We start from the raw sequence: 57326 nt of genomic DNA, 5'->3' as shown, positions 1-57326 counted from the left end.
AGCGTCTTGATTGGTAAGTTTATGCGAATAAGGCTTATCGGATGGATGGGGTCAGAAAGGTCTATAAAGCCAAGTTTAGGCCACTAGAAAACCCAACTACATAGCCAGTGGTTGAAGGACCAAGGATGATACCTAATCCTAACCTCAGGCGAGTGTGCAAAGGGCGTCCAAAAATCACTCGATTCTTGAATGAAATGGACATTCGCGAGATGCGTTCTCCAAGGCGATGCAGGCTATGTGGTGCAGAGGGTCACAGTCGTATTAGATGTCCTCATAGGGGTGGATCAAGTGCAGGGGGCAATGTTCCAAATAGTTAGTGATTGAGGTGATAACGTATGTAGTCACACCATTTTAGTGCCTAATGACAATGTCTTATTGGTATATTCTCCTTTGCGTTCAATTGTCAATTTATGTTCTAATTTTGTATAATTTAAATTCTCGCATGAAGTGTCACTTTAACTACAAATCAAGAAAAATAATCTCTGATACGTCAAATTTAACATGGTTCAATGTACCAAATTAAAGTCTTAAAAATAACAAACTACAATAATAATAAAGTTCAACATAATCCATGGATAGAAACACGATAACAAAAATAACATAGTCCAAGAAAACACACAAATCACAATTAAAATAAACTTCAACATAAACCGTCTTTTGAAATACGATAGATAAAAATGACATAGTCTTAAATGAAACAAACCACAATAACAACAAAGTTCAATATAGTCCATGTTTTCAAACACGATAAAAAAAAAAACAACATAGTCATAACAATAACAACCCAAATGAGGAGATACTACTTGCTAAATTTGTTATTTACTATCTTTGCCATACTCTTCATTTTTCTCCCAACATTCTTCTTGATTGTTGTCGGGGTAAATCGATTACGGCTTCTTCGCAGAAGATCAGTCCGTAAGTCATAACCCCTATCACGAACACATCCAACACCTATATGATACACAACAATAATGACATCAATATAGAGTTGCACTTATGTAAATTAAAGATAAATCCTACCCAGAACACAACCATGCATTACCAATAGATTCAGTTGTATGGAGCTAAAGTTAAACAAAATTTATTAAAATACCTTTGGCGGGTGCACATGCATCCTCAACTACCCCCATCATCATCATCCTCATTAGTGTTGTCATCATCATCATTAGCATCCTCGTCGTCACTGTCTTTCACCCTATCACGGAGTGCATTCACTAGGGTGCATATAAAGGCATCTGCCTCCGGCTCTTATTCCTCCGCCTCGACCTGCTCCTAAATTGTTGCTGCAACCGCGTTAAGATCAAACTGAGGTATGCTCCCACAGTCCCACTAGGACTTGTGGGATTGAAAAATTCAACGCCTCGATTGAGACCACTCCCACATGAGTCAAAGGAGAAATGACCCCCCAGAATGCCCAGACATCAATGGCATGTGAAGTCTCAAATCTAATGAAATATGGCCAGGCACCACTTTAAATGGTCTATCATCTTGAGGTTGGAGGATTTGACTTTGACTTGGATAATTGTCCCACTGTGATTAATCTGTATCATCAAGAAACCTCTAAATTTAGTTCATCGCAGCTTGATCCATTTCAGAGATAAAGAACTGTTGTTGGTCTACTTGATTTTGACGACATCCTAGGATCATGATGAACTTGTTGTTGTGGATGTGCTTATGACGGTTGGTGTGGAGGCACTGGTTTTTCACCAGGAATATTGACTGCGGCCAATAGCAAATGACGAGAAAATTGGCATCTGTACCAACTCATATAATAAGTAATGACTGGATTAAGATCAGTAAGTCGGCGATCAATTCGGTCCTACCATATTAATATCTACTTATCATGTGCTACAATCTAACTCAAAATTTTAGGATCGGTTAACACATTGTTATGCACATCACCAAGATCCCTTGCGGCTCCCGAAATGCCTTATTGCATACCAAACTGTCTCGTTATCCTATCGGTGGGATGCCACTCCACGCACTCAAATGAGATCAGAGGAATCGTTGTATTCCATATCGGTCAATCGCGACGGATATCAACCGGAATCAGGTGGGGAGGAAGCATGTCTTGATTGTATAAATTTCACACAAACTGCATCAACATGGCAAAAACCACATTTTATTTCAACAGATGCTAAGCATTATAAATAAAAATTAAATGACAACTAAATTAATATATGAATCTATACCCTAACAACATTATACACCGTGTCCAATAACTCTCTAAACTGTCGTGTTGTCCAATTTCTATAATCATTCGACGGAGATCTCCAATCAACCTACCTGTTGAAACACATTTCATTACTCAAGTAACTATGTTATTATGTGAAATCAGTTAAGTCAAATAAAAAGTATAAATTTAAGATACTATGCACCACACTATACAAAATAACACATACTGGCAAGCTAGTGGAAATTGTGGAGATTGAGAAACCGAAGCTAGTAAAGGCATCCGCTCCCAAGCTCATTTGGAGGAGAAGCACTAGACCATCTATGTCCTTACAATCAAAACGCGATATCCGTCACAGTGATCGATACATATGGGCAAAACATGCTGAATCCCAACTAAATTTCCTTATCCGGTAAAATTCACAGAGCAACGCTAGAAATTTTCAATGGACTCCAGTGCTTGATTTATCATAGAACAAGGTCGTTCCAAATAGTATCATAATGTGAGCTTTTACATACCTTTGTATAGCAACAACATCAGTCAAGTCTACATTATTTTTATACCACTTAAGCCACATCAACTTAATGAAACTTTCTCGATAATCCTTTCCTGTGGGTGCACTTCCAAATTGATCCATGCACTCATCCGCTAGGAGATTGTGACTGCTTATTGTTAACCCTGAAACTAGCATGTCATCGCTTCAAAGACTAAGAATCATTGCTACATCCTCCAAAGTTATCGTGCATTCACCAGTCGGAAGGTGGAAAGTATATGTATCTAGATGTCATCTTTCAATCAAGGTTGTCAACATTGCCGAGTGCCATTGTACTCTTCCAATACGAGATATGTGTCTAACACTACAAGAATATGTCCGATTAGCTACCACAAAAAGAGTCGTAAAATCATCTCTAATCTGACGCAAAATATAATTTGTGACGGATTAGCTACCGCCTAGCAACTAATGCTTTCCACGCTAATTACAAGTCACAGATCAGTGAGGCAAACACAACAGTCGCTAATTCATCGGAAAGTTTTTTAGCTACCGATTAGATAGTCGCAAATCAGTCACTAAAGTAAAAGCTAATTCCATAGAAGAAATAGACTAAACGATAGTCGCTAATTAGCGACAAACTCTACTATAGCAGACTCATCGCTAAATGTAAGCTAACTTCGTAGACAAAATAAAAATATTAGTTGACGCTAATTAGCGATGAATTTTTCCGAACCTAACTCGTCGCAAGTTATCTGCTAATATGGTCGCAAATCTGTCACATTTTATAGCAAATCTATAGCAAATATTTGAAAAATCTTAATCAAATTTGTAGGAATTTTGTCGCTAAACCAAAGCTATATATTCGAAATGATAAAGTAGAGTTATGAAATAGTTGCTAATTTGCTAGGAAATAATATATAGTCAATTAGTTGCAATACTATCGCAAAATGTCATCGCAAATTTCTTTTAAAATAGTAACAAATCGATAGGTATCTCACAAATATTTCAGTCGCAACAGAGTCTATAATTTGCCACCATCATCAATAGCGAGTATGTCGCTATACTAAAATAAACCTCATTTTTTTATTTTAGTCATTGAACTAAAAAAATTATATCACATACAGAATAAATGAATTTATCAAAATTATACATGTTTAAAAAAGTTCAAACCATGTTTCAAGAATTATGTATTGAAGCTTAACCTGATAATAACCAAGCCTTTGGACTTGATCAAATGCCTACTCTATCTTTTCAATAGCTAGGAGATAACATGACTTAATTAGTAAACTAACAAAGAAAAAAGTTCACTTATAATATAATGTAAAAATAAGTATTCACTCATTTTTTTAGAGATACTTCAATCTGGCTACACAAATGTGTTCCTGCTTCCATAAAATTCATTATACATTACACATCTCAGTTCCTCATTGCACATTGAAAATTAAAAAAAAAAATAAAAAATACAAATACCACCTAAGACTTAGCATATCAATTGCACAAAGAACATGTCCACCAATTTCACCTTCAGTTACACCAATATTGTCATTTATACTGGGATCAAACTGCAAAATATCACAGAAAAATAACATCGGTAAATAATAGCACATCAGTTAATTAAAATAAAAAATAGAATAATAATAAATTAAACGCAAAAAATAGTAGCTATCACAACAATAATGAAGATAAAAAAAATTAAAATCAAGAACAAAAAATAATAGAACCAATAAATTAAAATAAAAAACTAACAAATTCAAAAAAAATAATAGTAAAAGTAGCCAACAGTAAAGAACAACAAATTAAAAATTAACAAATAAAAAGTTAGCAACAACGAAGAACAACAAATTAAGAACAGAAAATCAAGAACAAACAAACAATAGCAAGAAGTCAAGAACAACAAATAAATAGTAGTAAAGAACAACAAACTATAGCAAGAACAGAGAAAATTAAGAATAGAACAAAATCAAAAATTGTCTTGAATTAATTAATTAATTGATTGATTAATCAATAAAGACCCAATAATCAAGCTAAAGTCAAAATAAAATGAAATCACTATACCCCTAATAATAATCAAGCTAAATAAGGTAAAAGAAAAAGTAGTTAATTTAATTTCCATTTAAAATTACAGACCTTGCTACATCGTAGGCAAGTAGAACTTCTGGAGTCTGCCTTGTCTCTAGAGTCATCTTAGCGAGATTAAGGAATAGCTCTGCAGGTTCAACCTAGGATAACTTATTTTCTTAGGTTTTTCTATTGCCAATGAAACATTAAAGATAAGAGCACAACAAGGACAACTTACTTTATAACCAGGATGCTTATCCAATTTAAGGAGAGCATAATAGCCTCAAAACTCTTTTTCGGTAGGCACAAGTATTTCTTTTTTTCTGTGATCATCATACATCTGAAACAATTCAACCGATGTTATGTTCATATGTTCAATATTGAAGTGAGCATCAAAGCCCACAGAAAATCCTTCTCCTTTGTGTATTCACATAATTCATGCATTGCAATGATGTGTAATTGGATCTAAAACCACAAAAATCAATAGCCTCATGAGTTTTAAACTTTTAACCATCACTAGATATTGTTCTTACAAACATCACCAAGCAGATGCAGATTTTTTATAAAAGGCATCAAAACCTTTAGAAAATTATTTTACCAACAAATAAATATGAAACTACTGTATCTGTAAGTAGCCACAATATATATTTGTATTGAGTCTTAATCAATATAGCATATAAGAAACTTGCAGAAAAAATAGATATTATTTCCACTTCAATAAGAGAAAAATCAGGTTTTATTATACTTTTGTTAAAAATAAAAAAAGTACCATCTGTTCAAGCATAGAATAGCCCCTTGATAGAAAATGTGCTGCATTCTCAAGTCTATTCTAATTGATCTCATCCTATTCCACAAGAATTTATATGCACTAATAAGAAGCCTCTTAACATAGGGCTGATCTAGCAGAAAAAGTAGATAATCAATTGTCTTCTGCATTATGGGCATTGGTAGAATCAAGCTTGCTTCCCTCTCTGCTATCCTAGTATATTGCCATAAAACATGATAAGTATTACTAATGAGAAGTGATAATAGTATTTATGAAAATAAAATATAGTTTACTATTAGTAATAAGACAATCACTTTAACTGCAAGAAGTCTGCTGGTTATATTTCTATCCCCATCCAAGCATTCATACTGGTCAAGATCCTCTTTCCTTTCACGCTCTCACTACTTAGACTCTAAAATACAGAAATCTCAAGTATTTTTATGCAAAGATCAAGTTTTTTATGCAATAAATTTGTTTAGACTTTAGACATATCTTTGAGTGTATATATATACAAGACAAGGAAGGAAATTGAATTTGTGTCAAGCATACCTGCAGTACAGGCAAAATTCACAGAACCAGCCAAATAAATAAATAAAACCAATTTAAATTGAATCATCTGATTGTTGTGATTTCTCTGTATTTTACAGAACATTGACAACCAATCTAAAAATTATGCACAAACCTTTCATAACCACCAAATCCCTAGCTGCACAAATGGATAATCTTAAGTTATAACTTATTTTACAGAGCTAAGATACTGAACTAAGAAAGTAAAGAATTACTCACAAGTAGACAAAGTCATTCTTATCCACCGCCACTAAACATTCAAAAAGAAATAATGAGTAGATGAAAGAAAAGATTAAATAACTGAGATCAAGAATGGAAAAAACAAGCACCTGTGTGATTTGTCCCACATACCACTTTGACAATTGTTTTCCAAGACAGAAAAGCAATTGCCCGAGGATGTGGCTGGGGTACATACACCAATTTCACAGAGCTATCCTTAAAATTATACTGTAAGTAAATGCAAAATATGTAAAGCTTTCTGTTTCTTGTTGCACCTTTCGTGCAAACATTTACTAGGATAACACAATAAAACAAAGCAGAGCCACAACACGAACAATTAAAACACAATAAAAAATTACGCAGTAGCAACAATAAACTTTTTCAAAGATTAACAAGGATTATCAAAATTTCAGCTTTTGAGGACAACTTCAGTCTCAATTTTTTTCAGCACAACACAGTACAACAACAGTGAACAGAGCTAATCATTCAAAGCAAGAACACAGAACAATACAAAGAATAAAACAAGACTAATGACTTCATAGATCCGTCAAGTCCAATCTTGTTTAAAAGTTTAGTGGCAATTAAATTACAGAGTTCTGACATGTTCAGATACCTAGATTTCAATAAACAAATAAAAAAATTACGATAAAAATTAAATATAAAATATATATTTTTTATTTTTTTCATACTTTAAATAGAAATCTAACTTAAAACAAACGAATTATAGCCATTTTTTTATACTTTGAATGGTTTTTATTATTAACATTTGAATACAGTTGCTACATATATAAAAAATTACTATTTCTAAACAAATTTAATATTTCATATAATTAAACTTATTTAAAAAATTTTGCTAAAAAACTTTTTATTTTAATTATTATTTTTTGCAAAACAACAATTTGTTTACTTTTCGGTAAAACAGTGTTCCTACACAAATTTAATAAAATATTTTAAAAATATATTAACATAATAAAATTTATTAAAATATATTAACATATTTTATTAACATGTGAATAACATAATAAAATATATTTTATTAAAAGTATGTTTTTCGTTTTTATTTTTTTCTTATTATGTTATTTTATTAATATAATAAAATATATCAAAATATCATTCATACTTATTATTACAATTTAACATGGTAACATAAAAATAAAAATGATACTAATTATCTTCTAGTATTATTATTATCTGTAATGAAATTATAACTTTTAATAAACATATTTTAACTAATATTAATAAACATACTGCTAACGTTAGTAAACATATTTTAAAAAAATATTGATAATAACTTTTAATATTTTCATTCTAAACATATTATTACCGTTAGTAACAATTTTTATTAAAATATTAATTACAACTTTCAATGTTTCACTCTTATTAATCACTAATTATTTCTATTATACTTAAATATATTACAAAAAAAGTTATAGCACAAAATTTTAAATTTTAACTAATCACATCAATTTTATATTAACTCTAAATATTTTAAAAAAATTTACTCTACATATTCTAACATTTTAATTAATTGTAAACACTTTTTTAACTAGTTATTTCCAAACATATTTATAAAAATTAGATTATTGATTACTTTAATAATATCTTAACTAAACTAAATTTTTAAACTACACTAACAAATTTTAACATATTAAAAGTCTCTAAACAAAACTAACTAATAATCAACATTAATATTAATTAAAATTTTAAATAAATTAACTTACATATATGATCTAAAAAATTGAATAATATGTTCTTTAAATTTAGTGAGATCATAAACTATCATTGTTATTTTGCTCTTTTAAATTTAAAATTTTAATAACTGGTGAAGTTTAGAACACCATTCAACTCTTCCTCCCTCTTTGTAATTTACACTATGTTTGGGGTGGAAAGAAATTGGAAGGAAAGAAATTGAGTGAAAAGAAATAGAATGAAAAGAAATTGAAGTGAAATTTAATTTCTATGGGTGTGTTTGGATGGAAGGAAAATATGATGGAAAGATATTGAAAGATAAATAATTTATGTTGTTTGTTTGGGAAGAAAAATGGAGAGAAAAATGAATTAAGTTATATAATAACAATATTACCCTCCATATTATATAGTCATGTTATTATGTATACAATTATGTAAATATTCATAAATGTGATTAAATAATAACAACAAAATTTAATTATATTTATAATATAACAAGTTAGGAATATAATAATAATAATAATAATAATAATAATAATAATAATAATAATAATAATAATAATAACAACAAAGTTAGCGTGATCTAATTAGATAAAATATAAATTTTATTTTTGTTTACTACTCATCTCAATACATAAACTGGAAATAATTTCAAGAAGAAGAAATATCTAAATCAACAATTACATGTACATGATTTTAAAGAAGCTAACCAATCACATTATATCATTTGATTAATATATTATGCCTTATATTACACTTACAAATATACATAAAAAAAATCTTACATGATCAAGTCATTACATATGAAACTAACAAACTTAATACAGGGACCTCTTTGATCAAGTCATTGCTAATAGCATATACTCTTTTGACTAACTCATTACTAATAGCATAGTTAATAATAGTTATAATTATGAAAGTCACAAAATACAAAGACATGAGGTATTATCATTATAAGCCTTAATTAAGTCATAGATATGTTACCCACAAAATATGAAGATACTTGTACCTATCTTGATCTTAAAGTTATATTTGTGCCGGTCTCAAAATATTAGCCACATTACTAAGACTATTGTTCCTAGAGTGCACCTGCTTCTTTCATCAATTCATATAATGTGGCAAGACGTACGTCAGCCGGAACACCAAAAATTTTTCTTTTAGCTCTATCTTCTCAGCATAAAAAGCGGTAACACCTCATGCGCAATTCTGGCATCACACCTAAATTCTCTAACTCAGTCCACACGTCATTTTCAGAGTAAATGCGAGGCCTACTTTGCTCAAGAATCACAAGACCCCTTTCAGCTATTCGCACTTGTTGTTTAGCAATTTGAACTTGCTCCTTAGCTACCTGCACTTATTCTTCAGCTGTTAACACTTACTTTTCAGCAATATTAATTGATCTCTCATAAAAATGATTCCCATCTTTCATCATGTCAGTCAATGCTTGAATGCCTTTACTCATTATTTCCATTTCTGATTCTAATTTATCACTTATGATTGTTTTGCGTTTAGTACTTCTTGATGATGTTCCTTGAGAACCAGTTGATTGGTTAGATAAACCAATTTCAGGATTATGACCCATTGTAAAACTAGTAGCATGAGGAGTAATTGGATCCTCATTCCACTCCTCTTCCATATTTAAGAAACTATCATCATCATTCAAGTTAATTGTTTCTTTATTCTTCTCTCACCTTTTCACTTTTTCTTTGGCACTTTCAGCATGTTTTCCTGTTGCCCTGTCTGTACCATATATCTCAAATAGTTTATCATAGTGTTTGATTGGAGTACGCGTCCACTTTTTTACTTCTGGTTTTGTCTAAATCAAATAGAAGAATATTTACTATGATTGTGCCTATATGTAAATATATATTATTGAGATACTTCTTCAATAATTACTAGTGATATTTAATAAAAAAAAAAAAGAGTAAATGCATAAAGTATACCTTAATCAATTCTTCCCAAACTTCAGCTTCAGCCTCAAACATCTTTGTAATTGGATTCCAGGAAAATCCACTAAGCCCATGAAAATTATCATAACAAACTCCAAAATGATCCTTTAAAGTCTTGAGTCTATTCTTAAGATTTTCTTTGCGGATGTGGTTACCATAGATAGATCTCAAAAGTGAAAGTATGTTGTCATATGCCATTGTAGTAAATGTGCCATCCACTCTATTACCTTTGCGACATTCTTCAATCAAAGCATCAATGAAGGTTGTATCCATTTCGTCGGTCCATCTTAGGGTATCCCGACTAGTGACCTCACCTTGGCATGATGCTCTCTTTGCCATTAACACTTCTCAATCTACAAAATAAGTGGATAGAAATAACATCCATAATCTTAAATCAAACTATTTGTAAACTATCTTATCAATTATTCAACAAATAAAGATTCAATACACTCCATAAATACAACATGTGACAAAGTGATTCAATAATTGCACACCAAAGTCCTCAAACAGAATATGATAGCACTTTAAGAGGTAACATGAATTCAATAATAACAAATCATAGTTATAAAATCAACTCAGCGCACAGATAATACAACTAATAACTTTATTTGCAAAATTTTGTAAATGAGTGATCAAAGCCCTAATTGATAGTCAGCCCACATTTGAGCAGCTATTTCATCCCTTAATATGGCCCCCGCCTATAGTCTTCATCTTGTTCATGTCGAACTACTTCATCCTCTTCTGAATTATTTTCTTGTAGTTCTCGGTCAACTTGAGCTATGAGATGTGGATCAGGATCTACACCCATTAAAAAGTTATGTAATATGCAACAAGCTAGCACAATTTCAGTCATAGTCTCAAAGTCATAATGTGGTTTAGTGCCACTTGTGATTATTGTAAATCTTTTCTTTAAAACTCCAAATGACCTTTCGATAACATTTCTCAATGAAGCATGACGAAGATTAAATAATTACTTTTCATTTTCTGGGCCACGTCTTGCATACTCTTTTAAGTGATACCTTACACTTCGATATGGGGTAATTAATCCATGCTTCAACATAAATCCAGCATCCCCAAGGTAAAACTTTCCTACAGAATCCATCATTAGAAATGATTAATTTAGTATAAACACACAAACTACTACTCTTTACCTACTAATGAGACAATATAGTTTTATGTACATGCTAACCTCGTAGAAGTTTAAGATTATCACTTCTCGATAATGCATTCTTAAGAACTTTTGAGTCAGGTGCTGTTCCTTCCCAACCCGTTAATACATAAGTGAACTTCATATCAAAATCACATGCAGTTAATACATTCTGTGTCGGCCAGTCTTTTCTCCCTCGAAATTTAGGTTGATCGACTATGGGTGCTTTGACACGAAAATGTGTTCCATCTATAGCCCCAATACAGTCCTAAATAATAGTCCATTATTTAATAAAGTAACATGAAATTGTATATATCAATCAAAATTATTTATTCATGTAATTGTATATGTCCATACCTTAAAATAAGGATAAAATCTATGATTGTGAAGGATCGCCGGAGAAATAATGGATGCAGATGGTTGTCGAAGAAATTCATCTTCTAGTAAAATAATTGCCCGTAACACAGCATGGAAGTGGCGGCTAACAGTTTCTCCAGACCGGTGGTAGAAAAAAGAAACGGTTCTAGTTTTGACATTATGAGCTATTATATACAAGAACCTAGCAACTTGCTCCTCTACTGTAACATGTTTTGTATCCCTCACTTGACGTGTTGCTCTTAATTTCTCACACAATTGAAGAAATGCATCAGGGCCCATGCGTAGGATGTCACGACACCTATGAGTTTCTCTTAACTGTTACATTAAAGTAGCTCGAATTTGTTCTCGCCCAACCAATTTATGGGAGATGGATTTGTCAACCCTCGTAGACATAAATCTCAATAAATATAACATGTGCACGATGTAACATATCAGTGTTATTGTGCATAATTTCTGTCGTCTTTTCCAATCCTTCCTCAAAACTGTTAATATATGTTCTTGGTTTTCAATGGTTAACATATTTTTCTGATTATCGACCCCAAACTTTAAGGAAAGATTTAGTGGGAAATCACAATTAAAGATGTCTTCCATATTGGGGACCAAAAAACTTTTTTCATGATCAGCCTTATCCATTTAACAAGCACTTTGTAGTTTCAAATGTACATATCGTAGATTTACAGCACCAACAAAAACAAAAAAAGATAGCATCATATGTAAAGCATAAGCAATGTAGTTAAATAACTAGTATTCATATATATGACCTCCTAATCGAAGAATATAATTAAATATAAAAGAATCTCAACCAATTGAAAGATAACAAATTTTTATACCTTTCAAAAAAATTTAAACATAAACTACATATGAAAGAAAAAATAAAAAAAAAAAATAAAAAAACACAGAAAATGAAAGCAAGTAATAGGCCCTAATGTGATTTTGGGTATAAATTTACATAAAAATAAAAAAAAATTTATGGATATATAGAAAACAGTATTTTAGAAGAAAAATATTAAACAAGAGACCATATTGAAGATCTTATCTTAGTGAAAAACAAGCAGAAAAATCTAAGCTAAACTTGAATTTGGTCAAAGACGCCTTGCAACTTTCCAAAGTTATTTGTTGAACTTGAAATAGATAAAGTAATGGACTCTTTGATAGTCATCTTGAAAAATGATAATTTTTGTTATATATAAAGACTATTCACATGAAGATAGTAATTAATTTGTTATATGTTATATCATAAATTAACTTAATCAAATCATTTAAAATTGTTTAACGTTTTTTTATTTGTCCTTTTTAGATTAAAAAAATTATTTTAATCAACTTCAACACCTATCCATGTGAGAATTAGTATGAATTTTGTGTACAAGTAAATAAAATAGATGAATAATTATAAAAGTGTAGATTGTGAAACGAATTTGCGAACAAGTGCGATGGAACAAGTTTACTTTGCGGTGAAAGGTAAGTTGTTAATTTATATCATTTTTAATAACTGAGCTCCTAAATAATAATAATTTCTGTGTGTCCTACGAAATTAATTAGTTTACCTAAACCAAGTTTACTTTAGCAGTTATATTTCGATTGGAGCATTTTATCAGGCAGTTTATAGACATAAAAGTTAACAAAGTATGATTCAACATTTTTTCATTGGAATATTTGATCAAGCAGTTTACATACATGAAAATTAACAAAGTAATAAATCAAACCAAAATATAATCTCTATCCATATACTTCAAAATTAAATCACAAACACATATCCATCAATATATAGCGTCAAATGGGAAATAAGAGCAACATAAAAAATTTATCTATAGTATATACCCACATCAATTTTTTTAATTCTGATTAACTTATAAATCAGTACCTTTACATGTTTTTACTGGAGCATTTTATCAAACAGTTTATAGGCATGAAAATTAACAAACTCATAATTCAAACTAAAATGTAATCTTTATTCTTATACTGCAAAATTGAACCTGAGACCCACAGATCTATGAATCTAATAAAGAATGAAAGGTGAAATAAGAGTAACATAGAAAACTTACCAGATTTGACCCGTAGATGCAAGATGCCGTGACCAGAATGATTGAAAAGTGGTGAAGGAATGGACCATTAGTAACACTTGTACTGGTTGATAGTGTTAGAAGTGGGTAGCATGCACAGCTGAATATCAGGTTGAAGAAGAGTCTTCAGAAAAAGAGAAGGGTAGGGTTTGAAAATGACGCAGTGGAACGAGTTTTCTTTCCATTTTTTCGCTATAGTTGGAGAGAAAAGTTTTTGGTGGATCCCTTTAACTTTTTGATACTGTTGTATTTTTCCATTTACATTTTCTTTCATTCCCAAACAAGTGAAACCTCATATTTTCTTCTTTTTTCTTTCCGTTCATGTTTCCTTCCCCCCAATTTCCATCTAAACAAACACAGCGTTAATGAGTGAAGATGAAAATGACTTCACTTCACTTTCCTTTGTTTTGATAAAGCCAAAACCGTTTTACTTTTTTTTTTTTTTTGTGGTTCACTTGTGGAAAAGAGAGAGAAGTAGCGAGCCATCCCAATGTCTTGTCATGAAGTCCTCATTTCTAACGTTACCTAGGGCTGGCAATTTATACCCTACCAGCGGGTACCCAATTCGGTCGAACCTGTTTGGGAAGGGTAGCTTACCCGACCCGCTGCGGGTAGGGTACGGTACGGTACGGTCCGGGTATGCCTGCGGGTCCCGTACCTCATATATAACACATATTTTATTAAAAAATAGGTATATAGTGAAGGAAATAAGGGTTGAACACACAACTTCCCTTATGTAATAACTTACAATAAGTGAACAACCACTAAACTAATTAGTTAATTTGGTAATTTAGAGCATTAGTTTTTTTATTTTTTATGTTAACAATATGTATAAAATTTGAAATGATTGAATTTTATATTTACTTTGAAAAAATTTGATATTTCTGCGGGTAGGGTAGGGTAGGGTTTAGAACTTTAGGGTGCGGGTAGGGTTAGGGTTGAGTGATGATTCTCAACCCACGGGTAGAATAAGATAGAGTTTTAATAAAATTTTCAACCCGCGAGTAGGGTTAGGATAGAGTCCAAACTCTACCTTACCCTATCCATTGCCAGCCCTACTCGCTACTCTCATTTCTTCTGGCACAGTCATAATTCGTCCCCCTTCATTTGAGTTTCGGTCTTCTCAATATTATTTTTCATAAAACTGAATTACACACCAAATGCCTACTTCAAGCAAATATACAAAAATTGGCTCAATATTAAAAAAAAAATTATTTAAATATAAATTTTTTTGTTTATTAAAAAAATAAAAAATAAATAATTTTTTCAAAAATAAAATAAAACTGACTCATAATGCTTAAAAGCTAAAAACTCATCATTTTTATAATTCGGATAACTATATTGTCTAGCTTGTATTTGACGTAAATAGGAAAGTATAGGTAACTCTGGCCTGTGTATAGTGTGCTAGTTATTGGAAATACCAAAAATGTCCAAGATTGCCTAATTATGGTTGATATGATTAGATAAAAGTAGGTTATAGATCAGATGTACCACACTACACAGTGAGAGGGATGATGACAGAGTAACTAATTTAGTCAGGAATATCTGCAATCCGATCAGCCATCATAGTACTTTACAATTCAGAAAGGTAACCCTTCAACTTACTATGTTAATTAGTAATTAATAACTCACCTACATTATTGTTAACATAACAACGTTTTGGTGGTTAAATAGCGCGCTTTCAGAAAGAACAAATATTGGACAACATCATTTATAAGTTAGTTACTAAAATTAATGTAAAGATTAAAAAAAAAAAAAAAAAACTCATTTAGATATGAAATTTATCTTTATATATATGTTTTCAGTATAAAAGAGCTCAAAATTTTATATTTTTTACGTGACTTTTTAATATGATACTTGTTATTATATTACGTTCCATTTGAAAGTCTGGCATATTGGTAGTTGCATATATTATTTGACACTTCATTTAACAACGTATGATTATTTGATCACTTTCAGGTTCTCTGTTGGTTACTCCTTTGTGGATAACCTTCTTTGATACCCTCAACAAAAATATCATTCATAACATAGTACAATTTTAAAGATTTAGTTAAAATATGTTTTAAGAATATATATTAAGAATATAATAATTAAATTTTTAATATATTTAATGTATCAAAAATATAAAAATATCTTTAAAAAAATTTAATTAAATACTATATATATATAGCCAATAAACTATAATTCAATTGGCATAATCTCTTTATTTTCATCTAAAAATTTTGAGTTAGAGTCTCGTTCTTAATTTTAGAAAAAAAAAAAATATAAAGGCACATGTATTATTAGCAAGACTCTAAAAGTTGCCCTGAAGGGGCATTGCTTAAGGAAGTAAAAGAGAAAAGCTTTTGTTTTCCAATGCAGGTGGAAACTTAGATAAAGTCGACTTTACGTGAAGTTTATATCTGAGAGTCGTTAGATGATTTGACTGATTTAACTAAATTTTTATGTAACGACTCTCAAATATCAACTTTACATGAAGTCGACTTCACCTGAGTTTTCACCAATTTTAAAACATTGGCATTTATTTTTATTTTTTTAATTAGTATCCTTAACTGATGTCCTTAGAATGTTAGTAATATCCTAATATTTTATTGAAATCTTTTACTTATGATATTTTTAAAGAATGTCTTTGAAACAATTATTAGGAGCATTAAAAGATTTTTTTGTAAATTATTTTAACAATCATATTATATATTTTTTTGGTGACTAACAATCATATTATATGTGTGTACAAAAAATTATTCACGAATAAGATATTTATATTAAAATATATAAAAAAAAGAGTTTGACTAATAAATACTCTAAAAACACACAATTATGGTAGAAAATTTAAACTTCTATTTTAATAAATACACAACAAATATATTAAAAATTTATCATCGTTTGACTAACAAATACTCTAATGGTGTGCATTTTTAATTTTATTTTTTTCTATTTTTAGGATTTTATAAAAAAATAAATAAATTCAGTTTTTTTTTTTTTGCTTTTTATTTTTTACAAAATTTAAAATTAAAAAATAAAAATATAAAATGAAAATACAAATAAAAGACACTATTATATTTTGTTTTTTATAAAAAAAAGTTATTCAATAATCTCAATATAAACATGTATTAGTTAAACTAACTCATAAAATAATACATATGAATATATCATAATTAATTTCATTCTTAATTTTTGAAATGCAAAGTAACATATTATTACTAGAGATCTCTTATCACTAATCTAATGAGTTTCATGTTGAAGATTCCCGTCAAAACATAATTATTGGAATGTGAAGACTTATTATGGTCCAGACACGTGCGACGTTTGAAACCATTTGGATTTTGGAAAACTTGTATCTCACCATGTTATTGGATTTTACTTTGTGTTCAGGAATGAAGCCAATCAAGCCACCACTTACTTGATATTTTTCTCTTAGATTCTATTCCGATTCCTCCTCCAATTCACTGGTCTATGATAATGTTTGGTTTTTCTTATGAAATAGACGAGCCAGAAATATGTGTTTGGGAGAAAATTGTGTTTAAAAATAATGACAAAAAAGGCACAAAATTGAACTTGTTCAAGGATAAGTTTTATAAATCTATATATTATTTTAGACATATATAAGAGACTTATTAGGGGAATAATTTCGAATTATAATTTCTATATTCAAAAAAGAAGAAATAAAATGTGATCACTTTTACTATTTCGTCGTTTATTTGTTTTAAAATAGCTAGATTTAACATTGCTCTATTATTGTTGTGGTTGTTAATTAACATTTTAAATAGGATAAATTGAGAAAAATAATTTTAAAAAATAGTTAATATATATTTAATCAACATATAAATTTTCATGCATAATAGAACAGATTTTAATATCCGAACCTGATGGCAGAAGCAAAAGGCCAAAAGGGACATTCAAATTCAATATCCGCCGCTGGTTACAACGTGACGTTTGTATAAAAAAATTTGTCTAAAATGACAACCTTATTATTCTATGCTTCATTAATCATTATTATTATGTAATAATATCCGCACACCTAATTGCTTATATTATATATATGCTCCATATAAGGACAATCCCTTCAACAGTTCCACGAAAAGATTAGTGTTGGCTTGCAGATTTGCTTACATATAGAATATTGGAATATGCATATTCTATTTTTTTTTTAAATGTCAGGTGATTAATATTTTTTACTTATTTTGTATTCGAGTAAATATTGGTTTATTTTTTTCCCCTAAGAATCAAAGTATTTATTATAGTTGGATATAGTGATGATTTCTTTTACTAATATAATTTATAAGCACTTAAATGGATAAAATAACCAGCTTAAGATTTTAAATTTTTTTTCATACTCACAACCATAGTTGTCAGAACCGAACCGGTAATCGAACCGGTCAGGTTACTGGGTCACTGGGTCATTGGTTCAACCGGTGGGTCACTGGTTGAACCGGTTGACCCGGTCCTATGTAAATAAAAAATAAAATATAGTAAAAAATTTAAAATTAAAATTTAAAATACATATTTTTACTAACATTTTAAAAATATCTAGTTATTCTAAAACAATATGAAACAGGAACAATAAGTATTTTGTTAAATTTACTCTATCATAAATATTTTTATTTTTTTTATATTAAAATAACTATTATTTTCGAATTTTAATAATTTATTAATTAGTTTATATCTATTATACTATTATATACTACAAGTATTTATTGAAAAATAATATTAATAGATATTATATAATTATAAAAAAATAAATGAGTTTATAATTATTGTTAAATAAAAATATAATTAATTTAAGAATGAACGAGTTTATAACTAAAATTAAAATAATTAAATAGATTGATAAAAGATATCTATATATAAAATAATTTGTAAACATATTAAATAGTATTGTGACAGCTTGGTGGTTATGACAGGCTCCTTTTACCCTGAGGACAGGGGTTCGAAACTCACCCCATCCATTTTGACAATTTCACTCTCAGCGGTTCGGTTGAACCGGTTTAACGAGTTTGACCGGTTTTTGCCGGTTTACTCCGGGTTTGACCGGTTCACACCGGTTCGTTACCTTATTCGGTTCAATTGGCGGACCGGACCGGTTTAGGGTCCGGTTCACCGGTTTTCCGGTCGAACCGGCCGGTCCGGTCCGGTTTTTACAACACTGCTCACAACAGAAGCTAAACATTGAATACTTAATTAAAAGAGAATAAACTTTTTCCGTTCAATCATACTCCTCCAATGATATATTCTAATATTCTGCTTCAGTGATGGATGAATATTCAATTTGAGTCCATCAATTAGTAGGCCACAAAAATCTATTATATCTATATATTATTAATCTTATAAAATGTGTCACATGTCACTTTTTTATTAAAATTAAAATCGAATCTTTTTTTTAAATTAAAAAATTTTCTCCTTTTTCTTATTAATTTTATAATAAAAATGTGTCATGTATATATTACTTTTTTATTGTAATTAAAATCAAATTTTTTCCTACAAAATTAAAGAATTCTTTTCTTCTTTCTACTAATTTTACAACCAAAATATACCATATATCACTTCCTCGTTACAATTAAAATTAAATATTTCCCTCCAAAATTAAAAAATTCTCCCTTTATCCCCTCTTTCTTTCTCTATCTCTCTCATTCCTTCAACCACTCTATCTCTTTTATATATAATTACTAATGACTAATTACGAATTTAACAATCAAAATGTACAACATGATATTTTTTAATTGCATTAAAATTAAAATTAAAATATACTTATATTATGTATCATATATTACATACTATTTAATTTAATAACTAAATGTGTCACATGACACTTTCTTATTAAAATTGAGAGAAAATATTTTCCTCCAAAATTAATAAACTCCCTTTTCACTCTATTTTATATTAGTAATTTGACAAATCAAAATATGTTATCTGATATTTTTTATTACAATTAAAATAAAATTTTTTCTTTCAAAATTAACAAATGCTCACTCTCATTCTTCATCTTTATCTTTCTCTCTCTTTTCTCTCATTCTCTATTTTTTCTACCTTTCTGTTCCACAGAAAATAAAATTAATAAAATAATATAATTCAAATAAAAAATATTATTATTATATAATTTTTTTAATTTTTTATTTAGTTTTAATTTTTACCACTTATCTTTCTAATCTATATTTTCATTTCTCTTCTTTCAAAGATTTATTACATATAATTTGAAGAGAATACTAATGTTATAATTAAAAGTTAGAATCAAAATTTAATTATTTAAAAAAATTAATTTTGAGTAGTTAATTTTATAACTACTAATATAATTTTTTTATACAAATATCTAATTATATTTTTATATATTGAGAGAGAGAGAAAATATTATTTTTAAATAAAAAATATAAAAATTAATTATTTTTATTTGTACAACAGACTTAACACCTAATTATATATAAAAATATACAGTTATACATGTTCAATTATTTCAAATTTTAGATAACAAATATTAAAATTAATTATTACTAAAAAATTAAACTTTTTTATATAAAATAATAACTAAAAATTTTTATTATTTATTTCTTTATTTATAAAAATTTTAGTCTTTTTAATCAAACACTTTTATCAATTTATAATTTTTTTGTAAAAATAATTTAATTTTATAATTTTTTTATATTATATATAATTTATACTGTCAAAATAAAATAGATCATAATTTTTAAAAATTTATATTTCTATAATATTATTACAAATAAAAATACTAATAATAACTAACCTTCTAATCCCAAACTCAATAGAAAAGGGACAGCTGAACACAACGTCGATATCAACATGTTCATTAAAAAATATTGTCGATATATAGATCAATATAATGAATAATTCGATATGTAAAAAAGGACGGAGAAAAGGGGGGAAAGAGCCATTGTAACTAGCCAATGGCACAAACATTTTCTTATACTTATTTTATCTTGTATATTAAGCTTATGCAAATAGTTTATGGGTGTGAGAATATATTAAGATCAATTAGGATGAATTAGTATTTATTAGATATATTCTGACAATGGATATTAATTTTATACATGGTTAAATTCACAACTCATCTATTATTGAAAAATTATATGATAACTTGTTTAATTTTTTAAACAAACTATATCATTCGTCACCTTATAACTCGGTTTTTATTGTGTATTATGAGTTATAACTCAGCATTAATTATCATTTATTCTTTACTTGTAACTGACACTTTCATTACCGACTTAATGACTATTATTTCAATCTTAATGACCAAACGGTCATAACATGAATATCATTCATCAATTCTAATATTCTATGCCTATAAAAGAAACCTTCTATATTTAATCTCATGGGGCAACATGATAAGTTCTATAAGTTCTATATCATATCTTACATTCTATATTAATAGAATTATTATAAACACAACATAACACATGATAACTTTGATTTCATGTCTTATATTCTATATTCATAGAATTATTATATACCTCTTAAACACTTACTGACTTGAACGTCGAAGTGTCTTTTGCAGGTACCCACCCCTTGTTCTCTCCTTGCCGATGTATAACTCATCCCGACGAGAAGCTTGAAGACATACATCGACGGACGAGCTATACACCGGTCAATCTCAGCAAGAACAATTGGCGCCGTCTGTGGGGAGCGAGTAAAATAATTCCTACTCCCCTCAGGTTCATAAAACTTGAATTATATTCAAATTTTTGAACCAATTTCAACAATCTTGTTTAAGATTTTATTTAATACATTTTATCAAATTTTAATCTAACGTATCATAATATTCCACATCTCATAATCGATCAATGAACCAATCCAAGAATAAATTCGGCTTTCAATCAATCCGAAACAAACTCGGTTTTCAATCAATCCGAGCATAAACTCACTTATCAATTTTGTTTACTTTTTCAAAGTTCTCTATCTACACAAGTAAAATTATATATTTTATTCAACATACTTTTACATTTATATTTTGTGTAACTAATATTTACTGATTTATTGGTTATATTCAAACCTCCATATATGTTCTATACAATAATGACATATAACAACCATATCAATTGTATTTTTATTTTATTATGTATTATATTCTTATTGCTTAATGATTTCATTTATACAATTAAATGACAGTAATAATGAGTTCAAATCTTAAAATTGGATTCCATCAAAAATTAATTATATATCAATTGTATATAACTGTTACACTATTCACTTTATTTTGCTATTAAATTTTATGTTACTATTTGTTTAATGTAGAAAATTAAACAGGCAATTTACTATTATTGCACGAAGAATATCCCTCGTCATCATATTGTAACTGCTAGAAACATTATACTAAATGTATAATTCAATAACGGTTATCTTATTGCTTTATTATCAAATTAAAGCATGTTCTACAAAACAAAATTCAAATATTCACATTTGGCATATATGACATTCATATATGTCGTCTTCTTCTCTACAATTATCAACTTTCAAGGTATATTTTTCTACTTTGAACTCTTTTACTTTTACAATATATATTATTCAATATATGTTGCGATTTTAGTATATTCATTTTCTCAATTTATTTTATTCATGTCGTATGACCTTCATTATAAATTGTAAATATTCAATTACTAATTGTTTTGAGCGAGAAATTTATCAATAAGTTGTTGTGGGCCGGAAAAATTCCCAAGACAATTAATCATTATATTCTCGGATCATACAATCGATTCCGTCAATAGATATCTATCTCTGAACTTTTCAGTTCACATACAATCAAATGCTAAAATTGTTCTTAAGCGGAAAAGTATCCCCCACACAACTATCTTGATTGAATGACTCTTATCACTCAATTATTTTTTGAATAAGTGCCGACATAATAACCCGACTAAGTTTGGGGGCTCACCATATCATTATTCACTTATCTTTTAACGAGTTATAACTCATTTTATTTTCTAAGCTTAGCCTGGATCATATGATCGGCAGACAAAGCTTGGGGGCTGTGATCCGTCACCTTATAACTCGGTCTTTACTGTGCATTATGAGTTATAACTCGGCGTTATCATTCATTCTTTACTTGTAACCGACACCTTCATTACCGACTTAATGACCATTATTTCAATCTTAATGACTAAACGGTCATAACATGAATATCATTCATCAATTCTAATATTCTATGCCTATAAAAGGAACCTTCTATATCTAATCTCATGGGACAACATGATAAGTTCTATAAGTTCTATATCATATCTTACATTCTATATTAATAGAATTATTATAAACACAACATAACACATGATAACTTTGATTTCATGTCTTACATTCTATATTCATAGAATTATTATATACCTCTTAAACACTTACTGACTTGAGCGTCGGAGTGTCTTTTGCAGGTACTCACCCCTTGTTCTCTCCTTGCCGACGTATAACTCATCCCGACGAGAAGCTTGAAGACATATATCGACAGACGAGCTATACACCGGTCAATCTCAGCAAGAACACTATATATACACGATTAATAGATTTTGGTTGTCTTATTATTCATAATTTTCATGGATGTTAGATAAAAAGTTATTCTAAAAAATAAAAAAATACTAATGTTTTCCAAAGTAAATTCTATGCTATTTGAAAAGATTTAATCTTTGTTTGAAAATATAATTTTTGTGATGTTTTTTGTGAGATAAATTGTTTGAATACTTTTCTTATACTGCACAAGAAAGAGTTTTAGGATATTATTCTAAAAAAATTCTAACAAAAAAGATTTAAGAGACTTTAAGTTAGAAAAATTAAAAGTCTTGCATTATTTTAATTTAAAGAATAATTACTTACGCAGCTAATTTTATGGTTAAAAATACTGTTTTAGATTCGGAGGAATATATAATATAATTTCAGTCTTAGAATGAGTTTTATCGTTTTATTTATTTAAATACGAACTAAACCAATTAATATGGCTTTATTTTTTTTTTTTTTTCTTTTTCGTTTGAAGAGGGAAAAAAAAAACTATATGCTAACTTGAGATTCCAACGCGCTTGCCCCTTTAATACGCAGCAAGAAAACACTGTGTAAGTTGCTTTCCTTGTTCTCAGTCAAAAGGGTCCCGAAGGGTAAAGTAAGTAAGAAACACCACCATGACATAAGGCTGGAAAAGTTAACTAATGATATTTCCAATTGAAGATTTTTATAATTATTTGCCTATTGAATGCGAGTTTAATCATAGACTCATAGGAACAAAGCAGGTGCTTGCATTGCTAATGCCAAACATCACCATAGATATTAGAGATAGAGGACCAACATTATAATTTGGGCTACAAAAAGAAGGAAATCGATTATAGATAGGTTCATTCCAAGCAGAAGAAATAGGAGTTTGGAATTTGTATCGTGACTTTAATTTTGATGTAACGAATAACGATAATATAAAATGTTTTATATAATTATTTAATTATATTTATTTTTAAATTATTATTTATAAAATTAAGAGAAAATTATTGTAAAGAACCATTAGAAAAATTTAATTATTAAAAAGAATCTTTAATATTAAAATTATTATAAAGGACCAAATCTTTTTATAATATTTAAGAAGAAGAACCAAATCTTTTTATAAAGAGACAAATATATCTTTAATTATTTTTTATTTATTTTTTATAATTTTTATATTAACAATTTTTTTCAAAAATTTTAGTAATTATTATTATTTATTTATTTATTTTTTTATTTTTCTAATCTTTTAGCCTTATTTTTTTCGTTGGTAAAGATCACAAAAATAAATAAATAAATAAAAAAAATTAATAAAAATTATTAAAATTTTAAGAGAAATAAAATTTATCAATATAAATATTATAACTTTTAGAGACCCTGCATTTTATATTTTCTTTGGGGTATAGCATTTATGTTAATTTATTTTTAAGAGGTCTCCCCATACTCAATTAAGAGGTCGCGGATTCGAGTCTCCTATCTTTGGTAAAAAAAAAGCAATCATGTTAATTTAGCCATTGAATTATAATAATAAAATATGATATAAATTTAAAGGTAATTTACGTTAATAAATAGAGATTAAAATTATACAGATGTCCTACATAAAATTATTTGATTACACATCTATTTTAAATATATCTATATAAATTAAATTAGATAAATTTAAATTATTAATAAGATAAAATATCTAAATAAATCGAATTAGGGCATTTCAATTTATTAAAACAAGTGAAAAATTATATCTGCACTAAATTCTTTAATAAATCTAATCAATTCAATTCAATTTATTATTATAGAAAATACATGATAAATTGAATCAGTTCATAAACTCGATTTACTATAATACATAACACGAAATAAGTATTATTGTATAAGTATCTGAAGAATAATTATTAATTTAAAATTTTAGATGACCAATTTTAGAAAATAATATTTCGTAAAACTGTTATTAAAATTTTATTTTTTATTATTATTTTAGTAATTTTTATTATTTAAGGGAAAATTATAAAAAATAAATAAAAAATAATTAAAGATATATTTGTCTCTTTATAGAAAGATTTGATTCTTCTTCTTAAATATTATAAAAAGATTTGGTCCTTCTTAATAATTTTAATATTAAAGATCCTTTTTAATAATTAAATCTTCATAACGGTCCTTTACAATAATTTTCCCTAAAATTAATATATAAATAATTATTTTTATTGATATAATGATTAGTAATTAGAGTTAAATCCTAAAATGGTATCTAAGATTGACGTCGTGCACTAAAATTGTCCCTAAGATTCTAATTGCGTCAATTACGTCCCTGAAATTGACAAAAATGCACTACGTTAATCTCCAACTCATTTTCCATTAACGATGTGATGATATGACTTGATGACGTAGGCTGTTAGTGACACATGTCACTCCATAATTTAGTCATGTGCAATGGTATGATGATGTGTTGACCAATGATACATGTCATGCTGACGTGGATGGTTGTGCCACGTGTCGCAACAGTATTCGTCCACGTGTCATCCATTATGTCATAATTGTAGATGCACCAAATGAGTCCTCACTTTGTGTTAAGTGAGTCATATTAGTCCCCAAAATTGAATGTCGTGCATCAAACTAGTCCATTCACTAATTTTTTTCTCCTTTTTTTTATAAATTCAAAATTCTTAATATCTTTGAATCCATTAATTTCAATTCAATTTTTCACATGTTATTTAAATACAAGTGCTTTTATAAAATATTTTTTCTCTTGCGGGTACCTCTAACTGCCGTCTTAGAGTTGACGTGAAGATATTTCAAACACCCCCACTACTATCTCCGACCTCTTTCGTCTAGATTGAAGAGGTCGGATATGATAGTGAGGGTACTTGAAGTGCCTTCAGTCTATCCCATTTATATACAACGGAAACATGTATTTCATAAGAACAAAAAAAAATGTGTATTTTAATTCTTAATTTTTTGTTAAAAATATATTTTTTTATGAAAATGTGTCTAATATAATTAATCATATAATTCTTTTTTTATAATAATATATTTATATATTACAAAATTTACTAATGTTAAATTATTATAAAAAAATTATATAATTAAAACTAAAATCTTAAAAATTTTTATAAAAGCACTTGTATTTAAACGATATGTAAAAAAATAGAATTGAAATTAGTGCATCCAATATATTGAAAATTTTAAATTTTTTAAAAAATGAGAAAAAATGTTGAAGGGGCTAGTTTGGTGTACGACATTTAATTTCAGTAACTAAAATGAGTCACTTAATGCAAAGCAAGAGACTAATTTGGTGCATCTATAATAATGACATAATGGATGACACATGGATGAATACTGTTACGACACGTGGCCAAATAGCATTGTGACACATGGTACAATCATTCACATTAGCATGCCATGTGTCACTGGTCAACACATCATTATATCATTACACGTGACTAAATTATGGAGTGACACGTGTCACTAACAGCCCACATCATCAAGTTATGTCATCACATCATTAATGGAAAATGAGTCAGGGATTAACGTCTAACGTGGTGCATTTTTGTCAATCTCAAGAACGTAAATTAGTGCAATTAGAATCTCAAAAATGATTTTAGTGCACGATACTAATCTCAAACTATTTTAGAATTTAACTCTAATAATTATATATATAAAATTACTTTATACTAATAATATATTAAAATTAAATTCTTTGTAGTATCTTTTCTTTAACAAAAGGTTAATGGGCTACAAAATTATACTAACTAAAAAAATCTCGTTGGAGATGATATTAAACTAGTATCTAATGGCTCACAAAAGCAAGCTGTAACTGATTATGGTTGAATATTTTTTTGATAGTATTTATTTTTGTAACTTTAGTTAGAATGATAGAAAAGTTTGTTTTGATTAGAGGTTAAAGCTAGCAATAGTAATTACCTCATAACCATAGTTAATTTATTTATCATATTGAGTTAGGTTTTAGTAAGGTTAATTTTCTAATAGTTATAAATAGTGGATAACAATATGTACTCTATAGTACTTTGTGGTTTTTCTTTCAATTTTAGGTTTTGTATTTGTTCATATGATAAATTCACTTTCTCTGAGTCTTCTTCTTCCACTTCAATCTTATTTTCTTCAATAAAATCATATCCAGATCACAATTTTATCATAGTGTGGTGAGCGTGGAGAATCGTGAAAGAGGTGAAATTTTTGAATACAAATAGAGCATTGAATTAGTATCAATGGCCAACACTCCTTTTGACCTAATGTGAGGGATGACTCACATGAGAGCTTTTAGCTTCAAAATCTAGCTCACATTATAAGCCAACTATCGAGTTTGCAGCCACAATCGAGTACTAATTTACTTGCAAATCTAGCAAGTGTTTACTTCCCAGCTTTGGGCAATTCAATTCATAATTTTAACAATAATCCAAGCAAGGAACTCGTCGAAGTAGAGGTGGAAGGAATTCAGCACCTAAGATCTGTTCTTATTGTCACAAGGCAGGGCATCTTGTAGATATTTGTTACCACAAACATGGATTTTCACCTCATCTACAAAAGCAGAAATGGCCACGAGAGACTAGCAACGAAGTTATGGCTAATCTTATTGCTGTTGGAATTGAAGAGAGCAGCACCCACAATATCAAGCAGGACAAGGAAGCTGATGGTCAATCCCAATTCAATCAGAGTTTGAGAGATACACTGCTTACCTTTCTTCGGCAGGAGTGTGCACAATTTTTCAAAGAACAAACGTAAGAGATGTCAGTCTATTAAATGCAGGGAGTGGAGGTATACCTTTAGAGACTTATAAACTTTGCATGAGCTCTCATATTGCACGATTTTTATCAGTAAAAATTTTTTTCTCAAATTCTTGGGTGCTGGATACAGGAGCTACTGATCATGTATCACACTCATTGTATTTTTTTTACAAATTTTAGACATATTAGACCAATCTGATAAAATTACCAGATGGAATACATACAACTACAACTATAAGTAGAACTGTGGTATTTTCAGCTACATTCTATCTCACGATGTGCTGTACATACCAAGTTTTAACTTCAATCTTTTATCTATTTCCAAACTTACAGAAGGCCTGCATTGCAAATGTGTTTTTACTGACAAATTTTGTGAGATACAGAATTAGACCTCTTTAAAGATGATTGGCACAGTTAGAGAAAAACATGGATTATACATACTAGATTTTTCTGCATTAGAGTTAGCACATAAAGACAACATAGAAAATACAGCATATAATAGAAGTACTAAAATTCTAGACATGCAAAGTCATAGTGACAAGATTTTACTTTCTTCTAATCTTAGGACAGCAAATTTGGTTACACAAATTTCAAATTTCTCTATTGAGAATTTTATGGCATTTTAGATTGGGTCATGTACCCCAAAGCAAATTTGACATTATCAAATAAATATATCTTTGTGTGCAGTTTTCTGTATCTATTTGCTCTAAACCATGTGATTTTTGCCATTATGCGAAGCAAAAACGGTTATCATATACCTTTAGTGAAACAACAAGTTTAAACAGTTTTGATTTAATACATATTGATATCTGGGGGTCAATGTCACTCATTTCTCTACAAGGTTATAAATATTTTTTAACTGTAGTAGATGATAAAATCAGATTTGTATGGATTTATTTCATGAAATTAAAGTCATAAGCCAGCAGTTTGGTCCAGAATTTTGTTGCCTATGTGAAAACACATTTTAATTCTCAAGATTATTCGAACTGACAATGGTCCTGAGTTTAAATTTGGTATTTTTTATGCATCAAATATCATGTGTTGAGACACCTCAACAAAATAGTATTGTTGAGCGGAAACACCAACATATTCTTAACATTGCAAGAGCATTAATGTTTCAATCGTCCTTGCCAAAAACTTTTTGGAATTTTGCTATTGATTTTAGCTGTTCATTTAATTAATAGACTTTCAACTCCAGTTTTAAAAAATAAAACCCCTTATGCTACCTTATTTGGTAAGGATGCGGACATTAGTCACCTTAAAGTGTTTGGATGCTTGGCTTTTGCTTCAACATTAACTCATGGAAGAAAAAAAATTGATAAACAAGCAAGAAAGAGTATTTTTCTTGGCTACCCAACTAGCACAAAAGGATATATTCTGTTTGATATTCACACTAGAGAACTATTTTTGTCTCGAAATGTAGATTTTTATGAATACTATTTTTCTTATAAATCTTTTCATGATGACATGCTCACAAAATTCATAAATGCCTCTTCTCTACCTATTGCTGATTCTAATTTTAATGGATTTGATCTTTTTACTTAGAATTTTTTAAATGCATTTCATCTATCTCATGCAACTACTGATTCCTTTCATGAGCCTAGTGACCATACATCACTCACTGATTCACACGTAGCTTCTACTAGTTCACCAAATAGTGCATCATCTAATTCTCTTTCAAATGATAACATGCATAATCAGGATCTTATACGATCAACTCGTACACATAAACCACCTTCTTATCTTCAAGATTATCATTGTATGTTACTTAGAACAGAAAACTCTAGTAACCAATCATGTTCCAAATGGTATGGTCTATCTCATATGGTGGATTATGGGAAGCTGTCCCCTGTCCATAGAGCCTTTTTCCTAGCAATAACCACAACAGTTGAGCCAAAGACTTATAAACAAGCTGTGCGACATGAATGCTGGAGAAATACAATTTGTGCGGAATTGCTCGCTCTTGAGAAGAATAAGACTTGGTCTATTACTTCTTTGCCTATTGAAAAGCGCATCATTGGATGCAAGTAGGTTTTTAAAGTGAAGTTTAATCCAGATGGTAGTGTTGAACGCCACAAAACACGTCTGGTGGCTCAAGGTTTTCGTCAACAAGTTGACTATGATTACTTTGATACATTCAGTCCAGTTGTAAAAATCACCACTTTACGACTGGTTCTTACTCTTGCTGCTGTCCATGGCTGGAAACTTCACCAATTAGACGTTAATACAACATTCTTGCATGGCGAGTTGCAAGAAGAGGTTTATATGAAACCTCCCCAAGGTCTCGATGTTCCAAATGGTGTTATTTGTAAGCTGAATCGTTCTTTATATGACTTGAAACAGGCAAGCCGTCAATGGAATTTAAGATTAAGTGATTTTCTTCAACAACATGGTTTTATCAAGTATCCTCATGATCATTCTATGTTCATCAAGCACACTAAGCTTGGCTTGGCTATTATTATTGTTTATGTTGATGATCTTGTTTTATCTGGAGATAATCTATTCGAAATCCAAGCTATTAAAAGAGCTCTTGACGATTGAAATACTTTCTTGGAATGGAAGTTGCTCGTAGTTCCAAATGAATTGCTTTGTATCAACGTAAGTACACTCTTGATTTGCTTGAGGAATATGGTATGTTGGAAGCTAAACCTGCTTCAATTCCTATGCTGTATAATGGAAAACTTTCTAAGGAGAGTGGCACAAGATTACCAGATCCATTACAATATAGAAGATTTCTCGGACGACTCCTATATCTCACAAATACTCGTCCGGACATTACTTTTGCAGTTGGAAAACTCAGCCAACTTTTGGATTGTGCAACTGATGACCATTACAAGGCAGCACTACATGTTCTTCGATACATCAAGAAATCTTCTTCTAAGGGTCTTTTCTTCTCTTCAAATAATGATCTCAAATTGATTGGTTATGTTGATTCGAATTGAGCAATTTGTTCCGATACTCGTCGATCAATAACTGGGTATTGTTTTTTCCTAGGTTCTTCATTAGTGTCTTGGAAGAGTAAGAAGCAAACAACTGCAACATGTTCTTCCTCAGAAGCTAGAAGCTGAATATCGTGCCATGGCACAAGCAACTCGGGAAGGTCAATGGCTTCTTTATCTTCTTAATGACTATCATGTATCTCATCCTCAGCCAATCAATCTCTACTGTGACAATCAATCTGCGCTGTATATTGCAGTTAATCCGGTCTTTCACGAAAGAACTAAGCACATTGAAATAGATTGTCACATTGTTTGTGAAAAGTCTCAAACAGGGGTAGCTACCTATTAAATCAGCTCATCAAACAGCTGATTTACTTACTAAAGCGTTATGACCGGTGTCTTTGAACCTTTATTTTTCAAGTTGGGTATGCTTGACTTACACGCCCCACTTGAAGAAGGATATTCTATGATGACAAGAGGTTAAAGGTTTCAATAAGTCTTAATTCAAGAGAGGATGATAATAATATTGCTGAACTTGCAACTAATTCAATCAGTTTCAACTTGAGGGAGGATGTTGGAGATGATATTAAGTTAGTATCTAATGACTCACAAAAGCAAGCTGTAACGGATTATAGTTGAATAATTTTTTGATAGTATTTATTTTTGTAACTTTAGTTAGAATGATAGAAAAGTTTGTTTTGATTAAAGGTTAAAGCTAGCAATAGTAATTATCTCATAACTATAGTTAATTTATTTACCATATTGAGTTAGATTTTAGTAAGGTTAATTTTCTAATAGCTATAAATAATGGATAACAACATGTACTCTGTAGTACTCTGATTTTTCTTTCAATTTTAGGTTTTGTATTTGTTCATACGACAAATTCATTTTTTCTAAGTTTTCTTCTTCCTCTTCAATCTTATTTTCTTCGATAAAATCATATCCAAATCACAATTTTATCAAATCTACCTATCTTACTAAAAAAAATTACATAACTAATAAAATTTATTATTTTTAATTTTAAATTTTAATAAAATAAAATATTAGTCCGTATTAATAAGAAATGTTGATCTCATGATATTTTTTTTATGAGAAGCAATTTTATAACCGACATCACTTAATAAAAAATAAATAAATAATTTTTTGTAAATTGTGGGACATGAGAATAAATTTATTAATTATATATTAATTTTTTTTGTTTTTTACTATATTTTTTCATCCGACAAATTAAATAATAATTTGTTGGAATACTAAATTTTATTTAAAATTTTATTGTAAATAATCCAAAAGTCGAGAATTGATTATATATTAGTTGAAGAAACTCTTACTCACCTAATCTTTCTCGCACCTTTTAATAACCGGTCCACATGCGGCTTCATATTTTAGACGTTACATAAGTTACAACTAGGAATGTAAATAGAAATAAATTTAAATAATTTGATTTTTAAGCGGTGACAATAATTTAATATCTATCTACAAAATGAGGCCCCACATTGTTGGCCTTTTATGTTGATGCAAATCACTTTAGTAGTAGCATTAGTGGCATTAACGGATAAAAAGTCTTGAGCCTATGGATTGGCTTTCAATTAAACTTTGTTGACTGAAACCTTGTAGTATCTCCCTTGTTTGTTTTTAATATTCGCTTATGTCACTGTCTAATCTTACTTTCTGTATACCTAGCATTAACTATAGGCTGTTGTTAAATTATTTTTGAAAAAAAAATATAAATAGGTTTGTATCTTTTTATTTTAAAGATAAATATTTTTTTATCAAATTTAATTATATATATATAAAAACAAAATATACATAGATCCTTTCATACTAAATTTAAATTATTTCTAGAAAAATCGATGTATTTTTCATTTATAATGATAATTAATTAATTAATTAAAGAATTATGATATTTGTCTTTAGTATATTTATGTATACATTTTAAATTTTTAGATATAAACGTGAATATAATAAAAAAAGGAAATAATTATGTATCATTTAAAAAAAAAAAAGAATGTATAACATAAGATGTGCCCAAAAAATAATATAAATATCATTTTCATAATAAAATTGACTAATCAGAGTGACAAATTTTGTTTTCCAAAGCACCTCAGCTGTTACTCACAATAGGGGAGGATTAGAAGTAATTATGATGAGGATGCATGAAAACCTCAACTTAAAAAGCTCTTTGGAAGTATAGAAAAGCGTTCAATAAAATTGTTGACCAGCACAGTACAGAGAAAATGGACTTTTGACCAAAACATGAAGTGGTTAATTTTAATTACCACTATACAGCATTGTTAAAAAAAAAAATGCATGGTGCCAAACAAAAGAAAAATAATTCCTTAGAGTTCAAATCATTTTAACTTCACTTGTAACATCATTTTATTAATAATTATTTTATTTAATTATTTGTAGTAATTAATAATTGTTTTATATTCTTAGCAATAATATTGAGTATTTTCTATATCTTAAAAACATTGACTGCATTTATTTTTATTTAGAATAGTATTTATTAAATAGTAAGAATATTTTTTCCTGGTCAAAACATTGTAATAATAATTTAGCAAAATTATGAAAATACTTCTTTAGATTATTTCATCATTAAGATATCAATATAATAACTTTTTTTTTTGAGTTTTTGAAGCAAATAGTTTTTTGAGTTAATTGGCAATAATATTGAATATTTTCCATATCTATAAAAACATTGACTGTATTTACTTTTATTTAACACTGAATTTATTAAATACGATTTATTATATTTTTTAAAAAATATATTTAGGCAATGCTACAGAACAAGCTTTTTTAGTAATTAAGTCCAATCAAATTAATACAAATTCAATAAAAAATTTTTGCATTCGTGGTTCTTTAACTTCACACTTCTTTAACATAAAAATTTTGTTATATACCACATAAATTTTTATACATAATATAACAAATTTTGTACATAATACTTAAAATTATAGATATAGTAAAAAAAAAGCGCATATAAAAAGAATAATAAGAAGAAGGGTGTAAAAGAAAATAACGAAACAAAAAAAAGGAGTAGAGGGCATATATACTATATTTCAAGAAAAAATACATTGTAACTTAGTTAAAGAATTAATTTAAAAAAAATTAGACGCATAACTCTATTGCTCTTTTTATATGAAATATCTTGTATTATCTTCATTCGGTTCGTTAGTAATTTAATATCTTTTTTATTATTCTGAAGTCAATTATCAAATTATATTTCAAGGAATACATTTGAATAATTCAAACAGAACATCTAAAACAATATACTAAACAATTAACCATAAATCATCTTTCCATGTTTTTAAAAAAACTACTAATCTACTAATTTATGAATAAGACTAATATAATAGGTCTTCACTCGTTAAAGGAATGTGATAAATTAATTCTTTTGGCAAGAATTAAGGCAAATATTAATAGTTTTGAGAAAGTAAAGAGTACATTATTTTTTAAAAATTAATTTGTTATTAAAAATTTAAAAAAAAAATACATCTTAAATTTTAAATACTAAATATTAAATTTGAATTACTGACATAAAATATAATATATAAAGAATTAAAATTTATTTAATTAACAAAAATATAATATCCTTAATTGATAAAAAATGTTTTAAGAATTATTCTAAAAGAAATTAGTACGAAGGAAAAAAAATACAAAACATAAACTTCTTTTCTAATAAATGTGGGAATTTCGGCAAGACTTTTTAAATCAGTATAATTAAATATTTTTTAAATATTATCTTTCATTCAGTCTTTACAAAAAAATATAAGTAACTTTTTTAAGTTTTTAAACAACTAATACATAAAAATAGATATTTAAAATAATTAAATAATAATAAATTTTAAAAAGACCGATAAAAAACTGAATTTTAAAGATTACGTAACATTTTTGTTTTTAAAATTTACGAGTAGTAATCTCTATTTTTGTTGGTTGAGTAAGTATCCCTCTCTTTACTTCTTTAGTAAGACACTTATTATAACTAAATTAATGTGAAAAATAGTAAAGGCTTGGTTGATTCTGGGTTTGGGTGTATGAGGGCCATATTCGTGTTTTCTATTTTTGGGTGGAGCCATCATTCTCGTGCTGGGCAATGGGTATAAGCTGATTTAAGATTCTGTGTCGTGGCCGAACCGGTCACTGCCAAAAGCCGAAGGCATCCTTAACAGGTTTGACCCAAAACAGTGACTTTGACCCAAACACTCCACGTGAATGATTGAATCGTCCCCTCCCTCTACTACTTACTATACTGCTAGTAATTTAATAACTAAATGTTACATTTCTGAAAAACAATACTCATCAAGCAATCCTTTTTAGTTTTAGCGAAGGTTATGATAGCGAGAATAATTGGATGAGATTTTTTTATTTTTTATTTTGGTAATATTCAGCTTTTGTCTCACTGGAGTTACGAGTCTATGACACATAGCATAGCACCGAGTGTAGTGTGACGTTAGGCAATTAATATAAGAATTATTAGTAGGAGATAAGATACACATGATGATATAAGAGTAGTAGCGGAAAAAGGAGGGGGAGAAAATGAAAGAAGAGAGAAGGGAATGGCTTCGCTAGTTCCCTTCTTTTGTGCCATTCTGTCCTGTTCTCTTCTTTCAAGCCTTTCTAAAAGATAAAATAAATAAATAAAAATAAAACAACCTTGCACAATATTAATTATTAAAAGCAGTGAAAGAACAGAAGCACCAAATAGACAGAGACATATTCCATCTTTTTTTTCCCCAACCATTTTCAAAGTTATTCAGTATCCACATCTTGCAACATTTATCTCTGAGTCGGTTTTCATATTAATTAATTAAGAGAAAATTATTGAAGGAAAAAGAAGTATATATAGAGAATATTAATATTGAAAGAGTGTAGAGTTTTGGGGTCCCTAGTCTCTCATAGTGTGGGCGTGTGATAAGAGCAAAGAAAGAAAAGAAAGAGAAGTCACAACATTTAGATCTTGCGAGAAGAGAAGAGTGGCGTCGTTGTGGGAAATGGATAGTGCAGAAGCAGCAGCACCTCAAAGTAACAGCACAAGCAGAGACAACTACCTGAGGCAACTCAACAAGCTCTCTCAAAAGATCTCTAAACCCGCCACCACCAGCACCACCGTCACTAAAAAGCCCAACCCCTTCGAAGCCCACCAGAATCAAAACCCAACCACCAACGCCAACAACAACAGCCTTCAACTGTCGTCGCAGCATCAGAACCTGCAGCACCAGCCACCAGTCTACAACATCAACAAGAACGACTTCAGGGATGTTGTCCAGAAGCTCACGGGCTCACCGGCCCATGAAAGAATCTCCACCCCTCCCCCCATTCACCAGCCCAGGCCCCCGAGCTCCCGTCTCCAGAGGATCCGCCCTCCTCCGCTTCCTCAGATTGCTAACCGCCCGCCCTCTATGCTTCGCCCCCATCAGATGCCGCCTCCACAGCCCGCCGTCAACGCTGCTGGCCTTGGAGGCTTTTCTGGCTTCGGCAGGCCAGCAGCGCCGCCTCTCTCTCCTCTTCCGCCGTTGCCTGCTGTCCACGCTGCCGCTGAGTCCCCTGTTTCCGCCTACCTAAGGTATCTTCACGGTAACAACGTGGACCAAAGCTCGAAGCAGTTCTCAGGGTTTTCGCCGTTGCAACCTTTGGTCTCGCCACGCTGGAACAGCTTCAATCCACCGCAACCGCAACCCCAATCTCAGCATCAACCTCAGTCGCAGTCTCAGCCACAACCACAGTCAAAGCCTCAGCCTCAGGTTGCGTCGGAGCAAGAATCCCAGCCACCACCGCAGCAGATTCCATTGACGCATCAGGCGGTGGTTCCCTCGGAAGCGCCGGCACCACCGCAACCGCATCCGCAGCCGCAGCCAACGGTCACATCGCAGGCGCAATTTCCGTTTCCATCTCCTCCTTCACCATTTGGATGCTTGAATTCACCGTTCGGCCTTTCCTCTTACCCTCTGTTATCTCCGGGTCTACTATTTTCCCCAAATTCAGGTCAATTAGGGTTTCCGCAGCTTCCCCTTTCACCAACCGTGCCTGTTCCGAGCCCTAGGTGGAGAGGTCTTTGAGGTAGGTAAGAAGCAATGGGCAATGGCCAGAATATGATGTTGATGATGGCTTTCGAGATTCAGGTTATAGGATTGGTTCTTTTGTTGGTTCTGTAAATGGTTTTAGGAGGCAGTGGTGGCGGCAATGACGGTTTATTCAATTTGTGGTGGTTGGACTTAAACTAGTCTACTGCTACTTCTTAATTTACTTTGCTTTATTTTATTTTCTGTAAATGGGATATCAAAGACATGAGAAAGGAACAATTTTGCATTTATCTATGGTTTTTTTAGGGATATTTGGATATTTGGGGGGAATCAGGAGAAATTAGGTCTATACAAATATAGTTCGATCATGCCTTTCTTTCTTTCTTTTTTTCTTTTTTTTTTAAATGTAAAAACCTTTTATCGTTGCCTTCAACATTTCTCTTTTTATGATGTCTTTTTTATGTTTTTTTGCTTTTTTTAATCTTCTATTTCATTTAGTTGAATATGTAATTGTCTTGTAATGTACTAATGTAGATATTGCTATTTCTTTGCTGTTTGTCAGTCTAGCTATATTAGCAACATTTTCTGGCTTGAATTAGTTGGTTTTGAGATAATGGTCCCCTACCTTCTTTTTTAAGGGGTTGTGGTCTTGCAGTGCTGCATCTGGAAGCCTCAATGGTCTTGAATTAGAAATAGTTGACCAGTTTTGCGGTGAATGTCTTAGGGAGCAGTCTTGCTCCTTGGAAATGTTACGGTGAAGAAAATTTGGTTTGAAATTCTTCCATTGGAATCATGGTTAAAGAAATGTCTTTGTTGGTGTTGTTGGAGAATGCCAATGGCTCTACCTTGTAGAGATTTCACTATATTACATGGGCATTCTTTTAGTGCTTTATGCTCTATAATGCATGGCTACTTATAGATGATTGTTGGATTCATTTATTTATATTCCACTATTCACTTTTAGATGATTGTCATATGCATATATAATGCACTGGTAAAGCTTGGATGATTATTATATCCATTTATGATGCTTTGCACATTTTAAGGTACTTGCTGGACATGAGAGACTTTCTGGGGTACATCCTTGTTATTGTCTAATGCTAATGAAGTTTCTCTTCATATTTGAGGAGAGATGCGAAATATAATCGTAGGTTTATTTGGGTATATTGGTTGTGATTCTTGCTCTTTGAACTTAGCCTTTTGGATGAAGTTTTCATGGTGGAAAGTTCTCAATCTATTTGCTTCTGAGTTTATTTGATTACTCATGTATAAAGTTATGTGATGTAGTATGGATGTGGAGTTCAAGTTAAGTGGGTACAATGACAGTTTGAAAGCACTGATAAATTTTATGTTAACTCAACCCAAGAGTGGGTTAAACTCATGATAACTGATTACTGTGTAGAGCTTTCTTTGCTTCATTTTGGATTGTTCCTTGTTCCTCAAATTTTCCGTTGCAATGGAGAAAATGAAATTGAAAATGCATACAAAAACTAATTGAACTGGTATAGTGATTAAATTGGATGAGCAGTGTAAAGAGTCCCTAATTCTTGTTTCATTTGGATGTTATAGCTATTGTCTTAGGTGCAATGTTGAAGTTTAGAGAATGATGGTTAGGTTTAGGGTGTAGAGGAAAATTGCCTTGGAATCAGTTGAAAGTCAAAGTTTCATTGAGAATCAGCATTCCCCTGTAATTCACGTAGATAGCATCTTTTTGGATTACTTTGTTATCACTTTAGATGGTTCTATTCTGACCTTAAAATTCGGATTTTGGATTGGCATGTACATTAACAAACAACGTTGAATATTATATTTTAAAAAGATAAGAAAGCCTCTTCCAACTCTATGGTATACGTGTTTATTCCAGGGCTTGTGCATGAGACTCGTGAGGTTTTTAGGAATAAAAATCTTTTGGTTGTGATACCATTAAAAAAAGTTGTTTTGCCATGTTGTTTAGACATCGTGGGAATACTGACCCAAAAAATAAAAAGACATCGTGGGAATATAAGTGTTCCAAAGCTGTAAAGGGTTCTGAGCTTGAAAGTAAGAGGTGGGAGGTGGCGGTGACAGTCTTGAATGTGCTTTCAGGTTAGCTCCGAACGAGAGGTATATGTAAGAGATTCTGATATTTAAGTTCACAAAAATTTTAAACAGGTTTAAATAAATTAGGATTGAGAAATACTTGATTTGATGGGATATTATAGAGAAGTGGTTACTTTCCTTCTTGTAGGGGAAGTTACACCACGTCCTGAGGGTTATCTTTTCTTCTTTTGTCCTATAACCTTCGGGCTTAATGCCCCTTCATGTACCAAAAAAAAAAGGAATAGTAAAATTTAAGATTAAGACTGAGAATTAAGGAATAAATTTAGTTTAATACAATAAGAGTGATGCGTAAAATTCTCTTATCCCTTTAATAATTTTCCAAATCTAAGGCATGCATGATTCAAAGATGTTATATTAACCGAAAAAAAAAGGATTTTTTACATGGAGGGTGGAGGCCCTTTTTTTTTTGGGTATATGATGGGGTCATAGGCCCAGAGGAAAGGATGGGGCCACAGGCCCAGAGGGAAGGTGCTCATGGGCATGGCTACCTCCTTCGGCGGAACGTCCCAAAAAGTAAGCCTCGGTTCCAATTTTCCATCCAAAATATAGGGTGAGAGGTCATATTTTATTTTTTCAATTAAAAAAAATTGTGAGAGGATCCATTCCTCTTCTGAAGGTATGAGAGAAGTTATTGGCGATTCGAAATTTCGAATTCAGGCACATGTGGTTTGTATTAGTAGTCTCTGTTGCCTTCTTCAGTTTCTTTTCTTCATTTGGGCAATAGGCCCTCTACTCTGACCAAAACTAAGTCCAATGTAAATAGTGCAACGTGTCTATTGGTTATTCACTTTTCATATATAGTTTCTCATCAGTTTTTTGTGGTTGAACTAATAATCACATAAAATGTTTTAAACCATAGATGTATTAAAATTATTTTTCAAAAAAAAAAATGAATAGTTAAACAAAATATTTTTAATATAATTTTTTTTATGTATAATTAAATAAAGGTATAAAATTTTCTTATATTGATAATATTACATTTTAAGGTTAAGTTTCGATTTGATAAATTTTTGGCTTTTTAAAAATAATTTGTTAAAATTAGCTTTTTAAAAAAATAATTTTTAACATTTATAGTAATTATATTTGATAAATAAAAATAAAAATAACTTTTAATAAATACAAACTATAAATATTGTGTTTGATAAAATTATTTAATAAATATAAAGTATAATAAAGAGTATATATATATATATATATATATATATATTACATTTCAAAATTAAAAGCTCAAACACATAATCTTTTATTTATCAAATATTAAATAAAATAATTATGTTTTTTAAATGACGATTATGGCTATTCTTCAAACTCAAAATGAAGCGAATGCACAGAAAAGGAGGCAAGCAAAACAAAAGGAGAAAGCAAGAAGGAGTTATCCTAAAAATCGAAATAATAAGGTGTATAATACAATACTTAAATGATTTACAATTATTGGAATGTGAGGGGTATAGAAGTGTTGAAAAGTTGGGAATGGTAAAAAATTTTAAGAGAAAAAATAAGGTAAACATGTTAAGATTGATAGAAACAAAGAAACAGGTAGTGACTAGGTTTGATGTAGTGCAAATTTGAGAGAATGATGCAGTGAGTTGGAAATTTGTGGGATCGGAAGGTGCTTTTGGGGGGTTTATTGTTGATGTGGGACGACATGATGTTTTAAGTCGAGTAATTGTTATAAAGGGAAGAGATGGTTGTGTGTGGAATGAGTGTTGACGAATAATAGTTTCAATTGTGTGTTTTGCTTGGTGTACAGTACACATGCCAGAGAGGACAAACTGACTGTGTGGGAAGAGTTGAGCTTTATCCCTGGGTTATGTCAAGTCCCAATTTGCTACATGGGTGACTTTAATGAGGTTGTGACAGTGGATGAGAGAAAAGGAGCCAGTACATTAACAGCAGCAGCGAAAGATTTTAGAAGATAGATACAGGATATGGAGCTTGTAGATTTAGAGTTGAATGATCGTAAGTTTACTTGGTTTAGGGGCCAATCATGCAGTCGTATTGATCGGGTGTTGGTTAGCGTGGAATGGGTTGAAGAGTTTCCTGAGACGTGACTTAAAGGTGGGCAGAGAGGTTTATCGGATCATTGTCCGTTGATAGTGGAGGATAGTAGAGTGCGAGGGGGGCCAAGGTCGTTCCGAAGTTTAGATTCTTGGTTCACGCATGATGGTTTTCTCAGAATGGTAAATGAGAAATGGAGAGGGTTAGAAGATGTTCATTTTACTGAAAAAACTGAAGGCTTTAACGATATGGTTCAGGAGATGGCATAAGGAGAAGTTTGATGATATTGAATTGAGGATAAACAAGCTGGAGGATGAAATCTGGAAGGTAGATGAGTTGGTTAGTAATGGATGCTATGATGCAACTATAGAGGCAAGGAGGGCCCTTGTTAGTGTTTGCAAGAAATGGTATGTCAGGAAGGAGAATTATTGGAAGCAGATGTCAAGGTCTCGACATGCTAAACACATGGATAAGAAGACTAGATATTTAGCCTCAGCTAGAAGACGGAGCAATCACATCGATGCCTTAGTGATAAATGGAAGGGTGGTGAGGAATCAAGCCAGGATCAAACTCGCCATAAGAGATTTTTGCAAGAACTTGTATCATCAGGAAGCGTCACATTTGATAGGCTTCCGTGATGGGCTAGTTAATAAGATACATGAAGAGGAGTCTGCAGAGTTAGAGAGGATGCCTTCGATTGAAGAAATAAAAGATGTAGTGTGGGATTGCGAGTCGTCAATGGCGCCTGGGTGTGATGGCTACAATATAAACTTCATTAAGTGTTAGGAAGAAATTGGGTCTGACTTCACTAAGGCTGTCATAGATTTCTTTCAGTCAACAGAGTTACCAAGAGATTCTAATGTTACTTGGGTGGTGCTGGCTCCGAAATTTGTTGAAGGTAGGGAGATCAAAGATCTTTGGCTAATTAGCATGGTCAGATGTGTGTATAAGGTCATATCGAATGTGCTAGTTCGGAGAATGCAGAGGGTGATGCCAGGATTAGTAGGAGAGACTTAGAGTACTTTTGTGAACGGTAGGAAGATACATGATGATACTTTGATTGCATGTGAGACGGTGTAGTGGTTGAAGACGAGTAAGAAGAGGTTGGCAATAATCAAGCTGGATTTTCAAAAAGCTTATGATAGAGTGAAGTGGACTTTTGTGGATATTGTACTTCAGAAGATGGCGTTTGGACAAAGATGGAGAGGGTGGATTAAGGAATGTATTTGCATGGCGTCGATGTTGGTTTTGATAAATGGGTCGCCTTCTAAGTCCTTTAAGATGGAACGGGGCTTAAGGCAAGGTGATCCTCTTTCTCCATTCTTATTTGTTCTTGTTGCTGATGTCCTTTATAGGATGGTAAGAGAGGCAGTAAGGAATGGAAAGATTGCTCCTCTGTTGGTTGGTAAGAACAATATTGAGTTGTCCCACGTAATTTGCAAACAACACCATACTATTTTGCCCACAGAAAGAGGAGACTGTCAGGAACTACAAGCGGCTTCTGTGGTGTTTTGAGATGATGTCAGGCTTGAGTATTAATTTTGATAAATCTAGTTTGATTTCGGTTAATTGTGAGTATGAGTGGGTAGATAATTCTGAATAGCCTGCCAATTTACTACTTCAATTTATATAAGATGCCCAGAGTAGTAGTAGAGAAGTTGATCTCCTTGCAGAGGAGGTTCTTATGGAGTGGAGAGGATGGCAAGCACGGGGTACCTTTGGTGAAGTGAAAAATTGTGCAAACTCCAAAACAGCTAAGAGGGTTGGGAGTGAGTGATGCAGTAGTTCTGAATGTAGCACTGTTATTTAAGTGGTGGTGGTAGTTTTCGAAAGAAGATGGTTCATTATGGAAGAAAATTGTGTTGCCTTACAATGACATGAACCCAAATATTCCATTTTCTGGTCAGCCTGTACCTAAAAGAGGAGGTCCATGGAAGAATATTTGTTAGCTACAGATAAAAGATCAGCAAGTGATGGATAAGATAGTTAGAGGATTGTCTTTGGAGATAGAGGATGGAAGAAGAATTTGATTCTAGGAAGATAATTGGCTGGCTTGTGGTGTGCTGAAAGACATTTTTCCATGGTTTTTCTCAGTTTCAAACCAAAAGGGATCTGTAATTAAGGATTGTGAGTTCTGAGATGGGTTAGAGTAGATATGAAATTTTCAATGGAGAAGGAAACTGTTCCAATGGGAGTTGAAATTAGTGAATCAGCTTTATGGGGTGCACAATCTGTCAATTTAGCATTCGAGAGGACAAGATAGTGTGAAAATTTGATAGATCAGACATTTATTCTACTAATTCCTTTGTGCAGGTTTTGCAGGCTGAACACTCCTGGAGAACATTTTCAGTTATCGCTTCACTTGTTCTATTTGGAGGGGGTTGGTTCCACAAAGAGTTGAGTTGTTCACCTGGTTTGTGTTAATTGGCAGGGTCAATATTAAGGACAGATTAAGCAGATTTGGCATTATTGATCAAAATGATACTGATTGTGTGTTGTATAAAAAGGATTCTGAAAATGATTACCATTTGTTTTTTGTTGTGAATTTACTTGGCAGGTGTGATGTTCTTGATTGTTCGCCTATAAGAAACTATGGTTTGTTCCAGGAACAATTAAGCAACACTTCGAGAGTTGGACATGAGCTCCTGCTAGAAACAATGAACACAATAGGTGGTTGATTAGTTTTTGTGCTATCATCTGAAATACTTGGTTGGAAAGAAATAGCAGGATATTCAAAAATCAAGAAGCAGATGTTGTAGAAGTTATCAACAAGTTGATTATGAGCTACAAATAGTGAGCTGATTTTGATCCTTCTAGTTGTTGATGACAATGTTAAAATTACTACAATTTAATTTTCTATTTGTTACCTAATAACTTGGTACTTTCTAACTGCTCCACCTTGTTGTATTGAACTTTTGGTTTTAAAAAAAAAAATTATGCTTTTTAAAAACTCAAAACACTTTTTTGAAAAGTTTGCCAAAGTCTGTAATCTCAACGAAATTTCTCAGAAAATGGAGTGAAAATTTATTGGGCGGCATCTCCAAGTCTCCAACACAGATGACTGACTCAGTGAGGAAAATTAAAAAAACCACCCACCAATGAATATTGTCCATAATATTTATTAAGTATTACACTATTACGTGACCCCCTTTGGACCTTTTTTGGTGTTAAAGTAACTTCTGCAAAGGAAATGGTCAATGCTCTAAAGACAAATGGTGGGATTGGATATTACGATGAAATATCCTGCTTTTTGGGTTGAAAGAAACTAACGAATTCCTTGCTCTTTTCCTTTTAGTTTTTTCTTGGTATTAATTAATGGAAAAGTATAGGTAAACAATGAAAATATTAAACAATGTAAACAATAGATATATCGGATGTTCATTTTACTAGTGTACGGATGGTTATTTTAATATTAAAATTTAGAAGATTAATTTAGAGGTGTAGTGTGTTTTTATTTGATTGGTGGTTGTTCATATTGTTCAACAAAGTCATTGTCCCCCTAATATTCCCCTTAATTAATTGCTAAACGTAAATTGTCCTAAGTGTTGGAGTTTCTCTGACATACTATTGTGATTTAGTTTGCATTTTTTTTTATATTTAGTATTTTTTATTTTTAAAATTTTGTGTAGAAAAAAAAAAACAGACAATAAAATCATTTTTTTTCACTTTTTGTTTTTCTTTTTATAAAATTAAAAAAAAAAAAATACAAACCAAACACGCTCTTTAATTATCTAAATTTCTGAGTTCGGTCTTCAAATATCACTGATAAAACAAATAGGGTTGGTCATTTAGCAAGCTATCATCCTGATATTTGAACTCAATTTTTATCAGTGTTATGATAGTCGAACTCAAAGAAATTATTATTAATAATAAAAAAAGTTTCACCAATAATTCAATCCAGAAAGGTTCAGCTCTCGTCTTGGTAGAAAGGTTATCCACTTAAAGCTCAATTAGTGACATTATATTTAAGCACAAAAGTTAAGTAGAGCATCCAATAACAAAGACATAGTTTACGTTTCTCAAATAATATTTTGTGTAGATTAGAGCCATAATAATTGCAATGCGGAAGATATATTATGTACTTGTTTTATGAAACTAGTATACAGATTTTGCTCCTGTAATGCATTGTTCAGTTCTATAATATTTCTTGTACTTGTTATTGCTCACCTTTTTTTTTATTGGACTGGGTTCTTGCTTACTTGATTTCCACTTTTTTCGTCTAAAGCATAAGTGAAGTAAAGCCTTTCGGCCACCGATTTTTTTTATTTAAATTAAATAAATATAATATTTATCAAAATAAATAAAGATAAAAAAAATTATTAAAATACATCTTCAGTTATATCTCGGTGCATTAATCCCGTGCTGTGGTAGGATGTTTGCAAATTATATCTCGGATGTAACTGTAATATGAACATAAGCATATTTTGGATACATTGTACCCGAGATACGCGCATTTTCTGATTCGGGTCAATGTATCTGAGATAAGGGAAAATTACCAGGATATTACCAGACTCGTCTTCTATTTGTTTATCCATTTTAGTGAATGCCTTTTTTACAAAAATATTGTAACATTGTAGATAAAAAATGGACCTGTAATATAAAAGTAACTAGTTATACAGAAATCATACTTCATTACACATTAAACACATTTAATAACAATCACTACATTAAAGTGGCAACATTAGAACCAAAAGGCCTAAACCCTAAACTGCATGCGTCGTCATGGATCCGAGTGAGGCGCATTGGGACACCCACGTCTGGTGTGGCCCTCTCTGTGGCAGAGCCCACATCTCTTCTCCGCACGTTCAATGGCATCTATCTCAATCCGGATCCGAGTGGATATCGGCTTTCCCAATGCCTTCCTTCGCATGGCTGAGTTGGGCTTTAGGCGTGCACCCTACCATGAAGGCCACATCTTTTCATCTGGTATCGGCTGAAATTCCCTCTCGTATACCTTAAATACAGAGACCATCGTGTACACGGGGTTCATGAAATGACCCCACTCAATACTTGTAGTTGCACATGCCGCCAGGGCGTGTCGACATGGGTAATGCAATGACTGGAATAGGCCGCAGTCGCATGTACGCTCGGTCAGACGAACGCGATATGAAGTCTGTGACCAACCATCCACCGGCCCCATTGGGATAAACCACCACAAAGAAAAATTGATTATTCTCCATCAGAACAAAACCGAAAAGAAGAGAAAGAGAAGAATGGTTTGTGAATTGTGTGAGGAGAGGTATTGGGATGGTCTCTATAAATAGACTTATTCTACAACATATCTTGAGTACAGAGACATCTATACAATAATACACATATCTTGGGTGCTGAGACCCTAATTATAATCTTAACTATATCTCGAATGCTGAGGGGGGCATTTCGATATTTCCCCTTATCTCGAATGCACTGATTCGAATTAGAAAACGCTTGTATCTCGGGTGCAGTGTATCCAAGATATACTTATACTCATATACGATTGCATTTGAAATATGATTCGTAGACACCATATTACAACATGGGATCAGTGCACCCGAGATATGGCCATTTTGAACAATGATCTTCAATACTCAAAATGTGACTGAAGATATATTTTAATAATTTCTTCAATGTTTATTTATTTTAATAAATATTATATTTATTTAATTTAAATAAAAAAATCCTTCGACTACTCAGTAATGTTTCTATTAACGGCAATACTTTAAAATTTAAATTGATTTCTACTATTTTTTTAGAGAAATTAATCTTTGTTCTTTTAGAATATTAGATAAATTAATATTAATAAATAAAAAATAAATTATTTATCATTCAAAATTTCAACAAAATAATTCCTCTATTAAATAACTTTTTGGAAAAGCTTAAAAACTTTTTTCTCACTGTAAAAACTATTAAATACCAACTTATCAATAGTTGTATTCGTATCTAATTTATGGGCTAAAATTTTTAGATATGGATAATTTTAATGTGAAATACGACAATATTTCATTTTGGTATTTTACAATGCTATGATGGTAGTACAAAACGTCACTAACATTTTGTAAAACAAATATTTTTTTAAATATAAAAAAACAAAACGTCACCAACGTTTTGTAAAAAAATATTTTTTAATTATAAAATGAGAAAACGTCATTGACGTTTTGTAAAAAAAATATTATTTTAATTATATAAAGTGAAAACGTCACTGACGTTTTGTAAACACCCACAATAACGTTTAACACCTAATTTAGATCACTTTTAAAGACTTCACCACTCATAATCCAATATACAAAAATAAAAGTTCTAATTTATGCGTAGGGAAGAAAAAAAAAATAATTTGGACATTACTCTTCTACTAGGGCACTGATGTGATTGGAAGAGCATCATGCGAATTCCGATTTTCATTGATTTGGACGGAATGCTAACCAATGAGCTCAATTCCATATCTAAAGTTTGGTCAAAAGCACTCATCAGTGCTATGCCATAAAGAAGTTATCCGCATTTTTATATTTTTCCATCAATAGCATAGTAGTATATTATATTAGCATGTTACCAATATATTCACCAATAAAATTTGAGTATATCTATACACGTATTAAATTTACAAACTAATAAAATTTTAATTAAAAATATAAAAAATTTAAATTATTAATATATTTATTTTATATTATTAAATAAAAATATTTAAAAAATTTTATTAATAATGAATTTATCACAAAAACATATTTTAGCTACACGGCTAAACTCATAAAATTTATTCAAATTAATGATCAAATCGATTTTTATAATTAAATTCAACCAAATTTTTAAAAATTAAAAGTTTTATGTTTTTTATACACGCCTTTTCTTTTCTACATCTTCTTCTTTCTTTTTTTTTTTTAAATGTTATTTTTTTCTCAACTTCTCTTTTCTTTTTTCTTCTTTTTTTGTTGATTTTTTTTTCTTTCTTTCTTCTATCACCAAAATTTTCCTCTTTCTTTCCAATGCCTCTCTCTTTTAATTTTCTTTCTGTTTTGTTCAAATTGCTACTATTAATGAAATATTTTATTCAAATAAATCATTTTAAATTAACATTATAAAAGCATAACACAAAAATAACACAAAAAAAACAAAAGTTTTAGTTGAAAAATATATAAAATATTTTAAACTTACAGAATTTTTAGTTGAATAAAGCAGAAGAACAATACATAAATTTTAATTGAGTAGTACATAAATTATTTTAAATTGTGTAAATTTTTTAGTTAAATAATACAAGAAAAGCATAGAAATTTTAGATCAAAAACATAAAAATGTAACTTAAATAACACATAAATATTTTGAATTTGTATTAACCGTAAAAAATTTCTATGTTTGCTTTCTATATTTCTCTTCAAATATCTTCAAAAATGTGTTTATCTTAAAAAAAAATTTTGTTTATCATAACAAAATCTTTTATCATTAATAAAATCAATTTTTATACTTGCTTCTTATGTTTTTTCAAAAAAATTTGTGTGTTTATCGTTAAATAGTTTATATTTGTATTTCATGTTTCTCTTTAGAATTGTGTGTTTAACTTAAAAAAATTATATGTTACATCATAAAATTTGTGTGTTTGGCATAAAAAATTGATTTTTTTTTTGTTTTTCATATTAATTTTTTCATCTGTTTATTTTTTTTCATAAATTGTTTTAAAATGAGAATTTTTTTTATTTTTTTATTTTTGCGTTTGCGATTTCTTTGTAAACTGCTGACACATCACACATGTACCATGTTATGTATAATTTATCGATACTTTTTTTTTTTTTTTTCATTCCACGCCATAAAACACACATCATGCTGATTCCAATTCCACCCATATTCCACCCACATTCCTATCAATTTTATTTTAGAAAATCTAGTCAAGGAAATGGGTTCAATGTATTTGTAATAAAGAGAACCAAAATGGAAAAACCCAAAACAAAAAGAAAATATTATGTTTATTTTTCATTTAATTATTCAAATTTCTTTTACATTAAAGAAATCTTCTATGCTTGCATTGTTTATATATACGTTAGATTTACATCGTAACGCGTACTTATTCATGCCACGTGCATGATAATTTGGCCAAAAGAAAGAAACTTTATATGATTTAAATATTATATGAATATATAAAAAGTATTTTGATATTCAAAGAACTAAGTGTCATTATAACTTTTAGAATATTATATTTTATAGTTTTGTATAATATTCTAGATTATTTGAGATAGAATTTTAAAATATTCTAAAATATCTCAAAAGTTTCGAAAAATTCTAAAAAAGTTTTAAAAAACTTTAAAATATCATAGAGTATTATAAAAAAAATGTGAATATATATAAAAATATGAAGAGTGATATAGAATAATTTAGAAGAGTTTAGACAAATGCGATAGATTAGATATTTGTAATGAAGATTTTATACATTTGATTTAGACTGTTTGATTAGATTCAACCATAATTGTCAATTAAGGAGGTGGTTGGTTATAAATAGAAGTGAGAGTTTTGGCATTAGTTGTATGAGTTATTTATAATAAATACTTGTGTAGTGAAATATTCTTTTCACCAAAATCTCTTTTTTTTTGTGTTCAGCTGTATTCATAATTTTTTTGTTAAATATTGATGATTAGACTAACTTGGTTTTAATTTAAAGGTTAAATAAGTTCAAATGTCAGCACGGTAGCATTGAAATGTGTTCAAAGTGGTGACACTTTGACATCAGAGCATGGTTCAAGAGAGAACTCAATTGATTTGTGGGTATGACTTCTAGTATAACTATGGAGCATAAAGGAAAAGTGATATTATTCATTTTCAATGAAAAATGAAGAACACGTATTCTTTAAATAAGTCTAAAGGTAAGGACTTTAATTTTTTTGTAGAGAGTGTTTTTTTGTTGGAAAATGTTCTATCCTCTATGGATATGCGTTTTCAAAGGATAGAACATTACAAGGAGATCCTTAAGACTCGTGTTAGAAGAACTAAATGCTTTTAAGGAAAGCATGCTCTAAATAGAAGAGAAACTTAAAAATTCCTTAAAACTATTCAAGGAGGCAAAATCTCGACCGACCATTATAAGAGAGACGACGAATATTTGGAGTATGCTTTCAAAGCTTCTAATTCTTTCAATACATGAGTTTTGATGGTCTCCTTGATATGTTCTATCATTTGAAGGTACACATCTATAGAGGATATAGAACCTTCTCCAACAAAAAAAAAAAATCCCTCTTCGAAGAAATTAGAATCCTTACCTTTAGGTTCACTTGAAGAATATATCTTTTTTCTTTTTCATTGAGAAGAAACAGCATCTATTCTCCTTTGAGTCTCAACATGCTCAATTGTCATACTAGAAACCTAACCACGAATCACTTGTGTTTTCTCTCGAACCTTGTTCTGATGTCAAGTTGTCACGGCCTTGGAGACATTCCAACACTACTGTACTGGCACTTGGACTTAATTAACCTCTTAAGCTAAGATCAAGTAAGTTTAACCATCAATGTTTAGCAAAAAAAAATATGAATACAAGAGAAAAGAAGTTTTGGTAGCAAGAATATTTCACTACACAATTTTTTTTTTTTTAAAATAACTCACACACCCAATACCAAAATTTTCACTCATATTTATAGCCATCCACCTCCTTAATAGATAGTTATAATTAAATCTAATTAATGGTCTAGATCGAGTGTCCAGAATCTTTATCAAATATCTAATCTATCACATATTTCTAAATTTTTTTAGATTATTCTATATCACTTTTCATACTTCTACATATACGCACACTTTTTTAAAATGTTCTATAACCTTTTAAAATTTTCTAGAATTTTTTATTATTTTTCAGAACTTTCAAAAATATTTTAAAATATTTTAGAATTATCTAAAATAATTTCAAACACTCTAAAATACTATACAAATACTATTAAATATAACATTATAAAAATTATCGTGACATAAAACTCCTATTTACTTAAAACAACGGTTAGAATTTTGTAATAGTACCAAAATTCTTATTATGATAAAAAAAATTGTATATACATAAGTATACGTAATATCTAAAAACTAAAATAGTAATAATAATAATAATAATAATTACATGACAAGTGAATCAATAATACACCATAATGCATATACTTGATATTAAGGTTTATTTTTTTAATATTGGGTGACAATGGGAGTAATGCATAACTATGATATACTTGTATGTTTTATTGACATATTAAAAGCAGTCTTAAATTAAGGAAATTGCTTCCAATACTTTATATAGATCAGCAAAAAGACAAAAAAAAAAAAAAAAAAAAAAAAAACTAAGGGTAATTTAATGTTTGGTGGAAAGAAAAAATAAAAATTTTAAATATAATTAACATCCAGCACCTATCAAACCACAAATAGCTCCACTCCCAGCTATTTTGGCACAAAATTTTTTTGGTGGGTACTCCCATGAAGATATTATAATTGTCTTCATGTGATGATTTTTCTTTTTGACCCTTAGATGATAGATTGTAGGGTTAGATTTTGATATGTTATAAAAGTGTTGTTTTTATTTGAAGTGTGGCCAAATTAATAAATCACACTTTTATACAAAGCATCTTCATAAAAAGATGTTTTTTGCATCTTCATTTGAGTAGCTCCTAATTTTTTTTCCCATAACCAAGAATGGTAACATTATCTGAATTTGTAGGTATCCATTCTGCCCCTTTTCGTTTGGGGTGGATAATTATTCGCTTCTGCACCAGAATAAATTTTTAACAAAGTGGGTTTTTGAACGGGACGGGATCGCATTTAAGTTAAACCTGTCCTTATATATATAATTAGTAAAATGATTAATAATATTGTATTATATTTAAATTTTTACTTTAATTTATGTTATGTATATAATGATAGTTATATACATTTTAAAATTTAATTTTATTTGTTAAATTTTAATAATTATAAGAACGAGTAGAGATGAGATGAACTAGGATTTAACTTTTTATTATCCGCAAATAAAAGCGAACAAATTAAATGCAAATTATTGTAAGACGAAACGGAGTCGGATAGGGCAAACGCCCCATTGCCACCCCTAATCAGCGTTGACTCATTTACCTACATTATACGTTCATGGGACCATTATAGAAAAGAAAGTTGTAATATTACCATCCAACTATTTTAAAGAATGAAGGAAAAATAAAGCTATGTATACGTTTTGTATTATCCATTTGAATCTAAGCTCTTTTGCATGCAATAATTTTTATGTTAAATAGGATTTTAATTAATAAAAAAAATTGGTGTGTAAATTATACAAGTACTATGAAAGTTCTTAGTATCTATTTATTTTAGTCATTAGATCGTGTTATTTTTATGAATTTATCTAAAATATGTTAAGAAGTTATAGGATAAAAGAGTAAAAAAAAAAATGAAAATTTCAATGTATTTAATATATAAAAACTTTAAAAGTTTGATTTACACTTTTTATTAAAATTGTTTACTTGCAATATTCTTAGCAAAAGCCTTTTTTTAGCAAATTTTTATTTTATTAATAAAAAATAATTTATTTAATTATTTTTTTACTGGAAAATATGAATATAAAACTGGGCTGGAGCGTGTGAATAAATTGCATCAAGACGATTTTGACAACTGGAAAAGACATGTGACTATGTGAGGACTGTGTGAGTATGACAGTTGAATAGGTAACTTTTCTTCAGTACTCCCATAATAAGTTTAGGCGTCATAGGCCTCGGTACAACTCCAACAATAACCATCATATATGTTCCAAATAGATCCAATTACGAACACCTTTTCACATTTCCATCCAGGCTTCCACAAAATCCTTCCACGCCAATCATGTTTATACTACCATTATACTTCCCGGGACAGCGTGGTTTCATGGTGTTGCTATGGACCGATGGTGTTTCTCACTTTTAATAGGCTTGACTTAACATCTATATTGATTGTTGAAGTTCATGCTTCAGGTTCTTTTGTTTATCTCGCATTATTTAGGTCCCTCTTAACATTTTATTTATATGATTTAAGTTAAAATAGGACGGTGACATTAGGGATAGAGCTATCAAAGCCGTACTTGGTGCAGAGGAAACAGTTTGTTGCAATCAGGACAACGAATTCAGTCCCACATGTGTCTCAGCTTTCTCACTAACAAGCAAAGCCGTCCTATGCTTGTTTCATTGTTTGTCCTTAGCGCAGAGCATTTTATGATTATGAATATCAAGAAATGGCACAAATCAACAGAAAATACAGGAATGCGGTACGTACGTAAAAAACAATCAGTAATCTCGGGTTAATTATTCGTCTGGACGGCGACTTCGGGCTAACCGGCTAAGTAATTAATTCAGAGTATGTAGTTTCGGATATGAACATAGGCGAAGAGAACAATGACTAAGAAAAAGTCAGCAGCGGCAAATTCTCTAGAGGTGAAGTGAATCTTAAAATTCCATTCCATGTAATAAAAACTTGGGTGTCCTCAAGAAAATAAGCAATTTAGAAACACTTAAAAAGGAAGGACAAACTAAAAACAGCCCAATACATCCATAATTCATAACAGACATGAATGCCTAAAATCTCAGTACCCAAACGAGATCAAACAAGCAGCTTCTCCTTTGAAAAACATATAGAGGAGAAGTTCAATTCTAATTAGCAGTAAAAATTTGTTTACTGCTGTTCATCTGGTTTAGGAGCTTCTTTTATTTCATCTGCTCCATCATCCTGAAACCATAACAAAGAACAAATAGAAGTTCAATACATAGCTCATGAAATGATGTGACAGACAAACATAATATGGGGGTTCGAATCAATACCTGCATGTCAGAGGTCCACAGGGTGAGGTTATCACGGAGGAGTTGCATGATCAAAGTGCTATCCTTGTAAGACTCCTCTCCAAGTGTGTCCAATTCAGCAATGGCTTCATCAAAAGCCTATTGAATATAGAAGTGAAAATATTCATCATCATGTTCATGAGTATATAAACAATATACTACAAGATCAGGACGAATCATGAAGTTATTCTCTAACGCTTGAAGGGGATCGCTCATCTATTACGAGGATATGACTTGTCAAATATTTTATTATTTATTAGCTTTATTTTTAATGAACTTCAAAACATTTATTGCCTAGCAATAACTCAATAAATATTTTGCCATAGTGGTAAATAGACAGGTTGATTTGAGTTATTCAAAAAACACTAAACAGTAACCGTTGATGATGGCACTGCAAAAGGGCCCAGTCCACAGTTTTTCCCTTTCCATCGCAATCCATCGAAACATCTGATAGAAGTAAACAGTAAAATAACAAGGATCTAGCAAAATCTAACCTGTTTTGCAAGGTTGCAAGCACGATCCGGAGAGTTGAGGATTTCGTAGTAGAACACAGAGAAGTTTAGAGCAAGACCCAGCCTGATTGGGTGAGTTGGTGGCAGCTCCGCGTTAGCAATGTCCTTAACAACACAAAGAAGCACACAGTATTAGACCTAATCACATGTAAAACTTATTACATGCATCAAAGTAACAACAAAATAAAATAAAACAGAAAAAAGCCACATCAAAATTTCCTAATTCAAAATTGTTTACAAGGATAATCACACAGATATTTCACAAATAATCATGGAAATTTTTAGCAACCATGTCTGATGACGAAAATATTTAAAATATTTAAAATCAAACATGCGTAACCGCAGAGTATCAAGAATAACCAAGAGAAAGAGTGCAGATTTGAAGAATCACAACAAAATAGAAGGTTAAGATCTGAAATCTGGCTAACAAAATCTAACAGATCTGAACCGAAATATAACAGAGATCTACCAGAAACAAGAAAACTGATATACCTGAGCAGATTTGTAAGCCGCGAGGGTGCTCTCGGCGGCCTCCTTGCGCTCTGCGCCGGTCTTAAACTCGGCGAGATACCGGTGGTAGTCTCCCTTCATCTTAAGGTAGAAGACCTTGGAATCGCCGGAGGAGGCGGAGGGGATGAGGCGGGTGTCGAGGAGCTTCAAGATCCCGTCGCAGATGTTGGAGAGCTCCGACTCGATCTTGGATCTGTAGTCACGGATCACCGCAACGTGGTCCTCGTTGCCGCGACTCTCCTCCTTCTGCTCGATGGAAGAGATAATCCTCCACGACGCGCGCCTAGCTCCGATCACGTTCTTGTACGCCACCGAGAGCAAGTTCCTCTCCTCCACCGTCAGCTCCTCGTTATCGGCGGCGGCTGACACCTTTTCCATGAACTCAACCATCTCCTCGTAACGCTCTGCCTGCTCCGCCAGTTTCGCCATGTATACGTTCTCCTCCCGTGGCGATGGTGCTGCCGCCATTTCTCCGAACCTAGAGAGTGAGCGTAAGAGCGAGAAAGAGAGAAAGAGAGAGAGAGAGGGAGAGAGAAGAGATCTGGTTTCTAGAGAGAGAAAATGAAATAGAGAGCGATGAGATGGTAGAACGCGGAGAAGGCGAAAGTGAGAGGGGTGGTTTTTGAGTCTGCTGCGTCCGATAATTGCGTTTTGGGAAGCGTGGGTGGGGCCGTTTCTGAAACGCGATATGAACCGTCGGATCGTTTTATTTTTTGTATTTATTGTGTGATTAATTACTATTTTATTTTCTGCACCATTGTCGGTTACCTGGACATTTTAAAATTTGGAATTTCTTCGCTGGTTTTGATATTTTTAAAATTTAAAAAAAAGCGACAGCTGGCAAACACGGGGTTTTGATGCCTCTTCTTGTGTGTGGGCGATAAAGGTTAGTCTTTCTTTCTCTCACACACTGTCATCCTCCTTTTTTTTTTTTTTTGGACATGCACCCATTGTCTTTTCTGTCATTGTGAATTTTGTGTGACGATGGATCCTACAACCAAGAATAGTATTCGGTTTTGGTTGGTTTTTTTTTTTGCGACTTAAAAAAAAAATAAATAAAAAATTAAGAAAAAAAAAAAAACAAGAAACTGCTTAAGAAAGGCAGTCCCGCTGAATACTACTTTCAAACTCCTTCCAAGGCAATGGAAGTTCCACTTGGGCGGTTTTGGTTGGTTTGAAGAAGTTGAAATTTTAATAAACATCCAAATTAGTTTTTTTCTTAAATTAAATTAAATATTTTAATTTTCAATAAATTTTTATTATTTTTAAATTTTCCGACACTAGTGCGACTGAAATAAGGATTCATTTGTCTTATAAATTTATCAAAGATTTTATTGTCTAATAATAAAATTTAAGTAAAAATTATAACGATTTTTAATTATTAATTTTATATGAAAATAATTATATATAAATTTTTATCTATAATTTATTGTAAATTTATTTATTTAAAAAATACATATTCAAAATTTTATTTGAAATAATAGAGAAATCAATATATCTGATAAGTGTAGTTTTCAGATACTTTTAAAATAATAAAAAAAAATTTAAAATTAGAATATTTGATATAAAATTTATTTGAGACTAATTTGAATATATACTTCGACCGAAAAGGGTTCATGAATTCCATTGAATGATAATCAATTTGGGATGGAAAAAGAAAATGGGCCGAAGTGGTGTGGTTAATGGGTCCATTTATGAGGTTGGATTCTCCACCGGCCACTGCTTAAGCCCTGAATAAAGCAAAGCGCTTTTTTCTCTGCGACTTTCCCTTACTTTTACTTTTTTCTTCCACCACAGGTCCTTCTTAAACGTGAGAATTTAAGAGAACAAAAAATGAAGAAATAGAAGTAAGAAATAAGAAAGGGGGTTGGTCGGTTCATGGGTCATTCTATTCAGTAGTTGACTCGTACGTGAAAAAGTGCTAGACTTGTCACCCCAACCGGTCACTGCTCAACTCAACATCATGTCATTGTACTTTCTAAAGTAATTAGATTAGAGAAATTTTTTGGGTACAGAATAAGATTAAGTGAAAAGTGATGAATTTTATTAAATTTATAGAGAGTATATATATTGTATATAATATTTTTTTGTGATTTTTTATTATAAAAGAGTAATTTTTTGTTTTATTAGAAAGTATAATATACCATAATATATTGCTTTTAAGTTAGAGTTCAATCAAATTTTAAAAATATTTGTATTATTAGTAATTTTAAAAAAGGTTTTAATAATTTGTGTAAATATAGTTAGCCTTATGTATTAAGCTGTTAACCATAGTGAAAAATATGGCTAAATAGCTAATTATGATAATAAGGTCAGCAATTATTACAGGCATAAAATTAAATTAGTCAGACATAAAGGACAAAGGAGAGCTATACGTATGTCTCATTCTGTTAAGAATTTTGTAAAAATTTATAAAATTGTTTTTTAAATTAATTTGTATTTTTTTTAAGGTTAAAGAGTTTAATTCAAATTTATATATTGATAAATATTTATATATATTAGAGTTATTTTATAAATTAAAAACAATTTTATTAAATAAAACTTTTGTAAATTATACTTATCGAAATAAAAGTTTCTTTTTGTTTTGTTTTACCAACATAATCGTTATAATATTTGAAAAGTTATGTTTAAAAAATTAATTTTAATAAAATACTTATCGAAATAAAAGTTACTTTTTGTTTTGTTTTACCAACATATATAATCGTTATAATATTTGAAAAGTTATGTTTAAAAAATTAATTTTAGTAAACTATTTTCTTAAAAAATCAAGTTTTATTAAACCACGCTTTTTACTTTTTTTTTTT

General features: G+C 30.3%; 4 protein-coding genes across 4 annotated transcripts; 2 read left to right on the top strand and 2 right to left on the bottom strand.

Annotated features, from left to right (window-relative positions):
* Positions 1 to 10596: 10596 nt before the first annotated feature.
* LOC140180767 (uncharacterized) lies at positions 10597 to 11718 on the bottom strand. The gene is made up of 4 exons (XM_072222061.1): positions 11419 to 11718; positions 11104 to 11329; positions 10934 to 11003; positions 10597 to 10840 (listed from the first exon to the last, which is right to left on the bottom strand). The coding sequence occupies exons 1-4, from the start codon at positions 11716 to 11718 to the stop codon at positions 10597 to 10599; spliced, it is 840 nt and encodes a 279-aa protein (XP_072078162.1).
* A 23399-nt stretch (positions 11719 to 35117) lies between these two features.
* On the top strand, positions 35118 to 37088 carry LOC112764831 (VQ motif-containing protein 9). Its single transcript, XM_025810625.3, has one exon. It carries the CDS (start codon positions 35610 to 35612, stop codon positions 36672 to 36674), a length of 1065 nt encoding a protein of 354 aa, XP_025666410.1. The 5' UTR covers positions 35118 to 35609; the 3' UTR covers positions 36675 to 37088.
* Positions 37089 to 40666: 3578 nt separating this feature from the next.
* Positions 40667 to 43414, top strand: LOC140180766 (uncharacterized). The gene is made up of 8 exons (XM_072222060.1): positions 40667 to 40785; positions 40994 to 41450; positions 41523 to 41669; positions 41817 to 42095; positions 42560 to 42646; positions 43050 to 43120; positions 43168 to 43233; positions 43294 to 43414. Exons 1-8 carry the CDS (start codon positions 40667 to 40669, stop codon positions 43412 to 43414), a joined length of 1347 nt encoding a protein of 448 aa, XP_072078161.1.
* Positions 43415 to 53099: 9685 nt separating this feature from the next.
* Positions 53100 to 55484, bottom strand: LOC112767398 (14-3-3-like protein). The gene is made up of 4 exons (XM_025813259.3): positions 54505 to 55484; positions 53995 to 54117; positions 53483 to 53599; positions 53100 to 53390 (listed from the first exon to the last, which is right to left on the bottom strand). Exons 1-4 carry the CDS (start codon positions 54988 to 54990, stop codon positions 53337 to 53339), a joined length of 780 nt encoding a protein of 259 aa, XP_025669044.1. The 5' UTR covers positions 54991 to 55484; the 3' UTR covers positions 53100 to 53336.
* Between the last annotated feature and the right edge of the window lie 1842 nt (positions 55485 to 57326).

This window comes from Arachis hypogaea, chromosome 17 (assembly GCF_003086295.3).
Source record: "Arachis hypogaea cultivar Tifrunner chromosome 17, arahy.Tifrunner.gnm2.J5K5, whole genome shotgun sequence".
In the NCBI taxonomy this organism is placed as follows: domain Eukaryota; kingdom Viridiplantae; phylum Streptophyta; class Magnoliopsida; order Fabales; family Fabaceae; genus Arachis; species Arachis hypogaea.
Note: the sequence above shows the minus strand (reverse complement) of the source record. Positions and strands in the feature narration are given on the sequence as shown.

Excerpts from the sequence above, each read along its gene's own strand:
- LOC140180767 (XM_072222061.1), bottom strand. The coding sequence starts at position 11,718 with ATGGGCCCTGATGCATTTCTTCAATTGTGTGAGAAATTAAGAGCAACA. Across the intron at positions 11,330-11,418 it reads GATTTTATCCTTATTTTAAG|GACTGTATTGGGGCTATAGA; the intron begins GTATGGACATAT and ends ACTATTATTTAG. Across the intron at positions 11,004-11,103 it reads TAATCTTAAACTTCTACGAG|GAAAGTTTTACCTTGGGGAT; the intron begins GTTAGCATGTAC and ends TGGATTCTGTAG.
- LOC112764831 (XM_025810625.3), top strand. The coding sequence starts at position 35,610 with ATGGATAGTGCAGAAGCAGCAGCACCTCAAAGTAACAGCACAAGCAGA.
- LOC140180766 (XM_072222060.1), top strand. The coding sequence starts at position 40,667 with ATGGAGCTTGTAGATTTAGAGTTGAATGATCGTAAGTTTACTTGGTTT. Across the intron at positions 40,786-40,993 it reads GTTGAAGAGTTTCCTGAGAC|GAGATGGCATAAGGAGAAGT; the intron begins GTGACTTAAAGG and ends GATATGGTTCAG. Across the intron at positions 42,647-43,049 it reads TTCCATTTTCTGGTCAGCCT|GTTTTGCAGGCTGAACACTC; the intron begins GTACCTAAAAGA and ends TCCTTTGTGCAG.
- LOC112767398 (XM_025813259.3), bottom strand. The coding sequence starts at position 54,990 with ATGGCGGCAGCACCATCGCCACGGGAGGAGAACGTATACATGGCGAAA. Across the intron at positions 54,118-54,504 it reads CGGCTTACAAATCTGCTCAG|GACATTGCTAACGCGGAGCT; the intron begins GTATATCAGTTT and ends TGTGTTGTTAAG. Across the intron at positions 53,391-53,482 it reads TGTGGACCTCTGACATGCAG|GATGATGGAGCAGATGAAAT; the intron begins GTATTGATTCGA and ends TTATGGTTTCAG.